General features: G+C 40.4%; 1 protein-coding gene across 6 annotated transcripts; it reads right to left on the reverse strand.

The window, feature by feature from the left end:
- Nucleotides 1-14,687: 14,687 nt before the first annotated feature.
- Nucleotides 14,688-56,837, reverse strand: N4BP2 (NEDD4 binding protein 2). 6 transcript variants are annotated; one of them, XM_065633470.1, is made up of 21 exons: nt 56,755-56,837; nt 49,780-49,894; nt 49,348-49,521; nt 43,901-44,239; nt 40,824-42,054; nt 39,861-39,985; nt 38,575-38,663; nt 36,734-36,810; nt 36,179-36,334; nt 32,719-35,048; nt 31,265-31,350; nt 30,495-30,537; nt 29,209-29,453; nt 28,946-28,969; nt 27,650-27,768; nt 24,797-24,935; nt 24,504-24,689; nt 22,134-22,302; nt 20,209-20,332; nt 19,301-19,379; nt 14,688-17,541 (listed from the first exon to the last, which is right to left on the reverse strand). In XM_065633470.1, the coding sequence occupies exons 4-20, from the start codon at nt 44,115-44,117 to the stop codon at nt 19,334-19,336; spliced, it is 5,406 nt and encodes a 1,801-aa protein (XP_065489542.1). In that variant the 5' UTR covers nt 44,118-44,239; nt 49,348-49,521; nt 49,780-49,894; nt 56,755-56,837; the 3' UTR covers nt 14,688-17,541; nt 19,301-19,333. The 6 variants fall into 6 exon arrangements, with proteins under 6 accessions (XP_065489542.1, XP_065489540.1, XP_065489539.1 ...); XM_065633468.1 differs by having other exon boundaries at nt 14,688-19,379; nt 49,348-49,433; XM_065633467.1 differs by having other exon boundaries at nt 14,688-19,379.
- Between the last annotated feature and the right edge of the window lie 12,119 nt (nt 56,838-68,956).

A 68,956-nucleotide genomic window follows, 5' to 3' on the forward strand; every position in this document is an offset into this window, starting at 1 on the left:
CAAACCATAGCAGGATCCTCGTGTGGTTTCCAGTGGGTTCAGACATTTCATCAGGTAAAGACACACATGCCAAGTTCAGCACCCGCAACACTTTGGCTCTGTAACCAAATGCGATTCCTTGTGCAAAAGAAATATGACACAGACTCAGCAGCAAGTGATTGTGCAGGGTGGGAAAGATCAAAGAATCTACACGAAACACAGGGCACAGCCAGGAGCAAGGCTAGGAGCAAGCAAATACTCCCGTAGCCGCTCTGCAAGGAACACACGCAGGCAGTGAGTGGTCAGAGCACGTTCCCAGCTGCCCTCCAGTTGCCACCCCAGCAGTGACGGCAATCCGCCAGCACAGCCTCCAGCAGAATGTGACCACTGGGACTACTGCTCCCTGCTGCTTCGACAGCTGCTTGTTTTAGACGCGATACACCAATGTTTTGTATCCGTGACTTCCAGTGTTCACGCTCATTGCTGTATTACAGAGGTTTTGCTGGCCCCAAATGTCTCCCCTTCCACTGCAGACTGACACTTTTGGTGGATTAGGAAGGTTTTCCCGTTCTTCATTGACATAAGAATTGAAGGACAACTAAATTCGGCGAAGCTCATATGAAACTATTTGGTTTTGTGGAGAAGAGCTAATGGCAGGCTACAGCCCACAAATTTTGTTATTACATCACTTCGTTGTATTTGTGTGATCCTGTTCAGTATTTTAAAGTAGTAATGCTTTAATAGTGGACTTGAGACAGCTACAGCCAACTGCTTTTCTTAATTACTACACTGAGATTATCCCAAGACATTGTTTCAGCCTTAAACTGTGCTCATAGCATGGAAACATTTGAAAACTGCTGATTTAATAAAACCACACACTGCTAGTCAAAATCAAGAACCTAATTTGGAAATGATTTTAACTTGTGTAACGTGATGCCTGAAATGTCACGGTAAGACTTTGAAAAAGTATGAAAAGGCAAGTTTCACAGTTAGTTCTTTTATTTCTTTTCTAACTATAATAAAAAGCATTATTAAAAATCCTACTATTTTTCATTGTATGGCCAATGCCAAATCAAATTAATCACTCTAATGGTGCATTCAGTACCATTCAACAGGTTCTTAATTAAAGCTGTAGAAGCACAGCACCAACATTTTATGAAGAAAATTGAGGGGTTTTTTAGGGAGAAGAGGCACTTTTCAGTAAAAATCCTTTTCATTTAAAGCTCGAACCTCGCTGCTGAGATGAATCTACAGCTGCACAGCAAAAGCAAGAGGCAAACCAGCAGAATTTCGTCTCCTGCCTGGTGTCCTCCCAGCTGGTTAACAGAAAGCATCACCAAGAAAAGTTCCTCGGGATCTTCCGCTGGTGCAGCCCCGCTGCTCTATGAGACAGGCCAGAAGCGCAGCCTGCCAAGACCGCCACCGCAATTTCTGCTCATTTCCTGTGTGCTCTGTGTGTAGTGCGAAGCGTCCACTTATATCCGCAAGATTTATATGGTTTGCCCCTCGCTGTACAAGAGATTGCCTCCCTGATATCAATGGTAGCCGTTGCCAGCTGATGCAACTTTAGCATCCATCTCTGAGTTGCTGGATTTATGCAGCGGGCAGAGTGCTTTCATTTCATCCCCAAATTCACACTCCAAATGGAGCATCTGAGCCAGAATCTGTTAAGCTTCTACATATAAACAGTTTATTGAGAAAGCCGGTCACTGGGCTGGAAAAAGTAATTTTAGTAACTTTCTGGAAGTATAGCTCCAACCTCATGTTTTTACTGTGCTGCATGTAGACACAGGGACTGTCCTTTGATGTAGGCAATCATGTGAGGTCTGATGCTTACCTTCGATGATACCATCTCACACTGCTTTGGCACAGTAAAATTCCCGTAAGATGGGTTTAAATGATAGTAGTCTACAGCCACTTTGCCCTGCCAATGGACTATGAGTTTATGTCTTGCTATACATGAGAATCAAGCCAATTTCTAACACTTCAATTCTTTGCTCTGGAACTTAGCAAGTACAGATTACTTACAAAAACACAGATTCTCTATAAATACAGAACTTCTGTTTTTCCTGGCTTGTAGCACCTAATCTAATTAATATAAAGCTTGGTATTATGCCCCACCAAGACCTACTTCCTCATCTTAGCAAGAAGCAAGTGCACATGGGGCTTTTCTACCTTGTGGTTACTGCCCAAGTCTCAACCATGGTATTCACATCAAGTCTTTACACACCGTCTCTGGTAAATCGGACTTCGCTTGTGTGATATATCTTCAGAGCTGCCTTTGAAAAATGAGATTAAACCACGTTCTAAAGTCCAGTAAGTATATGTGTATGGTCTGTTCTACTGGAACATTCTTAAACATGCACTGGTCTAAATGGTGGGGTTTAGAAACATAAAACACAAAGAAGCACAATGAAATGCACAATCCCGCCTTATTCTGGCGGGAACAGCAGACAGGCATATAGTCACATCAAAAAAACAGTGACAGATCTGCTTGCTAACAACTATCTAATCTAATTTATCCTACCTTTTTCCTCCGCAAGTGTTTTCTTCAGGGTAAATCCCTTGTTAAAGCTGGTCTCCTCCAGATTCCACAGCCCCACTTGCGCCCCATTCACAGGTGGAAACACAGCTGAAAGAAGAAGTTGGAAAATCTTAAAGCCACATTCAGATTTTTTGCAGGAACCTGTGTCAGAGGGATGGTTCCAGGCTCTGTGTGCTCCCTCCTCATTCACCTTTTAGATTAACTACCTCTGGCAATGTGATAAGGCCATCCCACCAACACTAGAGCATCGTAAGATGCAGTTTTTGTAGGCAGAATCTAGAAATCGGTGTGCACAGGTGTGCACACACACATACTGCTCTCTAAGGGGACCCTGCACCATGATTGTGCCACAGTTGGCTCAGAAAGCAGAGAAGAGCCGGTGGGGGTGAGATGAAAGCAGAGAGTTCCAGCCGCAGCCATTTAGACGGCAAATGAAGCCCTTCCATCTCAGAAGGCGGCAGAGGCGCTTGTTAGACCCAGCAGGGCCAGGCAGCCGCTGCAGCCAGAGCTAGTGACAGATACGTTCACAAATTAAAAATACTTTGAATCTCACTTCGTTCCTTCTCACTTCGGTCCTAAGAACCCAAATTGCACCTTTCTCAAATTCTCACAATAAAATCTTCACTTAAATTTGCTTCGAAACATTGGAGATGAAGCAGAACAGTTTTCTCATAACAATGATGTACTTCACAAATGGGGAAGAAAGCCATCCTTTGAGGTGTTGCAGGTTTACACATGCCTATCTCTCCTGGGTTCATAGTTCATACAACAGCAGAGGTGATCAGAATCTGACTCACCATTTTTAGAGTAATTCCATTTTCTCTCTTTTTTCTTACATCGGTTAATGTGGAAAATACTGGCATGGCACAGTCTATCACACCTCTCTTTCTACTTTTATACATGGCCTTTTTATGCTGAAATGGAAACAACCTCTGAACAAATGAAAGTCCAGAAGATACAGGACCAGGGGCAGATTAAACCAGTGCTTAACAGGATGTCACAATACTGAGTATTTAACAGATGGTATTAAAAGTAAAACTGATTAGGTGGATGAATTTCACAAACTTATTAATAAAAGTAAAACTGAAGGTACTGAATTTGATTCAGAATATCAATTCACATTAAGACTTTCATTTAAAAAAAAAGAAAATGCAAAGTACTCACCAGATGCAGGAAGCTGAAAATGACTGTTGAAAATAAACGTCACGGAAGTCAACTATTCTAGACGAGATAGGGGAAGAAAAAAGAAGAGTGGCATTCCGTGCTCTTGGCTTTTTCAGATGGACTTCCTTTTTAGCAGATTAGAACAATTATATTATTATGAGAAAAAAAAAACCAAACCTCAAGAGGTAACCAGAGACTGCTGCTCACACAAGCCAAATTAGTCCCAGCAACTGGGTCTAGCCCATCCGGAGGCAGCAGTGACAGCAGACCCAGATGTAGTGTGACGAGAAACAGCGGAGTGGTTTAGGGTAAGTCAGCTTCCTGGGGAGAGCTCCTCAGCTCTGCCTGTGTGGGGTTTGTTGTGGGTTGGTACATGAGTGTATAAGTCTTTCTCTCTTTGGTGACTAGGGGAGCAGATGCAAAAACCTTGAAGATGGGGGAGGGGAGCAGAACCTCCAGGCTGCAGAAAGCTTTCTCTTTGCACGCTGCTGCTCCTGCCGCCACCTCCTCCCTGCAACGGTGCCTGATGGCACAGCGCAGCCTCGCAGCTCCTGGACGTGCCCGGAGAAAAGGAGCAGATCGGAAACTCCTCGGCAGCACAACGTGCGATTCATTCTCCAGTACCATGAATGAGACTTGCGATTTTTTTAATGGAAGCTGGAATATGGCCCTGCCTTTGAAAAAATCCAAATATATATATATATATATATATATATATATATATAACGTACACATTTAATTGACCTCGTGCAGGCACTTTTGAGCTGATTCAAGTTTCAGTTTGCCCTAATTCAGTGAAGATTCCTCCTAGCACTGGTTAGGATTGACCAGCATCATTTCACTAGCATACACGTCCTCTCTTCTGCCAGCACAAGGGGGCTGAGCAGGAGGAGGGACCCCAGGCGCAGAGACTCCCACCTTTCCCAGCATCGACAGCTTGAGCTGACTGCACTCTCATCACTTCCAGCTCTCCTACCACAACCGAAAGTAAAGCTCTGATGATAGTTTCAGGATTTCAAGTGCCAGCTCTATGGCCCGTACTCCAGGAGCTGTGAGCACAGGATGCTGTCCACTTCGGATGATCAGGCAATCAGATGGCAGGGAGGACACCCCTGTCCCATACTCCTGAAGCAGCCCAAGAGCCCAGACATGGCAGGAGAGCCACCTTAGAGCCCAGCACGAGGGTCCCCGATGGCCAGCACAGTGGGCTCGCTGCTCCTCGGTCAGCTGCAGGAGCAGTGGGTTCCTCAGCAGCCTCAAAACCAGCCCTGGAGGCAGAGAACTGGAACAAAGTTCTTTCCAGAAAATAATTAGGGCTCAGAGAAGCCATTTCAGACCATCTCTAGCCATGAAGTGGTAGGAACAGGCTGCCTGATTCAGATCTAACGCCGTGCATTTTGTGTTCCTTGCAGGATGGGAACTCTCTGAAGACAGCTAATGCATTTGTCCACATTAACATTATGACAGGCCAACGCATTCCAAGATGAAGTCATGCCACTTCCAAGAGTGATTTTAAAACAACAGAATAAATTACAAGATAAAGCAGAAAGGAAACAAAAAGATAATTTACATGTGGATGAAAGGCAGTTTGTGCCAAAAATACAAATAACTCCTGAAAGAATATAACCTGTGTAAACACACTGTAAACCTGCTGGTAGGAAGCTTGCAGAACAGCGCTGCACAGTTCAGTTGTGGAATCAATTCATTTCTTTTCCCTATGAAATGAAGTTAATTCAGTTAATTATCAGCAGGGATGAAGGTAAGGAAGGATGGCTCACAGAATTCATTTTTGGAATACTATCTTCTTAAAAGTTTTAATCTACCTCTTAGTTCGAGGCAAGATTTTATATAAGGGGCTTCAGCACATTATCAGTTTACGTGAGAACTTGTGTTACTTAATTTTCACATTGAATACCTATTCTGTTTTTAACCAGGTTTGGGTTTCCCAATACCAGTGCGTGCAATCAGGCAATAAGTTTCCATTGTGATTGTGATAATCAGACACCTAAACATTCTGAAATGTTTCCACCAGAATGCTGTGGCTTGTCAGAAGTAGAAAAATAAATACCATTCACAAATTATATTGATATAAATGTCTTTGGTGAACATCACCCATTTTAGGTCTGCTACAGATAGCAGATGTTTAAAAGTGCAACTACTCTTTTCTGTTTTGTGCTGCAGACTAATCCAGATGCGGGGCCATCTGGCTAAGCAGTTTGCATTTTGGGTAAAGAGCGCATCCATCTGTAAAATACTTCATAAACAACTTCTTGAATTGAGTGAGCTCAGCAAAAATACCCCAAGACTGTAGAATAAGAAAAGTGTTCTAACGTCTTGATTTCCATCCATTTCCCTCCACTGTGCTTCCTGGAGCATCTTGACCCAATAACTCCCCAAAAATAGTTGAATGTTAAATTTATTTTTGCTTCTTCCATTCCTTTGTTTTTTGGGGTTTTTTGTTTGGCTGTTTTTTGTTGTTTGTTCGGTTGGTTTTTTAGGGATGTACATGCTTCATGCACTTGCTCCATGACTTTGCTTCCTAGTGACCTGGAAAGAGACTCTCAGCTCCGCGCTTTCTGCACAACATGTAGGCAATTCCAAAGTTAGGAGTAATATTGCAGCCTGACATGTTTCTCTTGACCCTTGCTTTTTTTTTCTCTCTCTTACTGCAGTTTTTCTGCTCCTTTTCACCTCTTTATGCTGTGCAATGAAGGGGAACACCTGGCTGTGAGAGAATATTGTTAATACATTTAAAAGATACGTTGCTTCTCCTTTTTTTTAAACTCAGTATGAGTCATTATCTGGGACTTTCAGAAACAAACACTTAGTTGTGGAAAATATAGGTGTGGAGTGAAGGGTTGTAAATTAGTTTTGCATTGAGAAGTAAGCTGACAGCAAAAAAACTCAACAAAGGGTTTGTGATCAATTATGTAAAATAACAACATCCAGGGTTTTGTCATGTAAAGACATGGGCCAGTTTACAATGAAATGTCACTTTTGTCTCTTAATCCACTGATTTCTGCCTCAGCTGGAGAAACCAGCGGGCAGCTGATGCTAGGAAGGGGTTTGAGATCAAGGAAGGAAGCTATTCCTGTCCCCCCTGCCTGATTTCCTTTTTGTTCTAGATTCACTCAGCTCTGATTTTGGTCTGCCTCAAATAGCGTGGTATGTGCCACACTCAGGAAGTAAACCATGATGCTCCTGATACCCGTTGTATTCAGCCCTACAGGCCTTTCTCCTGTCCTAGCTGATCATTATACTATACAAAATAAAGCTAATTGTTGCTTATGTCTAGGCACTGCACCAGAGATATAAACAACGCAGAAGTTGTGTGCTTGTTTGGTTAAAAAAGAGCCTAATTTGGTTTTGTTACCATTTGCAAAGGGAAGTAGGAAAAATGTATGTGGTCCAGATGCCAGCTGTGTGTTGGGAAAACAGGGAAGTGGCTATTCGCTTTCCCTCGGTTCCTGGGCAGTACAGGGGAAAGCAGGTAAGTTGCTCAGACCCATTTCAGCTTCCTTCCCAGAACAGATACCTCAGAGAGAGGGAGGCTTCCTCGCAGCATGGCAGAGAGCATCGCTAAAGTCTCTGAAGAAGACAGCAACTTCTGCAGCATTACTCATTGTCAGAGAACTGAATCTGAAAGGGGAAATGAAAACACAGTTTCACAAGCAGTTCCTACAAGGATTTTGGTAAAATTCTCACACTTAATAACTTTGCCTTGATTAATTTAGGCTCTGGTTCCTCAGCAAGCTAACACAGTGGTCAGACACCCCTCAGTTTTGGTATTTCAGTCGCATAAACTGAAGCGTGCGGTGGTAAAACAGAATCCAAAACCTAGCATGAGACAGGTTTCTGACACATCATGTGGGAGGACTAGATGTCTTCAGAGGGTGAGTCAAAGCCCTTCAGCACACTGAAGCTGGAGTGTGCCTGACAGAGAATCCTAAATGCAGGAGCACGTCTGAAATGCCACCCCCTCCCAATGGACACTCCTGTCTCCCTCCTGAGTTACAGAGCAAGTCATGAAGTTCAACCCTCAACTCAGCTCTTGAGCCCCTTCTCCAGGCGTTGCCTCTTCCCTGATTCATGCCAAAGGGGCCAAAACAGCTCCGGTGTGGAGGGAGAAGTGTTGTGCTGCTAGTGGGGAGCCAGGGCCACAGCTGCAAGTCCCCACTGTTGTGGGCACGGGCTCCATGGCAGCCAGGTACCACCTCCGGCCCCCTCCTCTGCTGGTCACCATCCCGCACCTGGCAGGGCCATGCGAGGGCTGTCAGGAGGCAGAGGAGCAGCGTGAAGCAGACACAGCACGGTATCACCAGCATACCTAGCAGGTAAAGTTGGCCAAGGAGCACCTCCACCTGTCCTACAAAAGCAGGTCTGTCCTCCCTTCAATGTGGAAATGGAGCTGTCTTCAGTGGCAGGCTTGCCCTGTGCCTCAGGTGGCCACAGGGCAGCCCTCCAGCTACACCTGCCCCAGCAGGTTTGGTCCCAGGCCATCCAGTTTCTGGGTGCAAACTATGCTGAGATGGGTGCAAGGCACTGAGTGACTCAGACCCAGGCACAACTGGGCAGCACAGACCTCTCAAGCCCAAACCAGAGAACCTTGAGTTGTGCAAGTGATCAAACTTGGGTTTGGGCCTAACACTGGGGTGTGGGCATCTACGTTTATCCAGCCTCTTTTCAAGACTGATACAGCTGTATTACGTAGATTAAACCCATACGCTTGTGCAGCCAAGGCAGCCAGAGATTTTTCTGCTTTCTGAGACCACAGCCTTCTGCAGCCTCAGCTACACAACTACTCTTTACTACTTTTACATCTTTTCCCCCAGTGTACAGGGTACTGATCAGCTATTTCTCTGGGATATTCCTTTTGAGATCGTGTTGTCGGCAATGCATGCTGTGTTACAAAACTAACGTTTACACACTTTTTTTCTTGGTATCTAATAAGCAGAAACCCACGTGCTGACTTCCTAGCACAATTCCTCCCGTGACGCCAGTGCAGGATGGGCGGTCTGGACAACATATGGGAAGTGCTTTGCTCTAATATGAAATATGCAATATGAAAACCTACTTCCCCTTTCTTGAAAGGGGAGAGTGCTTAGGAACTGCGCTGAGGGTCACTTAATTGCCCCGTCTCTCGTTCTGAGACAGCCTAGCACAAAAGCAGTCACACCACTGGGAACAAATTCAATCTTCCTTCCCCAAATCGGGTACTAATTCCCAAAATGTCCATCTGCCCTATTCAGGGAACAAGATTTCTTCTGTGTTTGCCTGCTGGTTTGGTTTTTGTTTGGTGTGTTGGGGTGGTTTTTTTGGTTTTGTTTTTTGGTTGGTTGGTTAGATTGTTGTTGTTGTTGTTTTGGGGTGTTTTGGTTTTTTGGTTGGTTTTGTTTGGTTTGTTGTTTGGTTTGTTTTGTTTTGTTGGTTTTTTGCTCTTACGATACATTTGCAGGCCCGAGGGGCACAGAGTGGCTGCGCAGCCCCAGAGCTGGCGGGGAGGGGGCACAAGTGCCTTGGGAGGGTGGCTGCCAGTGGCGGGGGCAGCGGCCAGGGCTGCAGGGCAGGCAGAGGAGGGCCCGGGCAGGGCAGGCAGGGCAGGCAGGGCAGGCAGGGCAGGCAGAGGAGGGCCCGGGCAGGGCAGGCAGGGCTGGGCAGGGCAGGCAGAGGAGGGCCCAGGCAGGGCAGGCAGGGCTGGGCAGGGCAGGCAGAGGAGGGCCCGGGCAGGGCAGGCAGGGCAGGCAGGGCTGGGCAGGGCAGGCAGAGGAGGGCCCGGGCAGGGCAGGCAGGGCAGGCAGGGCTGGGCAGGGCAGGCAGAGGATGGCCCAGGCAGGGCAGGCAGGGTCGGGCAGGGCCAGGCAGGGCAGGCAGGGCAGGCAGGCCCCCCTCGGCAGTCCCGGGGTCTGAAGGGCAGCCCTCTCCTCTCAGCAAACACTTCTGTACACGTAGCGTGCGAGTCCACATCTGTTTCTGCAAACTGTCTGACTTTTGCAATTTTCTCTCACCCCAGGGACATTAACACTTCCTTCCTCCATATGGATTTAATGCAAAAGTAATCCCAGTGGCTCTGATGAAACTGTGGAGGGGGCTCCAGTGGTTTCCTTTGTGAAATCGCACCCAACCTGAGATTACTCCATGGCTTCAGGGCCAGGTCAGCTTCCCGCATCCACCCCCCGGCCTTGCCCAAGGGTCAGGCGGGTGCTTCCAAGCTGCTACCCGGGCAAGAAAACGCTGACGGAGGCCAGAAGCACTGAGGAAACCCTGGTTCCTCCTTTCGTTCTGCGCAGGAGGGCGAAGAGCTGAGCCCTGTCACTGCGGGGAAGCGCTGAAGGAAGCAGCATTTCTCCCCAGACCTGCGTGGCAGCCCTAGGCCCCGCAGTCTGCCCGCCTCGGGCTCCCCCTTCGTGTCCTCCCCACGGCCTGCCCGCGTGGGGCTCCCCCTTCCCTGACTCCCCAGCAGCCCCCCGAGTGCGGCAGTGGCAGCACCGTGCCCCAGGAAAACCGCAGCTGAGGGCGGCTTGGCTCCGGGGCCCGGGGGAACCACCGTGAACGTTAACACCAAGCACACAGCTGCCCCGGGCACCCCAGCGGGACTGGGTGCTCCTGTCTCGAGCTGCTCCTGCCCCGGCACCTGCACTGCCATCTCTCGTTATTTCTGCAGTCTGTGCGTTGGCCTTGTCAGGAAAAGAAATGCCAGCACGAATTAGGCCTCCTGCCCCAGCAAAGTCAGAAGCCATTAGAGTTCCCCTTGGGAAAATCAGCAAGATGGAGGCAGCAGCTGTTTTCATCTTGAATGTTCTTTTCCCACTTCCTGCTGTTTTGAAGGAGGAGATGGGGACGGTCATACTGGGAAGTCTCAGGCTCCTCACTTCACCAGCCAATTTCTTCTTTCTTGTCTCTGAAGACAGACGTATTTCCTCAGAAGAGGGCCCAGAACAGGAGCCTGACATGGGTGCCCTGAATTGCTCCCAAAGCACTCTCTGGGGGAAGCCCCCACCAGCCAGGGTCCATCATCCCTCCAGGGACGTTCTGTTCCTTCTGCGGTATATAAAGATAGCTGCTTTACATGGCTATCTGGATAAATGCTGAAAAGGCCAAGGTCCCAGTCACCCATGGCTTACCTATATGGCACCGCAAGACAGAAAAAGGGGATAATCTGCAAAGGCAAGACGGACACACACAGGTGAGGAAGACTACTTTTACCCTGCTTTAGAGAAGGGAATCCAAGGCAACACCTTGTGAGTTTGCTGACACAGAGCAAAAATTATTATGCGGAGCTCCCACAGCCCAACTTGACAGGACTACCATTCCTTGATTTACAGACCAAATTGATTAAATTTCATCACTTGCTTTCCCATCCAGTGTGTACAACCAGCCATGGATGTGTAAGAAGAAGGAGGGTCCTGTTTCTCAAGATAACACAAAAATAATAATGATCCGTACAGTTGCTTACCAAACCTGTAGAAAGAGCAGTCGGCATAGCAGCACTGCCACAGTCAAATGTCCTTCTGCCCAAAGAAAGCCACAGTATCACATCCTGATCACACAGAGGAAATGCATCAACATTTAATATTTTTACCATTATTTAGGGCTCCCGAAGTCACGTAAGATGTCTCCTGAGTCATATTAAAAAATATTCCCTACACACAAGGAGTACACAAATCTACTTTTAGACCCAACACCATGACAGAGGACGCAAAACAGCCTCGGACAATAGGGAGGAAAGCAAGATGGTGGCTTTTAACCCGTGCTCCCTCTCTGTCCTTTCTGTTTCTGCAGCTTGCGTTAAAGATCACAGAGCATGAGACAGCACAAGGGTTTCAGGCCATGGGGACCTCCGGTGTCACTGGGGATACATGGCTGCCTTCTTCAAACCCTGAAGTGGCAGGGATTGCCTAAATGTCCATCATGGAATGGATGCCAAAAGCCCCATTTGTTCGCCAAAAAGCTACCAAAACTGCAAGTCCTCCCCACCCCCAAAGTGTGCAACGTAGGTTTTGTCTCAGTCAAGACAAAGATCTGTAGCATTCTTAAAATATGAAAGATACATGAATAAAGCTAAAAGAAAACCCCAAACCTGAACACGGTACAAAACAAGTCACTTGCAGGATGTTGAGCCCTATCTACTACATTTAATTCAGCAAGACCTCTGAACGGTGCACCCCATGACAGTCTGCTTTGAGATGCTGCTTGGATATATCAGCACTGCTCTGCTGGAGCTGGAGGAAATGAGCTACCCCTGCAGTAGTGCCCCATCCACGCATGGTACTTTACTACACAGTCCTGCCACACCTCGGGGTCTCCCGGACACCTCTGCACTGCCCACCCACCACACAACACCATTCCACCAGCTTCTGCAGATCCCTTCTGGCATTGGCCGTGTTCTTACTCCACTGGTATGCCCCTACTCCATGCCACTATCCATCCTCCAGCATTAAGCCCCTCTTGCTATAATAGGTCTCTCTTCTTCACCACAACAGCCTCTTAGCACTGGTTTGGATCCAGTAGCCAGCCTTCCCCACAGCACTTTCAGGGGCTGTGCCTGCACCTGGCAACATGGTGGCCCATCCACATGCCTCCAGAGATCTTCCCCTCAAGATTCTTGCAGCTTACAAGGGTATCTCCATGCCCCGTAGGTTCCCTGACCATCTCCCTGATGTATTTTCCACTGAGTCGCGGGAGAGAAAGGCTGCAGACCTGATTCAGCATCCCAAGGGCTCTCCAGCACTCAGGGACATGGGCCAGACTGGCCCCACAGGGTGATAAAGATTCCTGGGTCCTCTGAAGCTCCTAAATGTCATTTGGGACAAACACAGGCCCTGTTTATGGGAAAGGCTGAGCTAATCCTCAAAAGACAGCACCTCCCAGCTCCATGCCATGCAGGAGCCACTCAGACTATAGGAAAAAGGGAACTTTATCTCCTGACCTTTCCCACAGAATGAATGATGGCTACTAATGAGAAGCCATTGCTAGCCTAGTCAGGCCCCGTGGTGCAGAAAATCAAGCAACATCAAGAGCGTCCTTCCCCACGAGGGTTTCCAAGAAGAGTCTTTACCACCAGCAACACCCACAGTAGCACAGGACTTCACCAAACTGCACAATGTCTATGTGCCAGTCTCTGAGCAGACCAATTTGTCCAAGCATCCAGACAACTAACCTACAAAAAACACAAGGTAGCTAAAGGAGAAACCCCAACGTTATCATCTTCAGTCTGACTGCAAAAATGAACTTGTCTTGCCCATCTTTAAGCACAGAACAGCAAGTATATTTTGAAAACAAACTCTACTCCACCCATCTGTAAAGAAGAGAAAAAAGACACCAAAACAATACTCTGAATACAGTATTCTCCCTCTGAGAAAGAAACGAACAGCACGTGATGTGTAACAACATCCTTTAGTGCATGTCACACAGAGAAACAACAGCTCTGGTAAGGGCACAGTAAAAGCTGCTGCCACCATCACTCTGTGCCATTGGCAAGGGCACCACCTATTGTCAAGCTACCCGATGCATTCCACCAGCAGACACAACATTTAATTATACTTCAGTGATCTGGGCTAAAAATTTCTGTTTGCCTCAAGCAATATTTTGATTTCACCACACTTCAATTTTCAGCCTCAAAGTTCAAACCATTTCCATAAGTAAGGACAGACTGAGGGCGGTGAGACACTGGAACAGGCTGCCCAGAGAAGCTGTGGATGCCCCATCCCTGGAAGTGTTCAAGGTCAGGCTGGATGGGGCTTTGAGCAACCTGGTCTGGTGGAAGGTGTCCCTGCCCATGGCAGGGGGTTGGAACTGGATGGCCTTTAAGGTCCCTTCCAACCCAGCACACAAAGGAAATACGGGCACAAACTGGAACAGAAGCTGGTGAATCAGGATGGGCTGTTTTAGCCAGGGCAGGAGATAAGCTGGGTTTCCATGTTGAGCTGCTGTCCTGCCTCCAGAGAGAAGGCAAGTTCACTAGCAGTACCTCCACTTTAAAACATGCCAATCTGAGAGACTAATCCCCACACTACCAGAGCAGGAAGCCCCTGTCAGGAGCACACAACCAACTGGACATTCACTAACTCTGTGGTCTAGTAGCTGTGGCTCAGAATCAGCCACATCAGATCTAAGCCAGCATCTGCCAAGTTCTCATGCGTTCCCAAAACCTGTTTTCCCTGCTCTCTTGAACAGCTTATTAGTCAGGGATTTGCAGAGCAAATGCACAAAGCTGGCTTGTTTCGGCAGTCTATCCAAGCTACAAGGCAATGAAGTCATAGGAGTGAATGCAGGAGTTAAGTGGGTCAAAGCCAGCTGTCCTCAACCTGAGCTAATAATAAAATTGCCGGGACCCCAGCCAGCACTTTGCTCTCAGGTGTCTTTCCACACTTCCAGGAATAAGACACAGGAATATCTGCACTTGACCTGCAGAGAGGAGGCCTGGGAAAAGCCAGGCTTACTAGCTCTGAATCCACAGTGATTGTGCTTCCTCAGGATCTGACCTGTCTCTGCCCTGGACCTAAAGGGTCTCGATAAGTGAGGTCTATCCAGAACAATCCATCCCTCCCCAAACTCTCATCTTTACAGTGGTCATACCTGCCCCTCCCCTTGACATACACCACTGCCCTCACTCTCCCACAAAATAAGTTAGGCCTGAACAGCATTTCTTCAGCTACTTCAGGCCAAAAAAAAATCTGAAACCATGACCCTCATTTTCAGTAATGTGAGCATTCAGCTCCCACTTGCAACACTTAAAATCAGGCCACAAATCTGTTCCTTTTTACGCCTGCAGATGGTTGCTTCATCTCTCTACAGATGGTAACCTGAAGTCAAGGCAAGTGGCTTTCATGCATAACTCCAAGACTAGTATTTGACAAAATCTGATACAAGCTGAAATGTAGTCTTTCAAAGAAAGACAGAAGGCTGTACTTGTGGCAAAAATCCTTTATTAAACTAGATTTTGTAAATTCCTTTTCACATTAGAAATTCTAAATGCAAATTACAAAACTGTATTTCAGTAAAAAAATTATAGTTAACAGCAAAATTACAACTTTATACAAATAAAAAAATCATTTTTTATTTTAATTTAAAAATAGACATTGATATCTTTCCAATGTACTGGTCCTAACAGCTTTTACAACGGGTAGCTGCAATACTACGTCTTTTCACATGCATATTCACATATAATCATGTAATCCTCTGCACAGTTCATTTAGCTGAAACAGCATGAACACTTGAGCTTTGGCTGGGTTTTGTGGTTGGTTTGGGTTTTTTGGGGGTTTTTTTGGTTTTTTGTTTTTGTTTTTTTTTTAAGAGAACACAATATTTGGGAATTGTTGTAAGCCAATGAACTCTTCTTTGTTACGGTGTTCATGCTCTGTCCTCTACTCAGCTCTACAAAGAGGACAATGTTATTCTGGAAATGTGAACTGCATCCGAAGACATAAGCATCAGTAAAGTCAATGTATAATTTCTCATATTACATTTATGATGATCCTTCTTTGCTATTACCAACAATGAAATTATTCTCTTGTCTACCCACCACATTTTGTGGCAAGATTAAATAACAATTCAATTCCATTTCACCTCCTCAAGTAAAACCTTCTAGAATACATGTTCTGTTAAGCATGTAAAGATCTTCCCTGACATTGTACATATTCACAACAGTGATGTCCCGGATGTTCTAGGTTATGACTAGAGCATCTGGACATTGTTTAAATAGGGATTCCCAAATCGCAATGGTTTCCAACAGCCACAAAAAAAATGCCAGTTAAACTTTGCCTGAAGTGTCCTTCAACAGGCCTACAAAAACATTAAGTTGAAATAAAATTGTACCACATCCTATTAAAAGCAAAAGCCAAAGTCATTAAAGTATTATCAAGGTATTTTGAAATATTTTTTTAAATATCACTTCTGCCCTACTACTTTCACAACCAACTGAAATATATTTTTTAACACATTACTTAGGAGAATGACTTGCGTCATTGCATCTCTGGGGCTTATATTTTTTTACTGTAAGATTACTCATCAATGCTAGCACAAGAATTAAATTTTGTATTTAAAAAAGATATAATTTTCCTAAATTCTAAACTGGATTAAATGTTTTGTAAATGAGAAACCAAAGGTCACATATTAAAGCCTACCAGTCATCACAACCACATGCTGTTGAAGAATAGAATTAAAAGTGTTACACAAAATAGGTATTTTAACAGTCGCACATTATTTTAGAGTGCTGGTGGCAATACTGCTAAGTGCTACTTTAATTCAAAGTATACGATGATACAGAATTTACAGAATACCTCAGGATTCTCACTGATGTAACTGCAAAAGACATCAGGAAAGCTGGAAGTTCAAAAATGTAACCTATTTGAAATACCATTTTGAAACAGTTATATTTTATATAATTCATCTCACTATACATTATAAAAACAGTCAAAGAAATACAATATGTCCAGTGGTTTTTTTCTGGACAGTTTGGCAAGTAGCTGAAGGCATGGAGATCCTACTAATTAAAATCTACTTCTGTGCACTGATCTTCTGCTCCATTCTGTATCCAGCTCGGCACAGCTTCTCAGCACATGCTTAAGCTCCTATGAAAGAAAAAGGCTGAGCTCGTGTTTTCTGTGAGCTGGAGATGCAATGCCTCACCTGGAGTTGCTGAAGCTGATGGAGGCTCTGTCGCTAACTTGGGTAAAGGCAAGATTGGTTCTGCCCATGTTGTGATTTTAAAACATCACATTTCATCAAAGTTCAGCCTGTAATCAAACAACTTACACTAGGCAAATGATCAACCTATAACCGGACAGGGTATTCCAAGTACCTTAGTGAACCTCAACCTCTACCCAAAAGGACAATGGAGAGAGGGAGAAACAATACTCCAGATCGCTCTGAAGCTACGTACTCCTCTGCGGACTTTGACAGACTGGGGAAAATAAACTCTCCTAGTAAGGGATGGAGCTGAGGTTTTGCCCTGCACATCTTTTATACATTTATCCGAACAAGACTAAGAAATGAAAAAGTAATGTGGGACAACATTGAAGCTCAGTGGGAACAGCTTCTTTTCTGAAGAGTCCTAGCCTCCTTCCAGACGCTGTTTATGCACTTTTTATTCTTTAACCTTTTTTGTCCCCCTGATCTTGCATTTTCAGCTTGCAGTGGCGATTTTGAAAGAGGTTCAGGAAGTGGCGACTTTGAGAGTACCCCTGAGCACACTGATTAGGGCATTTTCTGGAGAAGCAAGAGTCAAGCACAATCCTCACCCCCTTGCTAAGCCATAAGAAGGCAAAAAGCTGTGTTTCTCATCTCCAGAGTAAACTTGTCAACAACTAGATTATGATGAACAGATGGGCAAGACAACAACTTTTCCTGCATGTCTTTTGAACTGAAATCTAAGCTGCCTTTGTCCATGTCAGGAATGGTGTGAACACGCTGAGCGAATCAGGCTCCCTCCCAAAACAACCAGAAGTGTTGGCGCTTCTCTGTTTACAAGCACATCAGTGTAAGGCTTGGGCACCCAGCAGCTCAACACACAACTCTTCTCAGCAGACGCTGGGACTTTTCATGGGCAACTCAGCCACCTGGGCCAACCAACAGGGACTACACTTTGAAGAGCTGCACCTCCATTTGTTATAACTAAGGAAAACCTGCTCAGGAGCAGAAGCAAGTTCCTTGGTCCAAAAGAAAGATCGTAGCTCCACTGAGGGAATTCTAGCATCTGCAACCCTTGACAGCTGATAGTCTGAACTGCTGTCACAAGTCCAAGTGCCTAAATGACATCTTGGTCCATTTTAGGCACTGCCAGCAGAGAATGGAGCATGGGCGTCACCGCACAGGACACTGTGCAGTGCTGGTGCTGTTTGGGGAGCACAGATCTTCTGTATTTCACCCACCGGTTACCAGAGCAGCCCAGGGAGAAAGACAAAGAGAAGGGACACAATTCAGATTAACTAAGTACCCACAAAAAATATAAAACTTATTATGACAGTCTATTATTCCAACAAGAGTCCCTTTGATTAAATATTATTCAATCTCTTCTTCCACCAGAAATCACCATGAAAAGATTCTTGCATCTGTTGAAGCATGACAAACTGATTTTTAGGTCTACCGTACACTACCATTCACTGTGTATATATTACCGTCGACATGGATATTAAGGAAATATCATGTCTTTCAGTTTGTCAGCAACTTACACAGACACATTTTCAAGTGAAACCTATTTCTGTGCCCAGCTTTTCTCACAAAAGTTCCTCGCTTATTACTACCCATGCACACAAATGGCAGAACTTGCACAAACATATGGATTCATACACAAATTCTATGTGCATGTGGCTTCTTAACTGCAAAAGTGGTTTAAAATGAAAAAATCCTCCCATTAGTCCTTAACCTATTAATATTATTCCTAATACACAACTCATACATGTTCTGAAAAAGCCTCACAAAAAAAATCATATGCCTTTCAAGAGGCAAAGATATAACTAAAAGTAGTAAAGCATTCTAGAAGATATTTCTATTTTAAAAATGTTCTGATTGCTTACTGGAAATAATTGCCAAAGTTTGGATGTTTGTATTTAATTGGGGGGTTGGTTTGTTGTTGTTTTGTATTTTTACACAGGTGTTTCTCGATGCTGATGCAACACCGCCAACAACAGAATAACTTTTGTACTCCTAGACTTTCCAGTTAGGCAATTACTACTGTAGTATTAGTATTCACTTTGATGTTAAAAATACACTTAAAATGTCTCACAGACAATTATATTCTCTGCAAGGAAATCACCACATTTAATATACACAGAATGAAGACACATCAGTATTAGACACCTGTAACGTGAAATAGTACTCAGTTTGCTCCATTTAAAGAGCCATAAAGGAAGAAACACTTTTAATCCAGTAGATATTGAAAAAAGGGTATCTCCTACACATTACAATGTTGGGTATGTGTTAGTAGAGACTGAGCTACAGCATCGTATTTTTCCCTTTAATAGATCACAGTAAGACTGCAAAATTACCAAACACACAGCTGGTCTTAATGCACAGTCCTTTATATACAACTTCCATCAATATGAAGAGAAGTTCTGAATGGAGTAAGAACAATCAAACTGGTCAACCCATCACAAAATAACCACTAAATAGACATCAGACTTCTGAAGAAACCTGGAAATATTTAGCACTCAGCTGTAACTGGATTTAAAAATCAGTAGTTGCCCAGTTCCCACCTCTCCTGTGCTCTTCTGTAGGGTTTAGCGCAAAGTTCTGAATGACAAAATAACTCTGTACAAGGTAAGATGTTTTAAAAGCACAGAACCCACAGCAATTAAAATGTGTGAGGGTCAAAAGACACAGACTAGGTATGCTGAGGAGCCACTTATATTTAAAAATTGTACCTTAACCTTCTTTTAAAAATCATATACTGCTCAGCAGAATTCTTAAATCTGCATTTCTGAGACTTCACACCCTGTAGGCGTCTTCTTTTTGCAGATTCAAAAAAAGGATCCATTCCACACAAATTTTTTCTTGGAAATAAACTGATAAAACCACTTGTAAATTGAGATCATTTCTAATAAAATATTGTCCTTTAAAACAGATTACAAAATACTATTGCAGTTGTCCAAAACGTTTTCAGTTGTAATCTGACACCTCAGTTTCTACATTCCTCTTCTCGACAACCCTTCAATTCAGCATGACTTTCAGGCAGCCTGGTTTTATTTCTGTGAACCTGTGGAACGAAGAAAAAAAATGAAGCTTCAACATGAAAGCTATTGTGCAATGCCATCTCCTTCAGCATTCATCAAACATACAAAAAATGATAAGGTTCTCAGTCAAGTATGTGTGCATGTGACGGTCAGGAAATCACCATCATGTCCTCTGGATGTGACAGGGAAGGAGGATTTTATAGGATCGGGAGAGGTGAAGAGCTGGAAACAGCAGGAACTAAGAAGAAGGTTAAAAAAAAAAAGCTGCCCAATATGCTTGGTCATATTCATTCATAACCCTCCTCCCCTTTCGTTCCCTCTTCTTTCAGAACAGATTTTCTAGCTTGTCTTCTGTAGAAACTAAGAAGAAAATGGGAAGTGAAGTCTTTGCTACTTTTGAGTCCCACCTTCACAGCCACCTTCACAGACCCCTGTAAAGAAAAAGCAGCGAACACACGGATGCCAGCCCAGACTGGCTAAACTGCTGTCCCACACAAGCCAAACGCTAAAGCAGGTATTGGAGACCGATAAAAAGCCAGATTAACAACTTTTCACAGTAAATCTAGCAACCTTGAATGGAAATATTTAATTACACTACGTTAGATAAGTTTAATTCATAGTGTTTTAATGTATCTCAGAGGAAATGATCTAATATTTAATAGGTGTCCCATATAAGATGGTTTTATGTCACACAATCACATTTATGAAACAGCAGACCTACTATGATCTGAAACAGTAGACCTGCCTTAATCTTTCTAGGACTTGAACAGCACTCTAAAACTAACTTCAATTTTCAGTTAGTTAAATGTGGGTTAAGAAAAAAATGTATCAGTAACAAAAATCTAAACTCACCTGAAGTTGTGGCTGGTGAGGTATCTGATAGCTGCTGGTCTGATGCGAGCAACTCCTCCCTGACTATGGCTTCCTCTTCCCGTGATAACGCAGAGATAGGGTTTACCACCAGTCTGCTGGTGCTCTGTAACAGCAGGGATTGTAACGGTTAAAATCGTCCCTCGGCAGAGACTCAGCGTTCAGAATAACCTTTCCATCCATTCTTCTGAAAATCCTCACTGAGTGATTTAGAACTTTGCTTTCTCATGCTGGCTAGGCACCTTTTATATAAACATAGCCATTCTTCCCCTCTTCTGAAGCAAATATTCTGAAAAAATACAGTCAAGCTTTTAAAATTTAGATTGCTTGCTATATGCATGTTGTGATCATCACAAAATCCTTCTAATTTCATAGCAGCTTTACTGTTTCTATCATATAATCTCCACTTGGAATTTACATTCTGTGATGTAAATTAAAATTGCAAAATTAAAAGAGGTAGGTGTAATTTAGTTAATTTTTAAATGATACTATCTCTCTATTGTTTCACATCTTAAATCAATGCGAATAAAGAGATAACATTTTATTGGATAAAGAAAGGAAGAAGGAGGAAAATATAAGTCCACACAGTCTTCACTTTCATGTCACACTTCTGTGGACTAACTTCTGCTATTTTGGAGCCCGAGAATCAACAGATCAAATGAGCTTTATTAAGACATCTAGCCCTGATTACAAAATAAATTGCTCTTCTCCCAGAGATCACAGCAACCTAAATTGATCAAGTTTGAAAAAATATAAATTGGATTCTCACAAGCCAAGATTCGCCACTTTGAGATTATCAGTTCACGTGGCACCTTTTTTCAACTACGCGCTCTCTCTCTTCCTTAACTTTGTGTTTTATATTAGTTTACTGTTAATTCTGCCAGCACTAAGTGCCTGGTATCCTTTCCCATGTATGCACACTGAAATGAAATTTTTTTGAGATTCAGGTGAATGGACTGAACAGAGAGCCCCAGCCATCACTCCAAGACTCCTGATTTAAGTGCAGCTCAGGAAATTCAGCTCTAAGAAGTATTAGATTACAGCTTAAAGTACACAAATGTCATTTTAGGAATAGCACAAGATAATGCAATTTAATTATCTCTGATGTATATTGAAAGAAAAGCATTATTTAAAGCCCAACTGAACACTTGTTTCTACTGTGTGGAGTAGCTGTTTCAAAAAATTAGGTTTGCGCAGTGGTACCTTGTATATGAAATATATTTTTTATAAAAGCATTTCCAGTGTGCTTAAATGTATAGGGTAAACTAATAATGCAGAAAATGTATCTTTTTACAGCAATAACACTCATGAAGTACTTGAACGCTCCACTGGGGGAAAAAACAAGCCCTCAAGCAAAACTGCACAAAATAGCATTTATGGAAGCAGCAGTATTCTGTTCTCAAGAGATTCTGTTGACAAATCAATATTGAAGTTACTGACAGCTCAAATCACACAATTTCATGTAGAAATTGAAGACAATATAATCACTGTGGTTAGAATTCCAACATAATGATTTGTCTTTAAAGATTAAAACAGCAATATAGTTCTGACAAAGCAATGCAAAGATGACACAAATGTTGGCATTACCACCAGTGTTAAAAATGCCAGGAAGGACAGACCAAGTTTTCAATAAAAGAATAAAAGTAAAAGATATAACAGACGGAAAACAAAGATTTACAAAGAAGCACGAGGGGGAGGCAAAACAGAGAGCAAAAAGAATCATTGCTATGTCAAAAGAAAAACAATTCCCTGGGGGAACTTCGAAAACAAACCAACACAAAAGACAGTTGTTTTTAGAGGTTATCAAATTACATTAATTCCTTCTGATATTGCCATATATTGTGATTTCTTAGTAGAAGATAAGAAGAATAACTTTTAGGGGGCATAAATTATTAGCTTATTCCTACCTTCACTTTTTTGCTGCAGCACTCTGGACAAGTGAGTCACAGCTTCATCCACATGAAGACCATGCAGATCCAACACGTTCATAGGCAGCAAGGAAGTATTCGCTCTCTCAAAGATCTGCACAGCAGCAGCATGGTTGGCTTCTTTCATCTTCTGCTCATGAAGGCGACCCTTTATTCATAAGCACAGCAACTATTACATGCTGAGACACAATCTACGCTCCACACTGGTTGCTGGGTTCAAAATGCCAGTATTGGCAGGGTGCTTTTAGCTCACAGTTTGAAGCGGTAAAATTTACAATCACAACAGAACTTCTGGAAGAGGCTCAGTGAGACCTACTCACAAGGAGGCTTCATGAAATCTGTTCTTAGGAAATTACTCAAAGCTGGCACAAAGAAGAAATTGTAATAAAAGCCTTACTAGAAACAAAAAAAGCCAGAAAAGGCACAAAACCATGAAGTCTTTACATGATCTAAAAAGTTACACTCCATGCTGATTTTGAGATCTATTATCCTAACAACAGAATTTTACTTTCTGAAAGGATTTTGCTAAAAATATAGTGAAAGAATTTCAGAGAAACTGCCCAATGGCCCAGGAAAAACCTGCTGAATGTTGAGATTAATCCTTCTGAAGGCTTTCCCTAAAAATCAGACAAGCCAAGGGCAAACTCTTACCTTTTTTTAAAAATTTTCTTTTTTAAATATTTGCTCATTGTATCTCCTAATATTTTTGACAGAGCTTTTATGACTGACAAGGTCAATAGAGTCTCTATTGGAATTAGGGGCAAGGAGCAGTACAGGGTTATTCATATTATACAGTCAACAAGTACCAAATATTTCCCATGAACCTTGTAGTGATAATATCTGAGAGACTGAAGCAACAAATCATATCTTCAAAGTTCTGTAGGCACAGTCTGAAAAGAAACTGAAGACTTAATTCCAGGTATTGGACTGACAAGGGCTCAAGAGAACAGAACTGAGTGTGTCTTACAATTTCTTAAAATGGATCATCTGAAGTGTATTAGTGTCAGACTAGACACCAGCACCGTAACTCTCACTTGCAGAGGTTTCCCAAGATAGACTAAGGCCACCAAGCATAAGATATGTTTCATGAATACAAGTAGCTCAGTTTGCCATTTTATTACCTAAAAGAAAATATATAATAATTTTCCAGATTGTACTCATTATGACTAAGCACAAAAGTAAGACAGCACTTGAAATTACATTTCTATTTAAAATCATGCAGACCTTTGTTTAGAATCTCTCCAAACTTCAAGAATATATAAACAAAGAACATTAAAAGTTCATGATAAAGACCAATAATCAATATTTCCTACATACATAGCAATAATCTAAACATTTAGAGTGATACATTTTACCAGCTGTGTGAAAGCCCTAAGATAATAAACAAATTCAAGAGATTCACTATTACATTTTTGTTCTGTCAAAATGCAATTCGTAGTTCAGAATCAAACGCTTCCATAATGCGACTTCTTACTGAACTTTATATGCTATTAGATCAGGCAAAAGCTACAGCCTTTGAAGATACTCGTAACAGAATTTTTAAGAGTGGCCTGAGTGAAGTGTGAACGGAAGGGTCTCGTGTGAAGGCACCAAGAAACTAATGTACAGGAAGGGTTCAATCAAGAATATGAACAACAGTAACCAAACTGGTATATACCAAGAAACGTGCTTGAATCAAGACCAGAGCACACAAGACTGGTCAGCAGCAGATCTACACTCCAAGACCAGATGGATGGCAAAAAGCACAGCACACCACACCATGTGTGTCCCGACCCAAGACAGACTGTAGCCATAAAGATAGTAAGAATAGGGAAGCAAGGGCAGCAGGCAGAAATCTTGCCCAAGATTTATGGAGGATGAAGCAAGCAAGATTCTGAGGCAAAAGATCACATCTTCTTACCTTTCTGACTCCTAAAAAGTACACAAGGTGTGTCTAAAAACAGTTCATCGCCAATTACGAGGAACTCAAGGGACATCCAGAGGATTTGAAAACTGCTATTTGCTGCCGTCTATGTCACACACGAGTGAACCTGGCCAGACCACAGGGACACATCTTGGTGCTTACAAGGTGTGGATTCGAGAGTGAGAAAACGAGCACATGTGACTCACCACTAAATATCGTCTTTCCTGAGGTCTCGCACTAAATTTGGTTACATTAGATTCCTGTATCAGTATCATTACTAGTGAAAGGGAGTTTACTTGTGATTCTCAACACAACACTTACACAGGGAACAGTAAACAAATTCATTAATATCAACTCTAGCAGGCACAACAATTTTCTTATGTCTTCCAAATCAGTATTTAAGTACCTCTCTCAATTCAGGCAAAAAGCACAATATTTATGTTTACCTGATGTGCATAAAATGCTGCCACAGACTTCATACCCATGCGATAGGCCTCCCCAGCCTTCTTCAAACATTCCTTTCTCTTTTGCTGGTGACAAAAAGCTTCTGCTCTTAAATCATCATATTGTGGATACTCAAATTCTTGAAATATTTCACTCAAAGGATCATCTTCTTCCTTACTTTTTTTCGCCTGTAGGAATTTGCAATGTTGAAGCTAAGCGTGCGTTGTAGGGTGTTTTCATTAACATAGCTTTGCATATGTTTGTAACTACCATTTAAAAAAAAAAAAAAAGATACCTTCTTCTCCCGGTTCTTCGCAGCGCTGTAGGAAGAAAGAATTTCATTTTGCTGAACACTCTCTTGAGCTATAACTGTTTTTACAGGATCTGCCTCCAGAACACAGTTCAGAAACTGTTCAGTTTGTTCTAAAGAGTAGCTGTAAAGGGATAAGTAAAATCTGTGACTTTACAAATACATTAATAGCTGCTACGTTTATTCAAATGCATATTACAAACCTTGATATTGTTACAGAAATAGATTACAATGGAAATAAAGCACTGAAATGCAATTTTTCCAATTTATAACAAAATGGCTTGCAGACTCACTGTACTGCGTTACTGGCATCAACACACACGTAGTCTTGGTTGACTGAAACATAATTGAGGGGGCACTTGCATATTAAAAGGACAATGAAACAGTCAATTGCATCCTACCTTAGTCAGACATTAGTTTAGAAGTAAACACTGCTTTGGGGGCTGGATAAGTCCACAGAATCACAGAATGTTAGGGATTGGAAGGGACCTCGGAAGATCATCTAGTCCAATCCCCCTGCCGGAGCAGGAACACCCAGATGAGGTTACACAGGAAGGTGTCCAGGCAGGTTTTGAATGTCTCCAGAGAAGGAGTCTCCACAACCTCCCTGGGCAGCCTGTTCCAGTGTTCTGTCACCTTCACTGAGAAGAAGTTTCTTCTCGAATTTAAGTGGAACCTCTTGTGTTCCAGTTTGCACCCATTACCCCTTGTCCTATCATCGGTTGTCACCAAGAAGAGCCTGGCTCCATCCTCATGACACTCACCCTTTACATATTTATAAACATTAATGAGGTCTCCCCTCAGTCTCCTCTTCTACAAGCTAAAGAGACCCAGCTCCCTCAGCCTTTCCTCATGAGGGAGATGCTCCACTCCCTTCATCATCTTTGTTGCCCTGTGATGGACTCTCTCCAGCAGTTCCCTGTCCTTCTGGAACTGAGGGGCCCAGAACAGGAAACAATATTGCAGATGTGGTCTCACCAGGGCAGAGTAGAAGGGAAGGAGAACCTCTCTCGACCTACTAACCACCCCCCTTTTAATACACCCCAGGATGCCATTGGCCTTCTTGGCCACAAGGGCACGGTGCCGGCTCATGGTCATCCTGCTGTCCACCAGGACCCCCAGGTCCCTTTCCCCTACACTGCTCTCCAACAGGTCATTCCCCAACCTATACTGGAACCCGGGGTTGTTCCTATCCAGATGCAAGACTCTACACTTGCCCTTGTTGTATTTCATTAAATTTTTCCCCGTCCAACTCTCTAGCCTGTCCAGATCTCACTGGATGGCAGCACAGCCCTCTGGCGTGTCAGCCACTCCTCCCAGTTTGGTGTCATCAGCAAACTTGTTGACAGTGCACTTTAGTCCTTCATCCAAGTAATTGATGAATATATTGCATAGTACTGGTCCCAGTACCGACCCTTGAGCGACTCCACTAGATACAGGCCTCCAAAAAGACTCTGCCCCATTGACCACAACTCCCTACATCCTCTGACAACAGCCTTATATTCTTCCCAAGTGGCCAGCCCCTCTCCTTCCACGATCTGTAAACTCTCCTCTTCCACCTGAGCTTGCCCAGCAGTTCCCTGTTTAACCACGCAAGTCTCCTGGCTCCCTTCCTTGACTTCCTACGTGTCGGGATGCTCTGATCTTGAGCTTGGTAGAAGCAGTCCCTGAATGCTAACCAGCTATCTTGGGCCCCTTTACCTTCAAGTACCCTTTCCCACAGGATTTCCCCTAGCAACTGCTTGAAAAGGCCAAAGTTGGCCCTGCTGAAGTCCAGGGCTGCGATTCTGCTTGGTATTCTGTTCCTGCCATATGAGATACTGAACTCCACCATCTCATGGTTAAATCTTCTCTGGTTAAAGTTATATGGTACAAACTAGTTTAAAACTAGCTCAGTTTTCTGCAACCACTATGTAGGAAAATCCTTGTATTTCCAGTCAAGCTTTGTTATTAAATTTAAAGAAATAAGAACAGGACATCAGTTGCCATCAGATTTCTAATAAGCACTCTTCCTTCTTTATTCTTCTTGCTGTTCAGCAAGCAGACAAGAGGAAGACTGATCAAAAGTTAAGGTAGATTTTTGGAAAGGCAGCACTATGAAGAGAATTTAGAATGTGAAAAACAAGAGCTGGTGAAATATTTGAGCTGCAGAGGTGGATGAAGGCTGTATTTTAAGCATCCCACAAGGGAAGGTTTTGATTACAATCTGGACAAGCAGAAAGACTGACAAATAGGTATGCAAATCCGTATGCAGAGACAGACATTCAATTGACCATGGACGAAAAAAGAAGTTTCTCTTGAAAAAAGTTCAGTTCTCAGGAACCTGGATTTAAGAAGGTAGCCACATACTCCAGAAATATAATGCAGAAAAGAGAATGTCAGCAGGAAGAGATGGAGAGAAGGCTCATTCCTTCAGAGCTGCTGTGGTAACCAGGGAGACACTCACAGCTAGCAGCAGGTGATGGTAGTTTTCCTCTTGGGCAGATGCCATTTTCTGTAAACCCACTATTACTACCTCCACTAATTTCTTTCACTTGACTTAAACCTCAGCTCTAGAACAAACACACATTTCCACTGACAGTCAGTCAGAGGTCAATAGTGAGAGACATTCTTCTCCCAGTGAAACTGTCTACTCCCCAAAAAATAAACAAGTCTACACATAGAGTTTTTATGCCCTTTTTAAGACTGGCTAGTTTTGTCTTTATTTAGATCTACAAAAAGTGTGCTAGTTTGGAAAAAGCCATTCTTTAGCAGTATCTTAACTCTTTAAGAGAGTAACTGTGCACTACAGAGTGTTAGTGAGTACCATTTTTACTAAGAACTTCAAAGATTTCTTACTTGTTGTCCTTGAAGACATCCATTAAGAAATTTTGATTAATAGTTGGAAACATCTCAAAAAGTTGCTTCTCCTTTAGTTTAGTGGCACAGTCTTTTCTAGCCATAGAAGGAACACGATTCTAGCCAGAAGACAAAGGAAGAATAGTACAAGTCCTTGATTAGAACAAAATATAGTAACGGTGGAGCAAATCCAACTTTACTGTTATTTGTTAAGACTTCAAAAACTATCTACTCAGTAGATATGCAGCCACAGCAATGATAACATGCCAGTATTAGCCTGCCACACTGATTGGATGAGAATAAAGGAGAGACAGGTGAGTTGTATTACACACCATTGCAATGCTCTGCAGCCATTTGAAGTGACTCAGCTGGAGCTCCCTCATAACTTGGATAAAGCAAAAAGAGAATTTTTTTAGCAGGTATTTAAGTTTTGCAATGCATTCCCTGCTAGCCTATCTAGTCCAAAGTTAAGCTTGTGCAAAGTCTCCCTTCTACTCTACTTTGAGGGCCTGAGATTGAAACAACATTTTTTTATTGAACAGGGTAAACAATTTTGGTTTTGTGCATCATCTGAAGCTGTATTGTAAGAAATACTCATATTTGTGAAGTCATGCTGAGAAGAAAACAAAATTGTAGTGCAGAATGAAATCAGACTCATCATTCCAACATTTAGATTAAAAAAAAAAAAAAGGCAGTCAAACCAAAGCGAAGCTCCATGAATCCAAACTGAAAATAAAGCTGCAGACATCACAGGTGTTATTATCAGTAAGCCACATACATGCAGTTCAGAGAAAGAATCCACAAGCCATTCTTTCAAAGTGCAGGCTAATCCATCCAACTTTTTATGTCAGTAGAAACAAAGCTCCTCTTTTTAGGACAGCTACTTATCAGAGAGAATTACGAATAAAAATGCCTGTTCTGAACAACCGTCAGGCAGTAGAGGGCAATATTATGCACACGGTAACCAGATCAGGTATGGGAGCTGTGTAGAAGGCACAGAATTCATAAAAATATTTTTTTAAATTACTGTTTTCTGATAAGTGGGTAAGGAAACCTGTTTGAGATGAAACTCAATTACTTCTTTTAATGTCTCCTCTGTTAGGAATGTTGTGGGTTCTCCTTACAAAAAATATTAAAATCAGTTCAATCCACATCTAAACAAACACGCCATAGAGCTACATAAGAGCTTTTTTTGATATCATTTTCCCAAAAAAAAGTGTGGGAATCACACTGATAATATCTCTTTGGTTTTAGGTGAGCAATCAAAAACCAATTCAACCAAACACAAATGCTAACCTGTATAGTGAAATGCACCGTGATCTGTTTGTGAAACAACCAAAATATTACATTTTTAAATGAGATTTACATTTTTAAACCAGAAACATCTACCACAAGCAAACTCCTGTATCACAGCAATCAACAATACTAATTGGCATGCATGTGTCTCATGAATTCAGGCTGTAATCAGCAGCACAAAAATGAGTCACCCAGATAAGATACATTCTGCTTCACTAACAGTAAAGAATTTAAACTGCATAAAAAACTGGTGTTATCCATACCAGATCCTGTTTCTCCTGCATAGCTATTTCTTCGGAAATTATTTGTCTGAGAGAAACTTTCTGAATCTGAGCATTCCAGTGATCCATAAAAGGAAAAACATCTGATGTTGCTGGTTGTTTAGTCTGTATGTCATTAGATGATCCTGAAAGCCAGCTCATTTTTTTCTTCTGTATTTTACCGTCTGCATTCTGAGATAACAGCATTTCTGAGTCATCAGTATCTATCTGCTGAATCACAGTAGGACCTTCAAAAGCAATAAAAATGAGGTGACAAATAGCACAATTATTAGGTTATTTATACAAGCAGCCGAAACAATGAAGAAGTTTTTCAACCTAGATGGTTTGAGTTTTGCTAAAACAATATTATTAATGCTAAAACAGAAAACAACACATTGTTTTCACCTTCCTCACTTCTATTTTCCAAAGACTTTCTGATATTCTTTATCTATTTTGTAAAACAAAAGCCAAACCATCAGACTCCCTCACCAACTTTTCAAGTGCCAAGACACATCTTCCAGCTTTAAACTACCTTGCACATAGGTTAAGTGGGGAGGTTGGTTTGCTTTCATAAGAGAATTATTGACTCGTGTTGATATGCTTACCTGCCTTTCCTCTACAACTCAAGGGCAGATGCTTAACAATCTGTTGTTACACTTTTACGAGTTAAAGCTAACAGGACTGTTTGGTCATTCGAGTGGAGAGCTGGCAACCACACTGCAGTCCACGTCTTCACCCAGGGCCCATGCCCAAGTAGTGCGGTTTTGCTGTAGAGGGACATTTCTTCTGGGAGCTGAATGTAAACTAGATTGCTAGAGATTTTAACACCTTTTAAACAATATGCTACAATCAATTCCTCTGACAAGGACAACAGAGTGTGAATGTTGTATTCTTGACCTCCTTCCCTCACCTGCCAAAATTTTATTCTGCTGGTAATTCTCTGGCTGTACCTTTTCTTGCCATAGAGATGACACGAGTCCTACGAAAGAGCTGCCTGATCCAGCCAGAGCTTCTCTTTAAGTTTTCTGAAGTACACAAAATGAAAGGCTTTTTGATTGCATCTACCTGGAACTAGTGCTTCTGCTTAGAATTAACTTCTTTTTCCCCCATACCTCTGTAAGAAGATGGTAAATGGAAGCAATGGCAATAAATAAAAGCTTAGCTTAATAAATGAATCCATCATTTTTCAACAGATGGTGTATTTGCAACCTTGCTAAAGTTTCAAAGAATTAAATACTTTTATAATGAGAATTAAGTATTTTTACAATTTAGAGAAATACATAAAGTACCTTCTGCAGACAACTTAGACGATTCATCTCTCCTCTGACGCTTCTAAATAAAAATAGTAAAACCACAAATGTTATAAGCAAGCTATAAATTTTGCAGTGAAACTTCGCAAGTGTTAACTTCTAAGTAAACCAGTTTCAAAATAATGTTTCACAGTATTTCTCAAAGATTGGATATTTTAAAATAAATATATTTAAGAAAAATAATGACAAACGAAAGTTTAAAAGATAGAACTCTTTCCAAAAACACATCAAACTAGAAGGATGTGCCCCACTGCCAAGATTTTACAACCTTCATTAAATAACCCAAACAAAAATTTTGCCAAAAAGCATTCTGAGTTTCAGAAGGCTATGGCAGAACAGAGATTAGAGAACTCTCCTCAATTAATGTACATTGAGATGTTTTGTATACATAACTATTCATAAAAGAACTCTTCTTACATGTCAAAAAGCCAGTAACAATTTTTGGCCAACGGAATTTTTGGTTAATCTTGTAGTGAAATTGTGCATTATAATCCTTTTTTAAGAATCTTGGGTTCATGATGAGTCACTCATGACATGCACTTTCTTCAACCCTTAAACTGTCTTTCAACAGCTCTGCTGATTATGACATGCTGATATACTCCACATATTTTACAAACTACTATTGTATTTTATCATTGTTCTTGCAAAGATACTTATATCTTACACATTTAGACCAACATATAAGGACATAAATGGTCTGACAAAGCACAAGCATGCCATACCATATCATAAGCAAGAAATCTACTAACCAGAATTGATTCTTTCCATTTTTCATGAATCACTCTTGCCAAATTTAGATCAATATGAACCACACAATCCTCAACAGTTAGTGATCCTTATGGAAGAAAGAAAATACATTCATTAAAGCATTCTATAAAAACTCATCTAAGCAATTAAAGCACAGTAGACTAGACTCATTAATTTGAATTCTGGAGATTCTGCACAAACTATCATGCCTGAAAAAACTTCAGCAACTGCCAATTTGAAAAAAAAGCATTCCACGTAGGATTTGTTATCTGGTGTTCAAAAACTCATAAAGTGTAGGAAAAAACCAACATTAATTTTATCTTGTTGAGATACAACTACCTGAAAAACTATATCTTTTTTTTCCATTTTTCTAGGAGAACCGTCTTTTACAAAGCCACTGTTAATTAACCACAGTTTCATTTGTGAAACTCTGATTTCTCCCTATTTTATTTCAGTCCACAGGCAACTGCTTTTATATAACAACACAGTCACCAGGGCCCAACAGCAGCCACATCCCTTCCTTTGCTTTCAGAGAAGCAAACTCCAAGCAGCCCCTCTAAGGGAAACAGCAGGAATTATCATGGTATCATAATGATACATCTTTCCCCTGAAAGATCTTTCTGATATTGCTTCTCACTCTTTCAAAAATAAAAGGGCAAGAAGTACATATGTATCAAACAAAAAGGCTGGGCATATTTCAAACACAATAAAACACCTTTCTGCTATCAAAACCAATTTTTTTGAGGAGATGTGTAAGGCAAAGAGACCAGCAGTTAAACCCAACAATAAATCAGGTATCCAGGGTTTCACATCAAGTAATCTTCAGAAGAAAAGAGAAAAATGGAAAAAAAAGGAAAAATAAAAAAAAGAAAACAAACAAGCTATATATTCCTTCCATTTTCTTCCTTTTTCCATCAGTGTTTAACTTCTGTGATAGGTGTTCAAGCTGCTCACAGCTTCCTTCATCAGTCTCTCAGCAGAATAGTCTGTTTTCGTCTTTTAAGTATAGCTGCATTTTCTCTTTAAACCATCCATCTTCTTCCCCAATTTAACTGATGCCTAAATCTTTATTTTTTTCTTTCTTTCTTTTTACCTAACCAGTCATAATTTGCATCTTTCTCATCATGTTAATATCCCTTTGGAGACTGAACAGAGGCTTAAAGGCCTATTGCTCAAAATGCAAATAAGCCAATATGTTTTCTTATGCTTTTAAAGTATGCATATATACAAAAAGAAAAAAGTAGAAGATGGCACTACTGCATTTATACTTTTTGCCATGCTTAGTTCTGTTTCATTTTTGGATTAACAAAAGCAAACAACAGTTTCACAAGGAATTGTGCAAATCCGCTCCCTAAAAACGAAGCATGAAGGGGAAAAAATACAGCTAAAGGAAGAAAGGTTTTCTTAGCTAAACAGAGTTTTTTTCATAAAAGTATGCACATAATTATGCCCATACCTGCATCAATGCCAACAGGCCCAAATATTTCTTTCAACTGGAGTGCTAGTTCAGGAGGTAATGTTAGTTCTAGACAATCTATACTGAAGGCTGCACGTGATGCTGGTGTAGGGCTTTGTATCTTGGCTTTAGTTTCACCCCAGCTTGGAGTTTCAATTTCTTCTTTACCAGCTATCTCCCTGGAATTCCCTTGGGTTTCTTTATCTCTCTCCAGTTCTTCATCACTCCTAGGAACATCCAGAGGCGCATGATCCATTTCCAGTACCGAAGCAGTCATTCTGGAATTCTCTGCATTGCTTTCTGAAGGGTTAGTGTCACTTTCGTTATTTAATTCAGCTTTTGAATTGGTAGAAGTTGTGTTAGGATCATGAGGCAAAGTCATGGGTATACATAAATCTGCATCAAGCTGTGAAACTGACGGCTTATTTATAGTTTCTTCAACAGGACTCTCAGAGTCTATCTTCTGCTCTCCTGAAATGGATGGCTCAATGATACCTGCTGCTGAGCTGCCTGCATCAGTTCTAGGGGCTGTGTCTCCAGAATTTTTCAGTTCCCCCAAATCATTCAATGAGGTAGATGTCAATGACTCAGACACATCAGCATCTGTCACAGCTGCCTTGGCAGCCCTATTTTCTGCAATGCTGAGTGACGAGTTCTTGTCTTCTGAAGGCTCAGAGACATCACCAGCCTCAATTACTTGCGGCATTTGCTCAGAGTCTTCGAGATTCTCAAGATAGCTTGTATTTGCCTTGAAATCCAGCTTTGCGACAACTGGCTCAGCTTCTCTTACTTCAAAATATTGAGTATCAACATCTTTGCACAACTTTTCATCAGAGTCTAACAGCAGACCTGTGGCCCAGTCTATGTCTTTGTTACATCTTTCATACAGATCTTGCAGAGCTTCAAATGAAACAGAGTCAAAGAGCTTACACAGCATATTTAGCTTTTCAGACTCATCAATATTGACCAGTTCACTTTCCTCCACAAATGTACTTTTATCATACGTAACTCGATAGGGTATTTTTTCCTGAGAATCTGAGGCATTATCTACATCTTTGGGTTTGAAGCCATCTAGACTGCCATGCAATACTCTGGTAGTCTCAGGAAAATGCATTTTGTTTTCTAATCTCCACAGGAGAGCAAAGTCCTGCGATTCAGTCTGTGAATAGCTACTTTTTTGTCTACATGAGCATGTGTCATGTTTCTCTTCTGCTGCGTTAAACACAGACAAGTGTTCCTCTTCTTTGGGATGCGGCAAATTGTTGTTTGTAAAAGTGAGGGCTAATTTGTGATGTTTCCTCATTCTCTTATTTTGCTGGGGTTTTTTCTCACCTACTGTTTCACTACCTACTGTTTCAGGTTGGTGCATTTGCAAACTCTTTGTATCCAGTTGCTCTGCAGCGTTCACAGGTGTTCCACGAAGCACATCTACAGTCTCAAGAGCATTTCTATTGATGTCACCATCAGTATTTCCACCTTCATCGGACTGATTTAGACTTGTCTTTCTCACTCTCCTTGACCTTTGTTGTCTCTGTTCTAATGAGCCTGAGACAGGCCAATGTCCTACCATTTGCAATTCTGGTGTAACTTTATCTGAACTAACAGAGGAACAGCTAGTGGCTAGATTTTCTTCCCCATGTCCTTTTTCAACAGCACAGGTCGCAGGCAGGCCTACTTGCTCTTTACCTAAGTCAGGATGCTGCTGACTGGGAGTTTCACCTTCCTTATCACTCTTCAGAGAAGATTTTTCTAGCCTTCTAGCTCTTTTGACTCTCTGTCCCATCGTTTGTTCTACAGGCCAGTCACCCAGAAAGTTTAGTAATTCTGGTTTTCTTGACATGTCAAAAGCTGAACTGCTTGGTTCCACTACATTACTACTTTGTGTTGATTTTGGTTCTGTACATATTTCATCAGATTGTTCAACTTCAGCTTGAACTTTGAGAATGTTGTCGTCACTGTGTTCATCAACTTCTCCTGTACGCAAGCACACATTCTCTTCAGTCATGGTCACATCAACCTCATCCATTTCTGTTTCAGTATTTTTTTCTATTTTTTTTCCCTTTTCTTCTTTCTTCTCCAAGGGCAGTTCTTCTGTACAGTCTGAGAAATAAACATCCAAGTCATCTTGAACTGTAATGTTCTCAGGATTGTGTTCCACTGAGTTATTTTCCATTTCTTTTTCCTCTTTCTGGAAATGTTCAGGATCACAGTTACTATCTAATGTTAGAGAACTACTGGGAAAAGTTTTATCATCTTCAGCTAATTCAAGATGCTCCACATCAAAAGCAAAAGGTTTTTCTTCCTTTACATCAGAATGTGCATCTCCCTTTCTGAAAGACAAATTGGAAAAAATAAAGATAACCACATTTTAAACCTTCTTTAAGCACTTGTCCACATGTTTAGTTTTGGCTTAGCTATTTAATATTTTCAAATTACAGACCAGAAACCACCTTTCAGGACACAACCATGCAGCTGGGGAACTCTAATGAGAGGAAAACAAATTTAATACAACTTAGCCCTAACGCCAATATTCCTTTCAAAAAGGAAGGAACTAAGCAAAGGAAACTTTCCTTGGTTAAGTATCCCTTTTTTACTTCAGGATGGGGCTAACAATACTTTTCCCCCATTCCAGCATTCAGCTATGTACTGAAGCACTCTGCTGCCAGACATTTCCTCCTTCAGATCAGCAAATCTGATAAATACACTTTTATTTAATGACTCGTGCTCCTCTGATGACTCAATGCTAAAGAAAGTCTAGAAGTTAACTAGGACAGGATGTGACATTTCTTGTCACACCATGTTTCACAATCAACTACATTCCATTATCAGTGCCCACTTCATTTCAAATAAAGCATGCAAAAACCAAATGAAATAATAACTACAATAAAATCTGATTTCCTATGTATTATTATAATGCATATAGAGCATCATTCACATTAGCCACTACAAAAGAGTTGTGTATACAACCAACATAAATCTAGACAAGTCTAAATTAAATATACTCAAGAACAAGTACATAACTTGTTACTATTGCACAAAGAATCCATCTTCTACCACAAAGACATCAACTAATACCAACACACAGAAATAGTAATTTGCTTGTATTTGGGACTACATTCTTCTGAAAAGCATTTTATTGATTTTAAGTGTTTTGTGTCTACAACATACATCCAACAGCACATTTCTAAGATAAGGGAAAGCCAGTCAAGATCGGCTTACTGAAAAGTAACACGCAGCCATGCTGGGAGGTTTCCAAAAAGCATCAGAAAGTTGACTAGACCTCTTGACTGCTCATTTCTAGAAATCCTGAAATTCTTAAAAATTAAGAAAACTATGTGGTGTATTTATTTTTATTATTTAACTGATTTTTTTAACACATTCACTGTTCAACAGCATTATCCAGGTTCCATTGCTATGAAGCCATTTATTTGAGACTACAAAACTAGTAAATGAATCGAACCTCTGGCTTTCCTCCTGACCAGAATCTTCACTCCAGCCAGCAGCTTCTGATTTGTCTGGGACTGAAGAATCCAATATTGAACTAAGAGTAAGACAGCGTTCATACCGTTCCAACATTTTTTTGATCTTTTCTTTGGATACACCATGAATGTTTCGCCTATGAATTAAAAAAAAAGAAAATAAACATTTCAGATTTGTATATTACAATGAGAGAATAGAATAATTTAATAATAATTTAATGATAATAAGTTTACAGCAAGACTGTACATTAAAGGCAGAAGAATTGCAATCATTAAAACAGTACATAATATCTATTGCTAATAGTATCTTTTGTATGTAATTAGAACAAAGTCATAGGAAAAAAAAACTCATACATAAAATCCCACAAAAGTTAATACTGTAGAAAAAAAAAAATTAAAAGCTACTTATTATCACAAAATCTTGACCGAAACCTTCCTACTTCACCAGCCACTGTACTGATATCTTTTTAAAAATCATATTTTATAGACTGTGAAAGATATACAACCTAATACAACATTTTCTTTTACATTCTTACCTTTCAAGTTCTTTTGGTTTAAACTTCCACCAAGTGTCTGGTTCTCGGAACATAACTTTGTATTTGAACTGCTGAGCCTGAATAAAACAGATACAAAACAGAACAAGCCAAATCACCCACTTCGTATTTCTATGAAAAAGCACACAACATGTATTATAGCTTGCTTCTTTAAAGCTGTTTATTTGTATTTTTCAAAATCAATTAAACATTTGGAATAACATACTTTTGTTCAGTTTCACTTCTGATTATATAAATGGAGATTTTTAAAAACACGTATATGCATCTCTTACTGTAAAATTAAATTATAATAGGGGAAAAAAAAAATCACTTATATCATCCCTTTAAACGTTCCACCTCCTCTGAGTCAAGACTCAAGAACATCTCTTTCCAGGTATAGTATGCACATGTCTCCACTTCCTCTCCAAGACAGAAAAGCTCACTGCTTATGCACAGAACTGACCAGATGTGAGCCAGCTCCAAAACAACAATTCAGACACATTAACACAGCTCTTGTGACAGCCGTCCTGCCATATGGGAAACCTGAGCGAGCGGCAAGTGAATGGTCCTTATGCAGTCTAGTCTCATCTTGCCAGAAAAGGAGCCCGAAGACTAATCAGGAGAAACACCACAAGTACTGTGCCATTTCTCCCTGTTCCCATTTTTAAGAAAAAAATGTTATCACCTTACCAAACCCTGCACTTCCTGAGAGAAATTCTGTTGCATATTTATTTCAGTATACAGCAAAATCAAGGACTTAATTTATGAAAGAACTGTTAATCTGACAATTGTTAATAAATGCAAAGATAATAAAATAAAATTTTTATTAATAAACATTATCTGTGTTAAGTCCCACTGTTCACTAGCCCATTACCACATGCAGCATATGTAGTGCATCTGCTCGAAAGCTGTCAGTTCTACGTACTACACTCTCTGATGTGCTTATATGCCACAGTAGGAGAAATCCCACATGTAGTTTATAATATTTCTTCCAATATATTATTTGTTAATCAGAACTAATTTTATAAAATAATGCAGTTCTGTAAGCATTGATATTAAAACTATCAACCAAAATGATAAATGATCAACAGCAAAATAAGAGCTCGAGTCTAGAAGTGCTGATGCCCATTCAGAAGCAATTAAGTGAGAAGGTGAAAAGCTCCAGAAAATTGGAGTATGAGAAACCTATAACAGAGTTCATCAAGTTATTCAAATCATTAAACATAACTTTGGAAGTTAAATGTAGGTTGCATTTCCATAGTACTAAATAAAAGCTGGTCACTTTTAGTCACTAAATAAAAGCACCAGAATACTAACATAAAACAGTGCATGTGCATTATTTTCATTACATCACTTCAATAAAAATTAAGTAGATCTGCATAACTTCAAGCAAGCTAGCAACATTTGATAACTCTAGCCCTCCAACTGGTCAGCTGGTGTCTGCCTCTAGGTCACACTTCGGACGAAACTAAGACTGAGTTTTCAAGTTTCACAGAGCATCAAACATTACTCTTATTAAGTAGTGACGATTATATTTTAAAAGTAGCTTAGAATTTTACTGCTCATATAAAATAGAAACAGAATTCAGTTTCCTCAACAATTTTTATTTGTGCTCCCAAGTGCATAGCACTTGGCTTTGTCACTTGGAATCTAGGCCGGGTCAATACTCAGACATGCACAGAATATGACACTGGGTAATACGACTCCATGTAACACTTATTTTTATTCCAGACTTCCTCATGGAATAACAGCTAGACTGAGAAAGATAATCTCATTTTTAAACATATGTTGTTGCTATGCTGGCCAATAATCCCTTTTCACATCGATCAAATTGTAATACTAACCAACATAACATAAGGCTTCATCTCCCATGCTTGTATGTTTGTGTTGTCTATTATTATAGGTGAGATTCTCATTTCGAATGCTTCTTTGGCTGAAAGACATACATGTACAAGAGAATGTGATATAGTCAATTTAATTATGATAGGGTGGACATGTAACATTTATACTAATTCTCTAAATTCGTAATATTTTTAAAGTAGATAATCCATAATAATTAAGCATTGTGTAAGAACTCTTGCCACAGCTTGATCCATTTCAAGGCCCTCATTTATTTCAGAACTTCCCCCCTCACATGTAAAGGTACTAAGACATAGCATTATTCTTTTGAATTAACACATATATGATAATCAAGGAATGAAAATGAAGATGTAAAATGCACCAAGATGACTAATCAATCAGTAAATTAAACTAAAAAAAACTACATGATCACCTTAAAGTGGACTTCTTTGTTGCATACAAAATTCTTGGCTTTATAACAGTCTTAAGATTAGTCCACTCTGTAAACTGTATAAAATATGAAAAATCAAAACAATTATTGTAATTTAAATACACAGTAATGAAATGTTTAGAATCATTAGCTTTAAGATACAGCACCATGTTTTTGTAGCTATGCTACAACATGTCTGAACAATCAAAATTATCGTTGAATCACACATTTCTTATAACCCATTTCTCCACTGGTTAGAAATTTGCTAGTAGAAAAGTGATCATGGTTCAAATTTAGCAAATACAAGCTTAAAAAGAGTTGTTCCATGGTGAACTTAGTGGAAGCCACTGTTAAGAAATATACCAATTACGAAAAAAAAATGTTTATTCTGTCTTGCTCTTAGAATTTTGTTTTAGATTTGCCAACAATGTAGCGCTCAAGAGAAAAAAGTAATCAAGAGCAGGAAAATAGCTGCACGTTATTTGCAACAGCATCCTCATCACTTATTGCATATGCATATATAATAGCTCATCTTGGAAGAAATATTTCTAGGAGATGGTACAGATGTACAGATTACCACTCCAGAAATGGGACACAAACCAAAATACATACCAAGATGAAATCTGAGGATAAAACGTCTTTTGACAAAGACACTGGTACTTTTAATTGCAAAACACACAATGGACAGATGACTTCTGAGTTTGTGCTTATATTTGTTTTCCACACACATATTAACAAATACTTCTATGATGGGATAAATGCTTGTCCTGTGACACAGCCATTACAAGACAGGCAGCTTTTTGCACAGTACACAAGCACTGAACTGTAAACAAGCAAGCTAATCCCTTATTTATTTCTCACCTCGTTTCCTGTTCCAGTCATGTGCTTCCCCTAAGCAATCAGGGTCATAATGGTATTGTCCATGTTTAGAAAAGTAATCATCAGTACTAAGAATTATTCCGCCTGGGTTATCCTCAAGCAAAGTCCTGTGAAAGATCAAGAAGTAAATACCATTTCCCTGTTCTCTTCCCCACCCCAATATCTGCTACCACACATAGATGTATTCAGTCTCTTGCACAAAATCAAGATTATTTGGAATGGAAGCAGTAAATTAAGGCAAGGGGAAAAAAAATAACCCTCCAAGCAAAGATGATGTATAATAATTTTGCTCCATTTCTAAAGGCTGAGGATATCTAGGGGAAAGACCTGACAGAGGTTCCCTACAAATCTCATTTCAAAACACCAAGAGAGGTATTTTTCCATCTACATCTAATGACATACTTTCACGCTGACAAATACACATACAGTCTTCATTGCACCAAATCTTTCATGTGCAAGCCAAAGGAGTCTAAACTCAATCTAGGCTTTTGGAGACTTGGAAAATGAAATCAAGAATTCAACCCAAGAAGGTCCACATGTACTACTTACACAAAGGAATCCCAACAGTGGAAGGGGAATTTCTGCCTCTAAAGAGCTGGCATATTTCTATCCATGTTATTGGAAGGAAACACCCAAAACGAACAGGGACTGGAAGAACACGGCAGACCTAACACTACTGCAGTGACCCTCTGCTGACAGAAAACTCCTCTGGCCAGTGGCAGAAGTCAGAGCTAACACCTTCTGTTTCAGTTTCCACTAGAGGTGCAGGAGCTGCGAGCAACTCAACTCTCTGCTACTATTACTTATCGCGCTGCACATACCATGTAAGTGGCAATTAGGGTATAAGCGTAACTATTTACACGTCAGAAAATTGTCTCTGCCTGCACTAAATCCTGTACACAATCAAGCAATTTCTTTTAGAAGCTCACAATATAAATGTTCTACCTTGCCAAATATGATTTTCCTGATCCTGGAACACCTCTGAGAAGAACAAGTACTTGACCTATAAGGTGCATCTTTTTTCTCATCATGTGACAAACAGGTGGCTGCTGTGCTTGCGAGAGGTTCAATTTTGAGTTTCTATCTTGATTTCCCCATACCTTCAGAGAAGGGTTGCTATCCCAGGCATTTGAAACCACTGGAGAGGAAAAAGAAAGTCCATTTTCCAAAGTCTTATACTCTGAACCAGGCCTCCACTGCCCTAGACTGGCAGCCACAGGAGTTACAAAGCTGTGACTTCCACTGGATGGATAAAACACGGGAGCCATGAGATTCCAGTGTTGCTGAGGTTGACATGATGGTGTAGAAAAATTTAAGTTATAACCCTGCTGAGTTTGCTGAAAATCTGCAGGTTTTGGTGTTTTGAAACTGGACATTTCAAGAGAGCCACTTGCCTCTGGAAGCAAAGTGCTCTGGTGGCCGTTAAAGGCAGTCACTACATCTTCGTGCTGTTCCAGGCACTCTGAATTCAGATTTCCAGTGACAGCTACTCCACATTCCAGAGACCTTTCGGAGGACCCACCAGAAGCAGCAGTCACAGTTTGTTGATCCCAAACAGTATCTTGTGTCTGTTCAGAATTTCCACATGGTATTTCTCCATTCAATTGTTTATAGACTTCTGAAGCTAAATTGTGTTGAACATGTATTTCTGACGAATCGGAATCTTCCAATATCTGTGCAAAAGCATCTGATGCAGTTGGTGAGCCTGTCTGGATGCTCAGCTGACCCACCAGTGGCTGAGAACAGCGGATTTTTTCTAAAATCTCATTATTTGTCCCTATTTGCTGTGGAAAAAGTAGGACATTGCACCCTGAATCAGATTTTTCCCACTCAGGAAATCCTTTAAAGCCATTGTGTTCCACAGAGTGCTCATGTACTATTTGGTCATTTGCAGAATTAGACAATTCATCACTTGAGCTGTATCTCTGTAAGGCATTTTCTATTAAGGAATCCAGTTCTTCAGTCAGCTGCACATCAGGTGATCGGACCTTTTCTTTTTCTTCTTCAGAATTACTTTGTTCTGCAGTACTTTCTCCCATTCTTCCATGTGCAACAGATCTTTGCTGATTAACAAGAGCTAGTGACGATGCTACTGAATCCAAACCCAAGGTTTTCGAAGATACGACTCCTTTGGCATGGGTGGACAGCTCTAGCAGATAATCCATAGCATTCTCTACTGTTGAATAAAGTAAAGAGAATAAAGCATGGTCAAGTGAACAAACACAAGCTGATGTGAATATAATTTTTTACGTGAAGGAGTATTGATCACACCTAAAGAGACAACCAAAAGACAGTTCACCACTTCATCTTTTAACACACCTTCTGCAACTCCCTTGATCTGTTTCTCATTAGAGGTAAAGGTGAAACTCAATACAGACACATTACAAAATAACAACCTAATAAGCATAAAAATTACTAAGGAAACAGTGTCTAAAATTATAAAGTTTAACTAGAAAAAAAATCAGAACTGGGCATTTAAATGGATACTTATTTCTAACGTATCTCATATAGGTGAAATAGTGTAACATCAACTGAAAAACACTACTGAGGACTAAAGATATAAAAGTATGCAAAATATGCTCATCATGGCTAGGCCCAATTGAAAATGTCATACCTAATACAGACTGAAAAATCCAGCACCTGCATTAATTCTTTGTAAAGCCACTAAATGGAGTTTAGGTTGCCTGTGATCCACATGAACAAAATGAAAACCTGGCTTAAGTATCATCCAAGCCCTAAAGCTAAGCTGCTGTTTTCCAAAAGACAGTGTAGCAAAAATTCTAAGCCCATTGGAGTGCAACTCTTTCTGCACACGTTAAATAAAATCTTCCTTGTCCTTCCATCTTCTCTACTATATGAGAGCAACTCACTACTCATATGAAAAGATGCTAATCTTTCAATTTGTAAACTATTGTTAAAAGTACAACACAATAATGAACTCGGCGTGATTACTGAATTCTTCAATAAGCTTCTAGATAAATCCGTTATTTTGATAGAGGTAAATCTTCTTAAGAGTTCGAAGCATGAATCAGTAATGCCATCAATTTCAATTTTAAAAGGAATAACATCATAGTAACAGACGAACAATTTAGGTAAGAACAGCAATAAAAGCAGTCCTTTCAATAGCTACCTAGCTTTCACACACATTAAAAAATGCTTAACTCTGCCTTCTTTGCAAATAGTCTTAGAAAAATCTCAGCTAATGACATCTGATCATATGAATACAGACTGATTTAAATGCTCCATATATGACTTATTCTCCTGCCAAGTAACTCCTCAGATGATGCTATCCAGCATCTCATCCATTACTTTTATTATAAGTGAATGAACTTGTCAATAGAAGAATTTCAAAACCACAAAAGCATGGGAAGGACTGGGCACAGACATGAAAACAGTCTGCCAGGAGAGGCGGGTATGTAGCTCAGCAGAATATAGGGGGAGAAACATAGTCCAAGTGAGGCTGCAGAGAATTTAACACGACAAACAGAATTTAACCTGCAAAAACTAATCCTCAGTGGAGATGACAAGATGATAGTGCAAAGTAGAAAGTAACACAAAATCTCAATTTAGGTATTTAAGGAAAAGTAAGTGCTGCCAGGACCACATACTGTGCACCATTGTCTTAAAAAAAAAAAAAAAGTGATCTAGAACATAAAATACCCCTCCTGCAGAAATAGTTTATGCATCTAGCAGATATGGCACAGAAGCTAATTGGAAAAAACAGATTCTCCTCACAACTCTCCCACTGCCTTCTCTATGTCACAGAAAAAGCCACTTAAACTGTACCTTCATTTATGGAGCACTCTGCTTCTGCAAATTACCAGTCTCACAGAAACATTGTCAAACGGAGAATCTTGCATTGGAAGAGCCATAAAATTTCAAAATATTATGACTCACCTACTCGTTAAATCCTAAACTCACAAACACACTTGCAACACCCACATCAACTTTTCTGGAGTCACCCTAGTTAAGAGCTGTCTGAGTATGGAACAAAACTGTAATGCCAACTGTACATTATTTACCTTTAAAATCACATTCAGACAAAACCATATAAACCACGTCAGGATCTAGGTCAGAAAACATCTCTGACATGCTGTTGAAGAGCTCTTCCTTATTGACACTACGCACTGCTTGTGACACTGAGCAGCTTGCGTCCCCTTGGGATACAGTAACAGCAGTTCTGTCAGAATTGCCATTCTTCCAAGAAGGACTCCCACCAGTTTTCCTTCTTCGTGGCATTTCGTTTTCTAAAAATCAGCTTGCTTTACGTTTTAGTTTGTTCACATGAGGCTGACAGCACCAGGCTCAGAAATCACAAAAAACCTCTCGTAACTGGGATACATATAACAGAAATAGCAGACCTGGAAAAAAGAGAACAGAGAAATTTTAATAAAATACACAGTCATATCTCCATGTCTCCTATTTAGATGGCTAAAAGATCAAAAAAATACATAATGATCCAGGAAAGTATTTTCTAGAAGGCTGCCTTATTTTCAAATGGCTGACAGCTAAATAGTAGCCTCGTTTTCCAACTAACTAGGTATGAATTTGCGTCTGGAAGAGAGAACAAATAAAATGGAGTTTAAAAGAAAAGAAAAAAAAAAGAAACCAAAAAAACAACCACTGAAAAGGAAGCAATATAAGGCAGCCAGTTCACAAATATTCCCCTGCTAACACCTACTGATGACCAGTTAACATTATGGCATGCTTATATTCTGTTCAAATTCAGAAATATTGCTCCTCTTACTAAAGTACTGGAAAACATAACAGACATCTCAAAATCTTCCAGAAGTCCTTCAAGACTTATCCCACAACCTCCATTTTTTTCAGAGAGAACAGCTGGGGTTATTCAATGTTGAAATGATGGTGTACATTGCCCAGAGAGGTTGCGGTGTCTCCAACGATGCAGATTCTCAAGACTGGACCAAACATGGCCCTGAGCAACCTCCTTCAGGTAGCTCAGCTTAAGAGGGTGGGTTGAACCAGGCTGGAGGATTGGACTAGATGATCTTTCGAGGTCCCTTCCAATCCCTAACATTCTGTGATTCTATGACATCCAAAAGCACCTTCCAACCTCAGTCTCCCTGGGGGTTTTTTAACTGTTAGAAATATTTTACAACTTTATAAGCCATAAAGCAAGAGGAGGCTTCTGTCTAACTCCCCTCACTTCTGCCATAAAGCCTTTGAGTAAGTCTAGTTAAAACATTATTGCATCTATAATAACTGAAATCACTGCACTAATCTTGTATAGAAAAGGAAAGCAATTATTAATTGAAGTACAAGCACAGAGTATGGTGTGATCTCGCTTTTTTCTTTAAATCAAATAACATCAAAACTCTGTTGTGTTCTAGTGCTGCTCATAATAAACTAATTTATAATTTTTACAAATAATTACTCACAAGACCAGGAAACCCTGGTAAGGCTGAGAATCTTAAGTTAATTACAGCAAAGAGTCACTATTTAGTGATAACAGTTACTGAGTCGGTCATAAAATACTTGTTTCTATATAAAGATCATTTTGCCAGTGATGACCAATTCAACCTGTGCAGATAAATCAAGCAGCACTGCCAAGTTCACTTAGTCCTTCCCTCCCTGGATCACCGGCACGCAAATGACGATGCCAGATCAGTGCCAGATTCGACCAGCACTTCCCCAGTATTCTCTAGCAATCTCTTCCAGCAACCAAGAGAAGTGTAATTTAGAAGAAGGTGGACTTTAACATTCCAAAGGCATAGAAATTTATCTAAGAAAAACAGACAACTCCAGGATCCCAGGAGCTTCTACCATACGTATATGGACCTTAGCTATACAAACGAGACAGATGTCTGAAACAATGAAGAGGTCAAGGAAATCTGAAATGCATAACAAGGAAAACAATACACAGGAAAAGGAAGATATGGACTTCCAAAAATAAAGGAGAAATTACAGTGGAAGATACTAGTTAGCCAGACTAAGCCGGGACAATTGCAGCTGTTTTTCTCATTAAATTTTTCTTGGTTCACCTCTCTGATTAGCCATCCTTACACCATTCTTTATTGTCACGAAAAAAGTATTCAAACAAAAGAATTTTTTTTTTAAGTTATAGCAAGTCATGTTTTTCAATCCTGTATTTCTAACTGATTCATCCTCCAGCCAGTAAAACGGGTTGAGACCTAACTTCACACAATGTGTCAGTGCTAAAAAATGTGATTGTTCGTCACTAAAACAGGTTCAGTGACAAAGATCCTGCAAGAGAGAAAGGTGCTCATGCACCTTGATGTCACCGAATACCGAGAGCCTTTCAGCAGAACGCTCCAAGTGTTGTCAATGTTTTAATCCAAATCTCTTATAATGACCAACCTGAAAGGACGTGCTGCTGAAAAGACATGCTCTGTAGCTCAGACTTCTATCAATCGATCACCTAACTTCACTATGGGATAGTCCCTTCCCAATGTATTTCCTGCATTAGGCTGTGTATTCCACTATATATTAGGATGCCTTACTCTAATGACCTAATGAAGCCACGCACTTCAGTCTGCATGAATCTCATTCAGCGAATTTACAGTGCATCGCTTCAGGATTATTGAGGCCTAAACTGTTTATTGCAATTAATCACAGAAGAGAAAATAAGGCAGAAAGTAAAAGACATCAGTCACCTCAGGACTTACACACAGGTCAAAACCTTGGTGACTCCCACTACATCTACGTATGCTACGGCAATGCGCAGATCTACATTTTATCCCATCTCTTTGTCTAAAACCTTCGTAAAATTGTAGAAATTGTTAAACCTATCAAAAAGATAGATCAGCATTGCGCGGGATTTCATCTAAATAACGTATTTACTATGGTCGGTATCGCAAACAGATATTTTGGCAGAATCTCCTTTGTTTACAACAATATTTTCAATGAAATTCCTGGACCAATTCCTGGGCAGTATCTTCTGTTGACATTAACAAGCATAATAAAAGTATATAAAAATAGATGCCTGTGCACACACAAAGCACACTGTACTATATTACATAAGAGATAACACACATTCAAATGAAAGGAACAATTTTCACTTGCTTTTAAGAGCATGACCTGAACTTCACAGAGGATTTTATCTAGGGACTTGTCTTTTCAGATCTTCAGGTTTCTCTTTTTGAAAATTAGTTTACTATGAAAGAAGAAATAACTTTGAACAACCCAACAGCCAGACTCGCAGGTCAGCTATATTCCTTGGTTCTGGATAACATAATATGAACCAATCTGTAGTTTGCTATGGATGATGGCTTTTTTTCCCCTCAAGATGAAAATGGAGTTGTAGTAACAGAATGATTTAGAAGAGCAGGGCTATGCTGAACACACTGATAGGGAATTCTATACAAGTAGCCAGAGGCTGCAATATACTTGGAGGTTCACTGTTCAGTTCTGGGTATCGCCGTTCGACACACATCCAATTAGAACAAACAGCTGTTTCATTTCAGCGCTGATGAAAAACAATACTCCTGTGGCAGTCCCAACTTTACCTTTAAAAGCTAAGCAAAACAAAACCCACAAGCACCTCCTCACTTACAATTCTTCAGAAACACACATCTCCTGACATTAAGGATCTCCTCCCAAGGTAATTTAACAAACAGGCATATGTATAAAAATATGCACATATGACCTGGCACACCAAGAGGATGGACCAAGATGTCAAGCCTCCCAGCGTCTTACTAGCAAGACTCAACTATGAACTATTGTTTCATAAACTAGTTCTAAGAATGTTTTTATAATTCCCTATGCGGTGGGAAGATGGAAAGACGGAAAGAAAGAGAAAAAGAAAGAAAGATGACCAATGTTTCCGATAATTACAAAGTGTCTCGCAGTTATACAGAGAGGCAAAATATGCAAGTTTTTTTCCTCTTCTCTCCATTTTTTGCACTCTCATACTTAAACTGATAAACCAATTGATGAAGCATTACAGTCTTCAGAAAATATATAAGAAAATTCTTCCGTAAAGCATGGAGTGAATTTAAGTCACTGTACTTACTGCAAAGGAATTCCCTTGGAGACACATGTTCCAAAAGGTTCCATTTTATTTTCATTAATACAATGGTTCACAGAAGAAATTAATTAAAAATAGTGGGAACATAATAGTCATCCTGGTCAGACTCCTCACATTAAGGGGAAAAAATGTACAAAAATAAAAAACCTCCAGGCTCCAACATAGGTAAAGCAAATTCTAACTTTAACTTAATTGTAAGTTGTCCTCAGAAAAATTCAAAGTTTACTTTTTCTTATGACACATAATCTGAAGAATTAAAAACATTTAAACCATCCAAACAAAAATCTAAGGGAGAAAAAAATCCCCAAGACCCTACAAAACCAAATCTGTTATTTTAAAAATATCTAAGATTTCATTTATGTTAGGAAATAATTACTAACACAGACTTGTCATACATAAGCCATCACATTGCTAATCAGTACTGTTACAGCAGCAAACCTGCTGCGAAGAATTCTCTTAGAACTTTGAAGAAATTTTAAAAAATCAGGCTACAAATGCATTTTCTAAAATTAAGCTAAAAGATACCTGTTCCAACTGAAATATTTTATTCTATCCTAAGAATTGTATTTTTACAAAATCAAGCAAAAGCTACTATAAACCAATATTAGGCACCACCTGAATGTTCTAAAATTACTGGAAAAGCAACATACATCTCACGCTAAAGACACACATTATTATTTCATTTTCAGCGTAATATGAAAATGTATATGCAGTTGCTGAATAAAGATCTGATTAAAGCCTGACACATCTCATACGTCTTTCACACTGGGATGTCTTCTTAGAAATCACACATGGTAGCTTGCATTTTCAAGATGTGTCAAAAAGAAACAGGTAATATTCAAGAGACAGAACACACAGAAAAAGGAGGAAATATACTAAAGTACTTTTTAAGTGAGTTAGGTAGTTGATACCAAAAGTATTCCCAAAGCTCTTTAAATCAGGGATACTGCATTGGGAAACAATCAGCAGTAAACATAGTTTTTCAAAGTCATGATAATTTATTTTTTAAGCAAACAGACAAGAAAAATACTCTAACCTCTATTCAAGCTTTACTAAAAGCATTCAGCAGCATGGGACATTTTTGGTTTAACTGTGATCAAGTTCAAACGACAAATAAGTTATTCTTCCTTTTTGAAGGACAAAGGAAGTCTCCAGCCTTGACACAATGCAACATTCAACCCATATGACCAAGAGCTGCCCGATTTGTATGTATTTTTAAATTTCTCTGATGAATTTAAGGAAATTTACTCCATACGTATAAAAGAGATTGGTTTGGGGGCTGCTTTTTTGGTTTGCTTTGCTTTTGGGGGTTTTTAAACAAATGTTTAATGTCAGACTACATAAAATATTTATCATGTAATGTTCACTTGAATCTTCCGGCTTTAAAAAAAACACACACACATACATATTGACATGCTGTTGACTGAAAAAAAAAAATAGTAGTAATGGCATAGAACTTACATTTTCAGCTTCACTGAATTGCCCCACAGTGGGTCCCCTCTCATCTTTCCAAAATCACCACTGATGGCACACTTAATAAAGATCTCCTGTTAAAAAAATATAAAGCACTCTTCTGTCAGGAAACCATACTTTCAAACATGCAAATTAGACATCAGCAGAAGTGGATGCTCCCTCCTGACAAAGGAATGATCAGAACACAAATTAAAATTGATATTTTGCTCACAGACTATACAACTTTAAGCAAAGTTTTAACACTGAGCAATACATATAATTGTTTTTAGTTGATCCAGCACAGCTAATATTTTACTGAAAAGTATCCACCATACCAAGTTGAGCTCAAATGTAAGTTTCTAATCTAAAAAAGCTGACTTACATCAAGTAAAGAAATAACATAATGGCAGCAGAATCAGGAATAAAAGTAAGTTTCCTCACTTGTCATTTCACTTGGTTCTTCACCACAGTTCTTAACCATCTTGAAGAGGTTTACATATCCATGTTGGTTAAGAAAAGATTCGTTCTGTCATGTAGGGAATGAGGCAAAGAAAATCTGGTACATCAAAATCAGAATATGTTATTTACAGAAACACCACTAATTTGCAATATCCTATTGACACTAAAAAACTGCATTTCTGTTCACTGAACTGCTGCAAACTCCTAATCCACTGTGTACACACCGAAGATGTTAGCTCTACTCAAAGCCTGACTTAATCCCAGGGTACACATTAGCCTAGAGCTCGCTTCCCTGACAACAGTCTTGTGCTTTCAAGCAAATTACAAAAAAACCCAAAAAAACCAAAAACACAACCAAAAACCACACACACAAACCCACACCACTCTATGAGCATATGCACCTAAATCAGGTAAATAATTTGGAAAAAAATATTCTGTCACACTCCTAACGTGGCAGGCTGATGGCTTAACTACTTTATAGCCATCTCCACAAGAGATGGAGAAACCCATCTCCCATTTTGCATCTACCTTCATTCCGTTGCTCCAAGGCATGAAGAATTACCATCAAAACATACAGAGTACTTCACACAAGCAAGAACTTCTTATGAGACTTCAAATTTACAAAGTAACAGGCAGGTTGCAGGCAGAGAACGCTATTTGCCCCACTCTCTAACATGTGGCTTCACAAAAAACACACCAAGAAAGGCTGAAAAGTCATTCAGCAATTTTACAGAACATTTAATCTCTGAATATAAATTCAGCCTAGAACAAAATGGAAAGGCTGAAGTTCACCTGATAACAGTGTAATGCTACACTGTTTCCACTACTCAGATTTCTGCTTTCTGAATCAGGCTCTGCTAACACATGCATTAAAATACAAAGGTTATTGCCACATCCATTCACTTGTACTTTGAAGTCTCATAAACGGAGCAAAACAATTAAGTATTTAAATACAAGCAAAGATAAAGTAGCCAATGAAACCAAACTGAGACCCAAACATTGTACTCTCTAGTTGTATTTATAAAACAAGAAGCTTTTCTTTTTGGACAACATTTGAGTCCCCTCTCTGAAAACCAGAAGGTAAAAATAGGGAAGGAAAAAAGGAAATGCCTTCCAGCAGATTTTTCTCAATAAGTCTAAGAGTAGCAAAGGAGACAGTCTGGAAGCCTTTTGCGTTCTTCCATTTCTGCCAGCAGCCAGCAACAGAACAGGCCACCTAAACGCTTCATTTTTTAACGTGAAAATCTATACCCAGCTAGAGACAAAGTGTTTTTTAAAACACTTTGAGCATCTTTTCTGCTCTTTTCCGTCTCCCAGTCAGTGTTATTCCCACTGGTTGTTCCATGGGGTTTGGCTATTTCAGCAGTTTTAACTAAGGTCCTCTTTTTCACATGAAATTCAGTCAAAGTGCAAGAGACTGATGATGCATACATCTCAATACACTTGCTCTATGCAATCTGCTCTGCTAGGGAGTTTTCCCACTTTTGTGATTTTTAAGTCTTCTTCTGTATGGCCTGGACCAGAGACAAATTCATTTGAGGCAGTTGCAGAAAATATATCTTGCTTTGAGGAGTACAAAACAAAAACTTTGTCCATCAACTACACGCACAGTTCAAGAGTACAAAACCAGCACAAACTCATCAAAAGTAGATGCTTAGGAAGTAAATAAAACTTTCAGGAAAAGCAAAAGGACTCTGAAGGACTCTTCTCTGCGTGCCATGTCGTGAGAAATCAACCTGCAGTGGCAGTCGGCTGATGTTTGACAGGTGACAGAAGCTGTCGCACTCCACATCACGCTGTTTCCTTTGAAGCTGGGAAGCTGCTCGTGCTGTAGGTCCTCTGTACAAGTGAGTACAAGCTCCCAGAAAGGAACTCTCAAAGACAGGCAGATCTGCTGGGTACACGTGACTAAAGCAGTGAGGTGGGTGGAGGAGAGCCACCAGTGAGCACATCCTCCAGCACCAGGTCTGTTTGGCAAGAACTGCTTTTGTACTCACCTTCCTTTTGCTGTGTGCTCAAGGTCAAAGCATGGAACATGGCAAGAAAATAAATGGGCTTGGCATTATGGACTGTACAGATACGCCACGTGACAAGCTAGGAAAAAAAAAATCAACAAGTGGTTGTTTTCCATGTTTAGGTGGAGAGGGTTGCTGCTTTTTTTTTTTTTCAACTAATAATAAGAGTATCCGCAAAATGTCTTTCCAGTCCTAGGAGAGCTTAGACATATCAGATCCTTTTATGGCTTCCCTCCTACGTTCTTTGGTAGCCTCCCATGCAGCTCACAGTCCTGCTCAAGCATGCTGAAGTAAGGGTTACCCATGCCCATGCCAAACTAGCTTTGAGGGGAGATCTGCCAGAGCTCTCAAGCTGCTGGACCGTGACCTATGTCCAGCTTCCAGAGCAATGCTAACAGGCTGCAATGACTTGTGGTTCTGGTAGTGCTTCTGCAGTTTCACACCTGCAATCAGTAGTCCTGCTTGAGATTGTATTCTTGCTCCAAATTATAAAACAGCAAGAGAGAGAGGTATTTGGAAAGAGACAAGAGATCCAGCCAGATGGAGCTGTGACTTGCCCACACCATGTTTCCAGAGACTCGTCCAAAAGTCAGGCTGAAGGGCAGTGAATAAAAGCAACACATCTCTGCAGAATTAAAGTTCCTCAGCAAAAGAGAATTTCCATTCACATCCTCTCCAGATGAACTTTCACACCTGTCTCTGAAAAGCTTTCAAATAGACGGCAGTGCCTGGATCTTGTAATTCAAGACTTGGTGTCCCTCTGAATTGCTGGAAATAGCTTGTAATCTTTTATAATACAAATTGCAACTCTGGCAAGATCTAGCTAAGAAGCTACAATATAGTCTAATGCACAAAATATTTGAGGCTGATAAAAAAAGGAAAATATAACATAAAGCTGAGCAAGACTCTCCCAATGAGGTTAATTTTACTACTACTGTATTCTACTATATTACTGTTTTCTGTTTCTTAAGTTTTTTTTTTTTCTGTGACTGAGACCTAGACAAAGGATAAGCATTTATTTTAGTGCTTGGAAAGCACTAATAAAAAAGGCAGCAGCAAGAGTGAAGAATGATTTCATCAATTTGAGAAGATACTGTAAAAAAGGAGAATTAAAGAAAATCACAGGTGATGCTTATTATTATGGGCACAAACACGCAGGCAGTATTATGGAGAAAGGAAAAGTGGAACATTAAAAGAATACTTATTTAGAGTTTTCTGCACTGGCAGCAGTCAGGACTGGCAATAAATGCAAATGCTGCTTCCCCAAATCTTGGCTTGCTATAGCTGCTGATGCAAATGAAGACAGGTTTACTTTCTTCTTACAGATGATGCTGCAGCTCTAACGCAACTGGGAACAAAGGCAAGTGGCTGCCAAAGACTCAGACTGCAGAGCATGAATCTTCAGACCTATCTAAACATCTAACAAGGCTTCTGCAATGTGACCAGGTCTTGGTTCTGGTGCGTCCACATACCAAGGCTTCTTAGCTCCACACCCTTCCCTTGTGTCTGATACGAAGAACAACTCAAAAGCAGCACTGTCGGGCCAACTTTCTGCAGTATAGTGTCTTCCCACCTGAAGGTCTACTTAAAACCTTCAAGTCGGTGATGCATCCAGTGCTGCACTCTGGTGACCCTCAGCTGCCACTTCCCTCTTAGCACCCTCATACAGTTTCCAATTCTGTGACCCCAAATGAACGTGTGTTGCACACCAGGATAAAGCTGAAGCACAAGAAATTTTTGGACTTCAGCATGGGCTCAAATAGAGAAACAAAATGAAGATGCACTCAAGTTTGCAGAAAGCACTTGCAAGACCTGGAGACTAATGAGAATATCTTGACTTCCGGAGCACAAGGTGTGTTGAAACGCAAGTCAGATTTTCCACCAAGGTGTTATCAACCAACCAGTGACCTCAGAACACTAGTGGACACATCAGAAAGCTGAGGACTCAGGTTGGAAGGAGACATAAAGCAGTTTGAGAACTTTGCTGGTGGTCCACATACAACAGCAACATGAGAACCACTCCAAATTTCCCGAACAGGAACATACTATAGTGACACAAAACACACTTAGCCAATTCACACCGATTCAACAATTACAATTTAAGAAAGGAAGCAAGAAAGCAAATAACATAAAGAAAGCAAGATAGGAATGAGAATAGCTCCATTCATGTGGACATTCTAAATATTTTCTGAGGAAAAAAGAACAAAATCACGTATCAGGTCCTAGGCTGGAAACATTACACAGACCTATCGGGATTGTTTTATTTATTGCATATGTTCAAATGCACTTCCATTGCTGAAGCCACTAGGCCAGCTGAACATAGCATACACACAACTACTAAAAATACAAAAACTAATTTCAGTTTAATGTAAACCACAGACCTCATCTTGAACAAGGTACATCCGCAAAAACTTTACAGCCCCCAAGCGACTGTCATTACTTACTTGATATAGACTTAAACCTGTCATTTACCTTCAGAAAATAGTTCACATGAGTTCACCTTTTATGACTAAAAAACATCAGCCAGGTCAATTTAAATAGTTTTAAATGGTGGTTTGAGTTAACACAAGCAATTTTTTTGAGATGGAACACAGATGAGTTACATAAACCAACCCACTGGTAGATAAAAAATCCCCAGTGGAGTCATGAGAACAAACAGGTGGAAAACTTAACCTTTTCTGCAACCACAGCTAGATTCGTACAGAATTATTATTGAAGTCTGAGAGGCAGTGTAACTGACAGCTAATTAATGCCTTAATAACACTTTAATAGTAGCAGAGCCTCTGTAAGAAAAACAAAGGAAGCAACTTCCTAAACTCAAGAGTTTGTAATTCAGGAGCTTTTGCTAAATTCACATGCAGAAGAACTATATTTAAAATTATAATTAGATGGATTAAGTCAGCCATTTAACACAGACTACAGTTCAGCACACAGGTAGGAGTCAAAGACAAAAGGCCATGCAATACTTCAGAACTACAACCCTTCAAAGTCCCTAGTACAACGTATTTCTACACTAACTAAAGACAAAATAATTGTCTTTTGTAAAATGGACAAGGTCACAGGTAAAGATCCACATACACCATAAAGTGCAACAGCTGTAAGTATACCACGGATGTTCCCTAACATCATGCCTAGGCTAACATTTTTGTCACATATTACTGCATCTTCAATTTGAAACACTAAGAATTTCACTTCCCTCTACATCAGTGCCTCCTCCAGCTGAAATGGATGCACTGATGTTAATACAATAGAGGGAGAGTTCCTAAGGAAAAAAAAAAATATAAACAAGACCACAAAAAAAAACCACAGGACGATTCCACAGTTTAAAACAAAAAGGCACCACACAATAGGAGAAACCGTATAAAGAAGAAATTAAAGGATTTTTAAGATGGGCTTTGACGTTGCTAAATTTCCTTCACAAGCTACTCACATTGACACAATCTATGGCAACGCAAACTACTGCAACTTGAAAGTGCTACAAACACATGAGGTAAGCAAGCCCTGCCCTAGTCATAATGAGCGTACCCAGATGAATCAGGACTGAAACTCTTACACTTACAAACATATACCATACTTATTTTTTTCTGCCCTTCTGTACTTTGCCTCAAGTTTGTATCTTAACCTTCAACTCTTGAATCACTTCCCAAGACAGATTCTCTAAAGCTTTTATTCCAGTGAAAGGTGAAATGGATGAAGAGTAGCTTGATTATCTTCTCAGTTCTTTTGCTTTAACTGAAATATCCAAAATACTTTTGGAGGTTTGTGCTTAACTTCTATGTGAATTATTCTTATCTTTTAACTGCAAGGCCTGATTGAAGGACTTGAGATGCATACTAAACTTTGTCAAGATGCTGTATTAAAACACTTCAGGTGTCTCTTAAGACTCAAATTGTTGTCATTTAGAACAAGCACTAAGAAAAGTAAAAGCACAGTATTTTTCCCCCTCCTGTTAAGTCAGGCCGCTCTGAATCCCCAGCGACCCTACAGCACTTGATCAGCAGAACCGCAGACGCCGTCCAAAGCACACGGGAATACTGTGCTATGAAGGACGCAACTCAAGCACACGGTGAACACGTTCCAGCGGTTCTACACTGTTCAAACCGAACGCCTGCTTAAAATACTAAATATAATTTTATTTCATTTTGCGGGAGATGAATTTGTCTTGCTGGCCTATACTCTTGGGGAGGTGTTTTGAAACTTCACATGCAATGCACATCGTTTGTTCGGCAAAGCGTCTCCATCGACTTTGCAGCCCCGACCCTCCCTCCAGCGGCCGGTGCCTCCACAGAGGCCCCACCTGCGGGCAGGGCAGGCCAGGCCGGGCCTCCCCGGGTTGGAGCCGGCGTTTCGCAGAGGAAGCCCGGGCACCCCGGCCGCCGCCGGGCGAGGCAGAGCCGGCAGCGGGCGGGCAGGCAGCCGGCCCCTCACGCAGCGGCGCGCCCGCGGTGCTCTCCGCACGGCGGGGAACGGCGGCCCGGCGGCAGCCGCCAGGCCCACGGGAAGGCCCCGCGGGAGGGCAGGCCCGAGCGGCGGCCTCAGCCCGGCGGCGGAGGGGCCCAGCCGCCGCTGGCCGCGCCGCTGCCTCGGCCCCTGCCCAGTGCACGGGAGCCGCCAGCGGGGCCCGCAACCCACGGCCGAGCCCCCGGCTGGCGGGCGGGCCCGCCGCGCAGCACCCTCCCCACCGCCTCCCCTCCCACCCGCAGGCAACTCCTCTCCAGTGACGCCTGCGGACAGGCCCCTCAGCGCCACCGGCTCCGCCACCATGCGGGACGCGGCGAGGGGGCCGCCGCACGCCCGCCGGCGGGGGGAGAAGCCGCCTGCCCGCCCCGGGGCGGCGGAGGCCGCGGGCAGCCGCGCGGGACCCGCGCCCTATCGCGAGCAGGGGCAGAGCGAGGCTCCTCCCCGCCCCCGCCGCTGCGTGACAGACCCCGCCGGCCTTTACCTCCCGCCGCTCGCTCGCTCCGCTGGCGGCGGCCGCAGAGGCTGGGGAACTGTTCGGCGGCGGACGGGGAGAGGGGGAGGCTCCGGCGGAGCGTGCGCCGCGGGGACACAGTGCCGCTCTCCGTCCGGCCGGGGAAGAACAGCCCGGGAGGAGGCTCCGCGCCGCTTCGCCCCCCTCCACGCCCCCCTGCCCGCCCGGCCGCGCCCGCCGCCGCGTCCCGAGGAGCCGCCTCGGAGGCCGGTCTGGCAGAGGGCGGGGGCCGCGGCTGCTCCCGGGCGGGCTGGGAGGCCCTGCCTCTGGCGTCCCCGGGGACTCGCCAGCACCTGGCCCCCCGCCGAAGGGCCATTTCTGAAGGAAAAGGAGAAGAAACTCGGTAGCGGGGCGGGGTGCGGTGCCGCCTCCTGCCAGCCAAGCGCCGGGCCGGCTGAGGGCGGCTCTGCTCCGCGGGGGCGGCCCTCGCCACATTTTCCAGTGCTTACTGATAAAGCCCGCTGCCGATAAGGCTTCACGTGTTCACCTGTAGGTTCTACCGGTTTGGGAAAACCAGTGTGGAAAGACAGACCTTGCCTGTAGAGGGCATGTTGCTGGCTGCAGGACGTACGTGAGTTCAGCAAACAATTGGAGATGACAGAGGTTGAGAAGAGCATAGTTTATCAGCCATGTAGCGATGGGTTTCACATTTGTAACAAAAATGATGAATGTCCAGTTCCAGGTACCGCTGCCCTGTTGTACTAAGCAATTTCCACTGTCGCGGCAGAAGAGAGAGCTCTTACCGTCCAGAAAGAAGCAGTGGAGGTGCGGGCTGGTGCTGCAGGAGAAATGGTGCGTAAGCAGCAAACGAGGTCATGAGTTTTTGAGGAAGCTGAGTGTGGGGGGGATCCGCCATCAGGGATTGCAGCCGGAGTTGTGAGCTGCAGCAGGAGCGCAGAGAAACAACTGGTGAGGAGAGGGCTTCGTTATCCACAACAAGCAACGGACATTTGATGGAGATGGACAATGGAAGATCTTGGAAAGGGAGAAGAGAGAAATATCTTCTGACAGACTGAGACGATGATAAGCAGCTCTTAAATTACAACTGCTGTGAAGCCACCATGAAGGGAACTAGGCACCTGAACAAGAGTTTTGAATTAAACAACACAAGAAAAGGGGTGAAGCTCTTAACGTGAAACTCAACACTTGAGGAGGTTCTACTGGGAAACTTTTCTGTAATTTTATAGAAGTTTGTTGATCTGAGAAATTTCACGGTCAACAAGAAGGTATTAAAATACAATTGAAAAATTACTGATGAAGTTCCCCCACTACTGATTTCTAAGAACAGGACTTCATTACATAGCCCTAGGCACCTTTGTCAGCTCTGTCTCCCTGCCTGCCCCAGCAAGATAATAGGCAGGGTCTCTTCTTCCTGCTTGTTCATCTGATTCCAAGGAGGAGATGGGTGCCTTCCTACGCTCCATTGTCTTGAGATACCTCCCCGCCATCCGTGTTCAACCGCCTGCCATCAGGCCTCAATGCCTCAGGAGGACGTTGCCTGGAGGTGTGCCACTGTGATCTTCCAGGGAACAGATCCAGCGACACTCCCATGAAAGGGGAGAAGCATTTTCCCCACCCCCACAAGGGGAGTGAGGTTGTCTCCCAGCCCGAAGGTCCCTCACATTGTGATTCAACCCATTCAAGGACCATCAGGCATCCCCAAGCCCCATTTGTCCTTAATTTTTCTCCAAAGAGGGAAGTGGCTTGTAGCAGACTATAAAGCGCAGCTTATTTAACTAATCTTAGGTGTTTCGCAAGAAAGACCCAAGAAGTCACCACTGCTTCTTTCTGGGGCCTGGAGACTCCCTCTGCCACCAGAACCAACCTGTTTGCATTAAGAGAGTACCTTTGGTTTTAATGCCAATAAGCAAGTGCACAAATAATAGGCAGTTTCAAGGTGAACTAATGATGCATGGGTAGCTCACTATAGTTGTCTTGTGAAAATGGCAGACTGGTGCTCAGTTTCTCTAGAGCTTGTGGAGATCACAGTCTCAAAGTGCTGCCTACTTGGTAGCACAGTTTTTATATGTAGGACTGTATATATTTCACAAGAAAATAATGTTAACAATTTTAAAACTAGTATTCAAAGCATTTAATGTTTTAGGAATTAAACTGATTTAGGCATTGCTAATTTGCCTGTCACTTTGCTATTTCAGTGCTTATCTTGTAGTAATATGGTGTGCAATACTTAAATAAACCAAGACTAACATTTACATTTCTAATACAATACATAAAGCATAAACATGCTCATCCACAGGATGTGCTGGTAAGTTTCAGAAAAAAGCAGTGTCTTGCTATGACTTAGAAATGGAAAATAAATATTCAATACACTGATATAGTACGTGTCCAAAAATCTGGAGGAAAAGCCTTGATCAGAATTTGTGTGTGCATGTGGTGTCAAGTGATGGTTTCATGCATGTACCAGAAACTGTTTCCTTACTTCGTGTGTTCAGTGTCTGGACAAGTATAAGAAACAAAATCATTTTTCTTTAAGGGTGTGATGCTGGTAATGTGTTAATCATACATTTGGAAAAATAAGTCATGTAAATTCCAGTCTAATGACTGTGTCTTTATATTCTAAAGGCTGCCAAAAAAGAGGAAGAGAGGTTTTCAGTATGCTTGAGTCTGATAGACTCCAGGTCCATTAAACTGCATTGCTAGTGGGGTGTTGCTGCTGGCACTTGATGCATTAAACTACGTTGTTCTTTGCCAGTTGTACATATTACAGTATTTGACACCATGAAAATGCCAAACTAATTTGGGTACTGGCAGATTTCTCACTACTACAGTTAACACTTTAAATAGGAGGGATTTTGGTATCTAATTACAATCACTGTAATAGTGGTATGTGTGTGTCTTTTTTTTGAGTTTTCACACAACTTTTCCAAACATACCACAATAATCACCTATTACCTCCTATTGTTTTGTTGGTTTGGTTTTTTTTTTTCATTCCTTTGTCTCTCCTTGTGTCTACAGTTGGCTTGTTTTTACTTGGAGTGGCTTGAACATACAGCATGTAATGTGTGCTGTTTGGCTCAAGTGTTCAGTCTGGTCTTCACTGAATGCTTTAACAACAGATTTTTCATTTCAGTTTCTACAATGCTGCCTTCTCAAAGTAAAAAAATACTTCACCATGTTCTTGCTTGTAACTCACATTAAAATAGTATTATTACCAGAGCTGGGCCATAAAAACAATGAAATGTCAGTCCCTTCTAATGTTTCTGATTATATACAGCCTACTTGGCAAATTGTGCTTTCCTTTCTTCTATGCTCAGATTGTCTTTGAGGAACTATCGTTTAAAAAAGGTTAGATTAGATTTACATTTGGAAGAACAATTTGAAGCTAAACTTTTGGTTTGATGAACGTTCTGCTGTGGCAAGAAGAACATGTTTAACTTTGTCAGTTGTAAAGACTTATCTTTACTTGCAGTAGCATATTGAATATGCAATAATAAATACTGTAAGAAAACACCTGAGAAATTAAGGTGCATTAAAAATTCATGCCTGCCTGCAGTACATCTGAAATACGTTCTCTTTCCAGGAACTTATAGTTTTTATTATTATTCAGAATTTCACTTTGGTCCATTATTATATATAATCAAAGCCCCAAATTATTGTGGGTTTTTCCATCATTCAGAGAGATTAAAAAAGCCCTCACGTAGTTCCTGCAGAACACATTTTTACAGAAGTTGATTCAGTCCCTCCATGCTATAACTTTTCCTCTTCCTCAGGAGCCTTCCATATTCTGTTGCCAGCTTTAGGTTTAATTTACAATTGGGGGAAATAAAAAGCATTAGCTTTTCTCCTTTTTTTTTTTTTTTTTAATGGATTTACCTTAATACTGATTTAAGATGTTTAACTTGGCTTCTTGGAATGTCTGTGTCTTCAGTTAGTATTACTTTGTCCATGATCTTGGAGTTGTGTTACTGCAAAAGATAACTCTTTCCTCAGCCAGAATTTTATTTCTAAAGTAGAAATTTAATTCCTTAAATTAAAAAAAAAAAGGGAAAGGGGCAGGGAGGAAGGATAGAAGCTTTATAAAAATAAATGTTAGCAGAGTAAATCACATAACTCTCTCTTCTCCTCTACCCCTCTCCAGATGTAAGGCAAATGCATAGTGAATTGTGGTGTTTCCATAAAGGAACTCCACATCTGGCTTCTACACTTGAATTATATTGATCTTCTGTTCCATATAGTTATTGATTCTGTAGTTAACCGTGGAAACAGGTATAACTGCAGTAATGTTAGTTAATTCACATATACATTTTTGCATTCCAAATAATACATTTTTACTACATCTGTATTAAAATAATGCCTCAATTCCCTTTACGCAGGGTTCTATTTCAGCATTATTTTTAATGGGGAAAAAACCAGAAGCAGCAAAAATCTAGATCATGGTGCAATTTTTGACCCACTGAAGACAACAGCAAAAATTCTGCTGTTTTCAATAGGATTAGGTTTTTAGGTGAGCAGGTCACACTAATTCCAGCATTACCACTAATTAATTGAGAAGTTATTTAACAAATTAGTACTTTGAGTCACCTACCCATCAGTAAAGTATCAGAGGAGTTTAAAAGGTTACTGCTGAACATTAATAGTTGAAAATTTTCAAATTCTTGTGGAAACGCATTCTAAAGCAGCATATTACTAGCCTTTGTTTAAAGTACGTGTACTTTAACGAGATACTCCAGATATACTGCAGAACAGAAATAAAATATCATACCTGATATACTAAACATCACCAGAATACATGAACTACAAAGATGCTTAGGTTGTTGGAAAGCAGATGCAGAGAGATGATGACAGTAAATACTGTAATCCAAGGAGTAAAGAATTATACTTAATTGTATCTTCTCTGCAGGCAAAGAATGAGGTCATGCTTATATAGCTGTCAGAGGCCTCACTGCTACAAGGACCTTCTGAATTTGGAATAAGCGCACACTTCAGTTTTGATTTGTGGTAAATCTGATTCCTGTATTGGATCTTCTCTGCTATGCTGTTTTTATCAATCTGATGTGTCAGATTTCATGGATATCAGAATTCCATCCTGGTCTGTTTAATCTGCAGAAAGGAAAAACAAACAATGCTTAATATGCCTCCTTGGCACATGATAAAAAGTAAAAAGCTGATTTTCATTGTAACTGTCATGTTTTTATCTGTTAAATATCACTGCCTTTATTTTTAAAAACTGCATTGATCTCTCCTACAAGAGATATTGGAGATCAGGGTATTTAAGACATGGTTTAAGAACAAGGCTAATGGTAAAGCTGCATATCTATATTATTTTTAAAAATCAGATTTCACTTATATCACTGCATTAATTAGACCAAGGTTAACAGAAAAAAATTAATAATGTTTGATACTCCTGTAATTTTTACCATCCCCAAAATACCTTGTAAGAAAAGAAAAAAAAATATTATCCAGAGTCAAGTCCCTAACATAAGTGATAGCTACCAAATCCAAATCATCCTATGTTGGACTTTGTCTTCACCAAGGAAAAAATTGGGCAGAGGCAGAAAGGGAAAAAAGTTCATTTCTTTTAGTTGGAACAATATCATATTATATGTATTAGAGGGTTAAAATAATCTTATCTTCCTACCTATTCACCATGATAGCACGTAAAAACTACAATCAACCATGCTTGTATTAGGATTTTCTCACATTAAGGTACTCTGTATCGCCTAAAGTAACTGTTTTCCTTAGAGCAAAACGGACGCATTTCCTCAAATATATGAATTCTCAGGTTTACTTAATAGGACCAAGTCATGCTGAGATGCAGAATTAAACACTTGAAAACAAACTATTTCTTGAAAAAGCCAGTTTGACATTATAAAGAAAAAAAAAAGCTATCAGTTATTGTTTTCTGTTGACTATGTAATATTATTTCAACTAAAATTTTGGCTTCTTTTCATTCATATATTTTCATATTTGATGGGGTTTGTGATGTTAAAGATTACCAGTCCATTTCACCTTACTAAAGCACTGGAAAAGAATAATTAAAACTTTTCAGTGCTTCTACATAAAACCCAGTATTTTCATTCTACTAGAAGTCTATTGTTTGCTCCAATTCAGAAATTTTTAAATGTTAAAGCATTGGACCTTGCTGCAGAATGGAATTTCTTAATAGACCTAATGTTAAGTATAAGCCTGAATTTTAGGCAAGTTTCAATCATCTATTAATGTAACTCGAATGAACAAATGCTTTTTTTACCTATCAAGACAGACTTTACTTCTTTGTCTGTAGAATTCATTTACCAGAAGTTAATTGCTTGCCAATCGTGATTTACTAATCCATTTACCTCACAGTGACTGACCTTCAATTAATAAAAGATTTTAAAAGTATAAAAATCCATTTTATTTATTTCCTCAAAGAGTTTCATAGAACCCTTATTTCCAAGTACAGATCCTATCCAGACCTGTGTACTTTACAAAATTTTCTGATATCACAAATCAATGGCTTCAAAATTCTACAATATACAGGTATATTGCAGGTATCCTGCTTAATATCAATTTTCCTCCCCCAAAAAGCTGGCTAGCTACAGCAACCCTTGCATTTGACTTCTGTTGTGAACGTCTGCAAATCACTCCAACGGCTTACACAAATAAATTAGGAAACTTGTTATGGGCTAAACCCACTAGCACTCATTTACAAATTAATCTCGCTAACTAGTTTCTAACTTGAGTAACTTGTATGTTGCATGTCTTATGCTGAAATGAGAAGCCAAGGAAATGGGGGAAGGGAGCAGGGAGTGATGTGCATTTGAAAACAGCTGTATAGACTACTTTGGGGTGGTTGTGGGGGTTTTTTGTTTTGTTTTTTGTTTTGTTTTGGTGGTGTTTTTTTTTTTTAAGGAAATCCTTTGTTCTGTATGCCATTCTTTGTAACTGTCACATGATAGAACCTAATTATTTAGATAGGAAACGACTCCATGGCTATTTCATTGCTGCTGAATGGGGAACAAGGCCTTCTTTCGTTTTCCTGTAAAATTTTTTTTTAATGGTCCCTTTCAAATCCACCCATCACTTCTACTTCTTAACATTTCACACTCTCTGCCACTGGAAATTGGGCCACATTCTTTCCCAATGAATAACACCAGCAACAAAAGAAACTCAAATTTAGAAGTTGCAGGCAGCTTAAGGACCACCTTACAGCTTCAGAGACATAAAAGGACAGTCAGTCCTTGTAACAGGAGACTCTACAGTTCCCAGTATTTGAGGACTAGGTAAAAATTAGTTAGCCAAATTCATGTCAATTCCAAGTCTAGTGAACGAGGGAGTCAGAACTTCAACGAGCTCCACTCCACCCAGCACCAGCTCATGATATTCAGATTGGTATCTGTAACCAGATTTAGCTCACACACACAATTCAGGATGCAGGAGAGGTGGTGCAATTTGGATCTGGGCCCATCTGCAATAGACAACTTACTAAAAAACACACCAAACCAAACAACAGTGGTACAACCAGCAAGGAAACATGTCGAAGCTTTCTTCAAATGGATGATCAAATACTGAACTTTTTCAATTACTTTATTCCTCTATTCACAGTCCCCAAAACCTGGAAGAAGGAACACACTGACTTGAAAGAACATTGAAGTGTGAGTAGTTAATATCTTCTATTTCCGAACTATGATTTCTTCTGTGCAGTGGTGATGGTTAGGAGAGGACAATGAGTACCTCAAAACCCAGTAAGAATTTTATCTTTACATCAGTGTTTGTTATGAACTTGCCTATTTTCCATGTATAAAAAAGAAACTATATATATCCTACACAGTACTGAATAACAGAAAGTGAAAAGGTTAAATAGTCAGCAGAAGAGCAAATTGCCAGTTTTCCCCTCATCCATACACATGCTGGTAATTATTTTCCTCACCAGTATTACGCAGCTTGGGACTCTGGTGATTCTTAAAGGCAAATGTTTTGGGACTCTCCCAACTGTTGCTGGTTATACATCTGCTTTTCAAATTCAGCAGTGATCAAAGGCACACACAAGTAAATCCCTATCTGGATTATGTTTTAACCTATTACAGGGATTGAAATAGAAAACAAACAACGCTTCCATAATTGAAGCTTGTTTCATTTACCTGTCAACACTCTACACTGTCAGCTTCACCCCTTTGTGGATGGCAGGTTGTATCACTCCCAAGTGCAGCTGCAGCCACTGTCACATATATGTTCTTCCCCGGGCTCAGCAGATATGTACTAACCATGGCAGCATCGAAACAGCAGGCAGGACATACGCACGCAGAAACAAAAGCTCCCAATGTATTTTGATGTACCTCTCCAGTTGACCTGGAACTCTCCTTCACATGTAAACAGGGGCAAAAGAAATCCACAAACATCTCCTTTTTAACTTTGAATTTTAATAACATGCTCTCTTTTTAAAAAAATCTTCTTGCAAGTTTGTTCAGCTAGTTTTAGAAAAGATTTTTGTAGCTTCCAAGTATGCAAAGCCAAAATTGAATTTGAAAGGAGCCTCTATACTAAGTATGAACTATAGGTGTAACTAGTTTTCAGATATATAACAGAACAGTTAAATCATTTTGTTTTCAGAATTTGGCTTCTCCATTTCAGTTTGAATTTCACAAAATTGTACTTACTGATCACAAATAATGATATTTAAATATACTTGCAATTTGCCCAGGGCTATTTATTTCATGTTCTCTCTCTGCATTTTTTGTTCGCTCACGTGAAACTCCTTAACACTCAGCCAGCTGCAGATTCTCTACCACATGTTCATCTTTGCTCCTTCCCATTTCTGCTGTTCACTTGTACCTGTTCTTGTGTTCCCATTTCTCATATCTGGCAACAGGCCAAGGAACAAACCTTTTAGAAAGGAACACAGAGACAAACACCAAAATAAGGGTTTGGTAAAACAAACTAAATATTACTGCAAATTCGTTTATATTCAGGAAATGACAAAGCCCGTGGGGTTTTTTTTATTCGTAGATTATGTCAGCATTTGTGGACTTCCTTTAATGTGATCTACTCGCTATATGAAGCTGCTTCCTTAGGGGATTTAAGGACCTACTGCTGCTAGATAAAGTTTTTCTCCCCTAGAAGTAACATTGTTCTGTTCTCTCTTACTATATTCAGAATCTGATAGACTTGTCAACATACTTTTTCATTTACATATTTTTTACTATGAAGCTGTGCGAGAGAACATATTGTTACAGTTTTTGAAGGATACATGTCTAACAGTGCATCCAGGCAGCGTCAAGCTAAATGATACTGAAAATGGATGAAAAAACTGGTTCACTCATGTTTTCTTCTCCATGTGCTGGATTAGAGGCAGCTGCTGAGCAGATCTTGAAGGGAGTTTAAAAAATATTGATTAAATACATCTCAATGGCATTCCATAAGCAAAAACTGAGTACATCTAAAGTAGTAACTTAAATGTTCACATGCTGGCCAAAAGACTTTGTCTGCCTTTTTAATGGTCTCCAATAAAGTTTATAATTTTAGCATCCACTTCCCTGAAAATATAAATTAGGTATAAGTATGCAGTGTCTGGAAGATAAGAAGAACAGTACAGAGATATACTTGAGAAAGCAAGCGTTTATGTGCTTGGTACAGTGTAGTTATAGCGTATTACACAGAGTACACATGAGCTGCCTCGCCAAATTCAGATAGGATATAAATAGTGATATTAGATGTTGGTGAAACTGTAAGTGCATACAGATCAGTCTACTTTACAAGCAGTAATCCCTCTGCTGGCATTTAATATCATCACCTTCAGCCATCACTCTACCATCATGCACTTTTTTATATTCTATCATGGAGAATTTTTGGTTAGAAATCTGACTATTGTGAACGCAGCTTTGTATTACTAAGCATTCATGTTTGTCAAGACTATGCTTTTCTCAGATCTCTATTTGCTTTTGCCTTGTCTAGCCTACTTCTGGCTTTGTCTACTCAATACCTGATAGCCCATCCTCCCTTCAGACACCAATTCATTGTGTGCTTTGTTAACCACCCATTCAAGTACTGGCTCAAATAACCTTAGTTACCTCTCTGCTGCCACATACCCTGAATTTAGGAAAATCTTCTTCCACTGATACTCAGTATTCCCTGCTGCTGGACCAGTGTTGTCAGTGAGCTCCTTTGTCACCTTGGCTGATGACCTGCATGGATGCAAACATCCAGTGTGTTCACCGAAGTAGAATTGTAAGGATGAAGTGACCAGAGCTGCACAATCCAAAGAAGTAATTTTATTTGCTGAATTCAAATGCAAATTGTTCTTTACAAGGGTTTGAAATTCCAACTTTCATATTCAAGTTCCAAAATGGTGTTGTGGTGTAACATTTTAATGATTATTCCCTCAAGCCATTCACAAAACACATTGATTGAATCATCATTAGTTGCTTTCCTAGCAACATAAACCTATATGATCAATATATTTCCTGACTTTGTTCAAAGGCAAATTGTGATGATTCTATTGCTCACAGAGTCATACCCAAACACTTCGATGCTTCCCTGAGTTTGATAAATGCAACCCCTTTTTAAGCCTCTGAAGAGTACACCACATACCTATCCATCACCGCAAAATGACCCCATCGTTACAGGGCAGCTCTGAGACTGCACATCCATTCATCAAACATCTTTCTTGGACCGTAATGGTGAACTCCAAGCTCATATTCATTTGTAATGTTTCATATCATTATTTTCTTTACTGCAAGCAGCAGCGATTCTATCTGTGAAAGAATTAGGAACAGCAGCATCACAAATACAATTGATAGTTTTCACAAAGGAGCTTCTTAATCAGGATTTGTTAGTACCATACATCATCTCATTTTTTAACCAAACATAGGACTGTCCTCATCTAATGCAACAAAGGGAGAGACTTCGCTCATACTGTCTTCCCTCCAGTAGGCAGCCACCACAGGCTAAATATATTACCAAACTTTCCCAATTTCCTCTGCAGTATTTCCTCTAAGCAGTCCCATACACTCAGAAATTCCTCAAATCTTCCTTGTTATTTGAAAAAATATCAAGCAAACATATAGAGCCATATGCTACTATTACAACTGTAGATAACTGCAGATTTCCTTGCAACCCGGCCAGGGGAAAAAAAAAAAAAAAAATCCAGGAAGGACTTTACAGAATGGAAAAGTTGAATTTGAAATGGACTCCTTTTAAGTGACCTTGGGCTGACGACATAATGCTCTTTGTCACAACTCCTTCTGCTGTGCAGTAAGTATTAGAGAACCAATAAAAGGCTAATGAAAAATACAGGCTATTCTTGAATATGCCATAAATAATTTTACTTAATTAATAAAAATAGAATATGAACTAACTTCATGCTTAATGGTTAGCAACAGAGACTTCATTAGTTCGGTTACCTGGGATCAAATTTATCCAATCGGAACCTGTCTGATAGAAACTGGTAAAATTTGAAGAACAGTTGATCCATGCATGGCTTCCCGTATAAAAGCCTTAAAAAACACCCATTTCACCTCAAAAAGTAGAAATATTTGACTGGTGAAATACTTATTTTTTTGCTGTAGCAACTTAGGAACGTGAATTCTGAGAAATTATTGATAGCAACAGGAAGAAAACAGAAGCTTTTGAGAAGTGGTACAAGTGAAGACGCTTGCATATCTCCTGGGCAGAAAAGATTATAAATGCTCATATTAAATATATTATCAGGGAAAAGTAGACAAGGTTGTCAGAAATGAATTGGTGTAAATGTATGTGATTTGGACACATCAGCAGTAGAGATGGAAATAACCTTGAGAAAGTAATTACGGAGTGAATGGTGACAAGTCATCATAATAGAGAGCAGCTATAAAGGAGGTGGATAGATGGCACACAGTGGGCTGCTGTGACTTCAGTTTCTGAATGCTCAAGACTAGCAACAGATCAAGGGGGCTTCTAAAAATTCTCCTATGAAACCACTAATATGCAGGTGCCAATAACTTTACTTGCAAGCAAAGGAAACAAGTGTAATTGTTCTGTCAATACAGTATTCTGTAAATTACAAGACAGGTATCCACTTTTCTACGTCTTAAATATATTGACAATGACAAACCTTTGTCATTTCTGAACATGCCTTGATACCACAACTGCCCTGTCTCCGAGACATTTTCAGACAGCATAGGAGAAAGCCCTGCTTACCAAAACCAGATCAAAATAACATTTAGACAGATTACAGCAAGTGATCAGTTCCAAAGGA

The sequence above is a fragment of the Caloenas nicobarica genome, chromosome 4, assembly GCF_036013445.1.
Source record: "Caloenas nicobarica isolate bCalNic1 chromosome 4, bCalNic1.hap1, whole genome shotgun sequence".
Classification (NCBI taxonomy): Eukaryota; Metazoa; Chordata; class Aves; order Columbiformes; family Columbidae; genus Caloenas; species Caloenas nicobarica.

Excerpts from the sequence above, each read along its gene's own strand:
- N4BP2 (XM_065633468.1), bottom strand. The coding sequence starts at position 44,117 with ATGCCACGAAGAAGGAAAACTGGTGGGAGTCCTTCTTGGAAGAATGGC. Across the intron at positions 31,351-32,718 it reads GCCTGTTGGCATTGATGCAG|GATCACTAACTGTTGAGGAT; the intron begins GTATGGGCATAA and ends TTCTTCCATAAG. Across the intron at positions 19,380-20,208 it reads CTCACCAGCCACAACTTCAG|GTTCACAGAAATAAAACCAG; the intron begins GTGAGTTTAGAT and ends TTCGTTCCACAG.